Here is a 72,089-nt window from a genome sequence, read left to right on the forward strand (position 1 = left end):
AAAACAAATACCATATGCTAACACATATATATGGAATCTAAAAAAAAAAAAAAGTTTGGAAGAACCTAGGGGCAGGACAGGAATAAAGACACAGACGTAGAGAATGGACTTGAGGACACGGAGAGGGGGAAGGGGAAGCTGGAACAAAGTGAGAGAGTGGCATGGACATATATACACTACCAAATGTAAAATAGACAGCTAGTGGGAAGCAGCCACATAGCACAGGGAGATCAGCTGGGTGCTTTGTGACCACCTAGAGGGGTGGGATAGGGAGGTTGGGAGGGAGACGCAAGAAGGAGGTGATGGGGGATATATGTATATGTATAGCTGATTCACTTTGTTATACAGCAGAAACTAACAACATCGTAAAGCAATTATACTCCAATAAAGATGTTAAAAAAAAAAAGAATAAACTGTGCCTCTCTAAATTTGAAAATGGAATAAAGACGTTAAAAAAAAAGAATAAACTGTGTCTCTTTAACTTTGAAAATGGAATTTAAATTTTCACTGAGGTGAATAATTTCTACCCTTAGGTAAAGGACATTTGTCATATATGTTTTATGAATGGATTGGTCAGTCTGTATTGAGTTCCTAGGTGACATTAATGTTCCAAACATTAATTTGTCATATATGATCTGATGATGACTCAGTATTGCAAGAGCCCTATGGACTGCTCACAAACACACACACACACACACACACACACACACACACACACCCCATCCTTGGACATGTTTTGTTACATAAAGATAAATTAGACATTTCATAACTTGCAGATAATGGCACAGGAGAGCACAGAAAGTGGTTCACAGTGCGTTTCATTATAGAAGAATAATGCTCTGGCCAAAAAAAGAGGTATGAATTAATAACAAATGTTCTTCATTTGTATTTGGTGCTGGGCTCTGTGAATTATTTATGTTTCTGGGCAAGGCCTGGGAAGTATTTCAGTGAAGGCTAATTTGTCAAGGTTACTTACACTTTACCATATTTTTGTTAACTATATCTTTCTGGATAGTACCACACATAAATATTTTCCTTGTGTTGTGCATTTATTTGCAGTATTGATGGCACTGTAAAATGTGGGGTATTAGCAACTCTTTAACCAATGTCAGACCAAGAATTAAGATCGGAAACACCAGTGTCTTCCTTTTAGAAATATGGAGGTTAACTCTGATTATTATTCAGCTTTTGTGGCTGATGAGCCAGCTATAAGTCATACTGTGGGAAATTTATTGTCTAGAAATCATGCTACTGAATATTTTATCTTATTGGAAATGTGCTATAAAGGGGCTGCATCTTTAATCAAATACATCATGATGTTGCAATCTCTTAGTTGTACTGTCATATTACAAAGTGGAGGTTAAGCAAAACTAAAGGCATAGCTTCTGGGGAGAGCGGTGATTGTGGATGTGTATATAGATATTATTTCTCTAAGATGTTAGGTATTATCTCTCTAAGACATTGTTTTGTTTTGCGTTTATTTTAAACCTCTAACTATGTTAGAAATGAGAACTTTGGCTCATTGTAATGTTCAGATCCCAGTGACACCAGGTAGAGAAGCATGAGTGGCACAATAGTCAGGGGGGAAATAAAGAGGAGAATCAAGTAACGGTCACTCAAGTGTTTTTAGTTTCAGTCTCTGACGTATGTTCAAAATCTCACAGAAAATCTGAGGAAATTTCCTGTTCATAGGAAAGCAGTTATTCTAAGGGTGGAGATAAAATGCCTGTTTTGATTGCAGAGGTGCCCTAAGGACTGACTTTGTTCTAAATGCCTGGTTGCAGGTGGTCCCATATCCTTTCCCCTCTACTGTCCCACAGGGATGCTTGCTGAGCTTTGCTGTTGTGTTGGGTTTGGTTTTGTTTAGACACTGGGAAGAGGAAATGATTGTTCATTGTTAGATCTGACTTTTGGTTCAAGCCTCTTATGACTATTGGACACACTCTATCTTGATGCTTTTATTCCTTTTCAGTGACTAAAAAACATAAGAAAGGGGTCCTGAAGGAGCTTTAAGAACAGCTGAATCTGAAAAGACTCCAGCTGAGAAAAGACCTATAGGAAAGTTGAAAACACTACTGAAATATGATCAAATCAGCCTCAAGCTTGTCTTGACCTTGTTTAGCTACTTTTAGTATCAATCTTCCTGTTCTTTTATAATTTTTTGCCCCATAGCCTAATTCCTCTTAAAAAATCTTTCTCCCTGTACCCCTCAAAAGCTGGAAGAGCCTGTTTGCTTACTGCACAAGATTTAAAACCACTTTATTGAGCCTCACAGTTGCTAGATCATTCTAAATAATTGATATATAAACCAGTGCTATTCAATAGAACATTTTTTTAAACATCTTTATTGGAGTATAATTGCTTTACAATGGTGTGTTAGTTTCTGCTTTATAACAAAGTGAGTCAGCTATACATATACATATATCCCCATATCTCCTCCCACTTGCATCTCCCTCCCACCCTCCCTATCCCACCCCTCTAGGTGGTCACAAAGCACTGAGCTGATCTCCCTGTGCTATGCAGGTGCTTCCCACTAGCTATCTGTTTTACATTTGGTAGTGTATATATATACATGCCACTCTCTCACTTCGTCCCACCTTACCCTTCCCCCTCTCCGTGTCCTCAAGTCCCTTCTCTATGTCTGTGTCTTTATTCCTGTCCTGCCCGTAGGTTCTTCATAATTTTTTTTTCTAGATTCCATATATATGTGTTAGCATACGGTATTTGTTCTTCTCTTTCTGACTTACTTCACTCTGTATGACAGACTCTAGGTCCATCCACTTCACTACAGATAACTCAATTTCATTTCTTTTTATGGCTGAGTAATATTCCATTGTATATATGTGCCACATCTTCTTTATCCATTCATCTGTCGATGGACACTTAGGTTGCTTCCATGTCTTGGCTATGGTAAATGCAGCTGCAGTGAACACTGTGTTACATGACCCTTTTTGAATTATGGTTTTCTCAGGGTACATGCCCAGTAGTGGAATTGCTGGGTTGTATGGTAGTTCTGATTTTAGTTTTTGAAGCGACCTCCATACTGTTCTCCATAGTGGCTCTATCAATTTACATTCCCACCAACAGTGCAAGAAGGTTCCTTTTTCTCCACACCCTCTCCAGCATTTATTGTTTGTAGATTTTTTTGATGATGCCCATTCTGACTGGTGTGAGGTGATACCTCATTGTAGTTTTGATTTGCATTTCTCTAATAATTAGTGATGTTGAGCATTCTTTCATGTGTTTGTTGGCAATCTGTATATCTTCTTTGGAGAAATGTCTGTTTAGGTCTTCTGCCCATTTTTGGGTTGGGCTGTTTGTTTATTTGATATTGAGCTGCATGAGCTGCTTGTAAATTTTGGAGATTAATCCTTTGTCAGTTACTTCATTGGCAAATATTTTCTCCCATTCTGAGGGTTATCTTTTCATCTTGCTATGGTTTCCTTTGCTGTTCAAAAGCTTTGAAGTTTCATTAGGTCCCATTTGTTTATTTTTGTCTTTATTTCCATTTCTCTAGGAGGTGGGTCAAAAAGGATCTTGCTGTGATTTATGTCCTAGAGTATTCTGCCTATGTTTTCCTCTAAGAGTTTTATAGTGTCGGGCCTTACATTTAGGTCTTTAATCCATTTTGAGTTTATTTTTGTGTATGGTGTTAGGGAGTGTTCTAATTTCATTCTTTTCCATGTAGTTGTCCAGTTTTCCCAGCACCACTTATTGAAGAGACTGTCTTTTCTCCATTGTATATTTTTGCCTCCTTTATCAAAAATAAGGTGACCATACATGCCTGGGTTTATCTCTGGGCTTTCTGTCCTCTTCCATTGATCTGTATTTCTGTTTTTGTGCCAGTACCATACTGTCTTGATTACTGTAGCTTTGTAGTATAGCCTGAAGTCAGGGAGCCTGATTCCTTCAGCTCTGTTTTTCTTTCTCAAGATTGCTTTGTCTATTCGGGGTCTTTTGTGTTTCCATCCAGATTGTGAAATTTTTTGTTTTAGTTCTGTGAAAAATGCCATTGGTAGTTTGATAGGGATTGCATTGAATCTGTAGGTTGCTTTGGGTACTAGAGTCATTTTCACAATGTTGATTCTTCCAATCCAAGAACATGGTATATCTCTCCATCTGTTTGTATCATCTTTAATTTCTTTCATCAGTGTGTTATAGTTTTCTGCATACAGGTCTTTTATCTCCTCAGGTAGGTTTATTCCTAGGTATTTTATTCTTTCTGTTACAGTGGTAAATGGGAGTGTTTTCTTAATTTCTCTTTCAGATCTTTCATCTTTAGTGTATAGGAATGCAAGAGATTTCTGTGCATTAATTTTGTATCCTGTTACTTTACCAAATTCATTGATTAGCTCTAGTAGTTTTCTGGTAGCGTCTTTAGGATTCTTTGTGTATAGCATCATGTCATCTGCAAACAGTGACAGCTTCTTCTTTTCCGATTTGGATTCCTTTTATTTCTTTTCCTTCTCTGACTGCTTTGGCTAAAACTTCCAAAACTATGTTGAGTAATAGTGGTGAGAGTGGGCAACCTTGTCTTGTTCCTGATCTTAGAGGAAATGCTTTCAGTTTTTCACCATTGAGAACCATGTTGGCTGTGGGTTTGTCGTATATGGCCTTTATTATGTTGAGGTACGTTCCCTCTATGCCTACTTTCTGGAGGGGTTTTATCATAAATGGGTGTTGAATTTTGTCAAATGCTTTTTCTGCATCGATTGAGATGATCATATGGTTTTTCTCCTTCAGTTTGTTAATATGGTGTATCACATTGATTGATTTGCGTATATTGAAGAATCCTTGCATTCCTGGGATAAACCCCACTTGATCATAGTGTATGATCCTTTTAATATGCTGTTGGATTCTGTTTGCTAGTGTTTTGTTGAGGATTTTTGCATCTATGTTCATCAGTGATATTGGCCTATAGTTTTCTTTCTTTGTGACATCTTTGTCTGGTTTTGGTATCAGGGTGAAGGTGGCCTCGTAGAATGAGTTTGGGAGTGTTCCTCCCTCTCCTATATTTTGAAAGAGTTTGAGAAGGATAGGTGCTAGGTCTTCTCTAAATGTTTGCTAGAATTCGTCTTGAAGCCATCTGGTCCTGGGCTTTTGTTTGTTGGAAGAGTTTTAATCACAGTCTCTATTTCAGGGCTTGTGGTTGGTCTGTTTATATTTTCCAATAGAACATATTTTATGATAGAAATATTCTGTGTTATACTGTCTAATATAGTAGCAACTAGCCACATGTAGCAATTAGGTACTTGAGATGTGGTTAGTGTTACTGTAGGGTGAAATTTTTATTTAAATTTAAATAGGCACTTAAGACTATTGGCTACCTAATTGAACAGCAGAGCTATTAATATATACATATATTCAGGATACTGTTGACCCTTGATTTTTGAGCACGTTTAATAATAGTCATTTACAGATATTTTTTAAGAAACCATTTTTTATTGCAATAAAAATTAATCTAAATACATTCATTTTTGTATATTTTTAGTGTCAGGGCAGGTTGGTAGTAGAAGGGGAGATGGAGGCAACTATATTTCTATGTTTCTGTATATTATAATTAAGAAAAACCCTGCATGGCAAGCTCTTTTGTAGGAAATATGTCTTACCAGTAAGAATATGGGAATTCACTGTTAAGGAAACCAGTAAGTATTCTAAGTGGAATTATAGCCACACTTTACTTGTCTAGTAGTCAGCGTTCCATTAACTGTGTCTATAAGGAAGGAGGCTAAGAAGTCAGAAATAAATAAAGGAGACCTTTGAGTGGCCTCTGAAAAGTACTGGAGACCCCAGGATGTTGTCGACAACCTTAATTTTCTGTGCTCCCGTGTACCTTGCCCAGTCACACTAGACTATCATTCCTCCTCTTAAAAAAGGTGGACTTTTTCATCCTTTGACTTGATTATTCTCTCTAGGCTCCTCTCTCTGTCTACTGAAATTCCATCTACCCTTGAAAGTCAAGCCCAAGGTCATTGTACCCGTGCCTTTGGGCTTCTGCTTTATAAACACTGTGCCTGGGAGTTCTTTCTCTGCAGCTAACAATGCAACCAAACATGAATAGACCCAAAATGGAGGAGGCTGGGCAGGTTTAAAGTAGAAAGTTGCTGCTCCAAAAGTGCTTTCCAGTTAGAAGCCTCATTGTCTTTGGCAGACGGGAGTTACAGAGGGTAATGCACTTGGAGACACAAGGAGGCTCAGGCTTCCCAGAGTCCCCTGGCTCTTCTCAGCCCTCTCCACTCCCATTTCCAGTATTTACAGGCTCCTACCTTTAGGGTGGGAGATCTATTTTCTTCTCTTATTCATAAAAAAATATATGATTATCTGATAGTCATTGATCTCAAACATGTAGATAGCAAGCATTTCTCTTAAACTTAGATTCCTCCTGCAGTTATTCTGTCCTGCTTTCAAGTGGATCAAATTGCAGTGGCCTTTTTTTCTTTCTTTCTTAACACCATACTTCAGTTTATAAAAGTTAGCCAACATTCTCCAGTTTCTCTAAATCTGGGTCTCTTGTCCTTAGTTGCTCTGGATTTTGTGAGCACATAGTCTGCACTCAAAAGACAATCAATGATAGCTGAACCAACTGCTTTGCTGCTAAGGAATAAGGACTGCCATCTGCTCAGATCCTGAGCTGCCACTGCAACAGCTCATGTCTCAAAGTGTGTGTATAAGTTAGGATTGTTTGGATTTCAAGTGACAACATCTCAAATGGACTCACTTAAGCCAAAGATGGGAGTTATTCAAAATATACGGGGCCATTTCCTAGAACAACAAGGCTGTGGGAAGCATCACCAAGCAGTAGGCCACATAAATATGAGTCCCTGACTTAAATACCTTCAGAAATCTCTCTGTCTCTCATTTTCGCTTTTCTTTGTTTGTTCATATCATTCTTGATTCCTACTCTAGATGTGGTCTGCATTGCGGGAAATATGGCCAACAACCACTCCACCTACTGGGTCACAAGTCCATATATCCTGGGAAAGGCTCTAATCGGTCCAGTTTGGATCATTCAGCTGTAGCCAGGATGGCAGGATCATGACTAATAATATGCTGTCTTCACAATAACTGCAGGCCTGTAGGGCAGGGCAGGGACATAGTCCCCAGAATACTAGGGTTGCTAGGTGGACGAAATGAATATCTTTTTTAGCTCAGTTTTTTTCCTCCCTTTTTCCCAGCTCTAATGACTGCCAAGTCCAGCTCAAATGCCAGCATAACCACAGCATTGTCCCTTTAATAAAGCGCTCTAGAAGTGTGGGATGGACATAGTTTAAGTTAAAATCCTGGACAGACAGTATTATGACATAGTATGAGTGTGTTTCATGTTTGGTAATTGCAATCATTGTTGCTTTTGTTGTGGTCATCCATGTTAAAAAAAAAAAATCTTCTGGAAACTGCAAATGTCTTATGAAAGCAGAATGGTCAAACAGACATACTGTGGAACACTACTCAGCAATGAAAAGAAATGAACTTCTTAAAAAATTATTAAACATTATAATCTATTAAAAAAAAAAATCCTGGACAGAGTATTTGCTGCTACTCACTACTCTATGACTTTGGCTTCATTTTCCTCACCAGTGAAAAAGAGGAGGTGAAAGGTAAATTGGGGTCAGTCTGTAGAACTTTAAGACTCAGCAAAGGAGGATTTACATAATTTTTTGAACAAAAACTTTTAAGTGGTATTTTAGGACTTTGTCATTTGGCAGCTGGTATAGATCAGGAACCTTATAGCCAAATTCAATGGCTGTAGAGATGATCAGGGCAACATTTAGCATGGGAAGATCTAGCTAGATAAGAAGGAAGCCCCAAGCTGACATAGGAAGTCATCCGGTCTTGACAGTAGGCTGGGGGTTAGATGGTTGTCTCATTTCTTAGCACTCACATCCTCTCTCATTTCATGCACTATACTTAACATCTGTTTTTTGTTCACTAAACCAGCAATTTTTCACTTTTAACTCCAGAGCTTTGTACATGCTTATCTTTTTATCTAGTCACTCTAGCTTATTTTTCAAATCTTGGCTAAACTAGGATTTTTAGAGAGAAGATAAAGTGAATGAGACAAAGCTTAGAAAATTATGAATAGAAAAAAATGGAAATATCTCAACAACAGATTACTGGAAAACTATAACAGAGGAAATAAATTCAATTCAATAAGTATTTTTTCAGTATCTACTATTTTTAAGATTGTTTTAGTCAAAGGGACTACAAAATTTCTGGATTTGGGAACTGAAATCAAGTAGGGGTACAGATTAATGAATTAAGGTAGTGCTTTCTATGTTGTTTAGAAGGTAATATATCTGCAATTCATGATGCTTATTAGGCAACAAGCAAAATAATAAAATATTGCTATACTAAATTTAAAGGAAATAAATAGAAAATGTTTTTCTTAACTAGATATCATCTTATGCTATATTTTAGCATAGATGATCTCTAACATCTGTCATATATAGAAATGATTATAGAAGAACTTTAAATGGAGAACATGGTATTCCACTGGCTTAAAATTGTTTTCTGAATTAAGAGAAGAAATTGAGTATTTGATTTTAGTAACAGCACATTTTGATGGAGGTCACTGAGAGTGGTCTGAGAAGCAGTGAATTAGGGGTCAGACTTCAGGTATGCTCTCCAGGGGGTCAGTAAGATAAACTTCATCACAATGTATATTCCTCACTCCCTGCCTTGTGCCGCCAGTTATATGGAGTTAAGGGTAAATAGCCTAGTACTACATACAAAATGTGTTCTCAACTCTGGCTATATATTCGAATCACTTGGGGAGATTTAAAACAAATGTAGATGACAGAGCCCATCTTAGACCTATTCACTTAGAATCTCTAGGGTGACACATGGGCATGGCCATTTTAAAAATGCTTCCTAGTTGATCCTAATATGTAGCTAGTGTTGAGAATCACTGATGGAAGAGATGAAAAAGAATCACAAATCTCTTACTCTAGCAGTTAGGAGTGTTGAATTATTATTCACACTTAGGGCATTGCAGTGCAACTATCTTATGTCTCAATTTCCTTAGCTGGAAATGAAGGGATGAGACTAGAAGACCTTATGTATTTTTCTAGTTCTATGAGTCTTTAGATGTACTCCTGGAAATTTGTACATAAATAAAATGTTACATACTAGACCCAATATAGTTAAACAAATTCTACAGTGAATCCTTCAGTAATGCAAATAATACATGTATAATGCCTATAATAATGTTTTTGTATATAATTCAGTAGAGGCTGCATTCAGAAATTAAATCATTCAGTATTTCCCTGCTAGAGATACTTCAACAAATTAAAAACAAAACAAAACAAAAAAAAGATTTCACCCAGCAGACTACTCTCTCCCTGGTTGTCATCATCATTATGTAGAGAGGATTTTTATCAGTTCTTATAATTTTCCATTAGTCAATGTTTCTCAGTGACTATCTATTAATTCCTTAATATTTTTCTTGAGAATGTTGAAGATATGTCATCACACAAGCTTACTGGGCCACCTGAACAGTGTTTCACTTGTCAAAGGCCAGGAGACCCTTGAAATCATTTCCCCATTCTTTTCATGGATTTAACCAACACACATCAATGAGTTAAGTGTAGATTTCATACTATTGCCTGTGTGCATAACTTCAAAGAGTGAAATAGTGGATAGAATTCTTGCTTTACTTGAACTGTTATTTTTCTTTCTCGCACTTTCTCGTACACAACCCATTTCTGATTTAATGCAACTATACTTTATTGTTCCCATTTCTAGATGAAGAAGGTGAGAGTCTGAGGGCTTTGTGAGAGTCTGAGGGCTTTGTTATTTTCCTAGGTTTCACAACCAGTATAACAGGAAATTGGTATCAGGACTCTTACACTTACACAAATTAGGCAGCTTTGTATGAGCTCCCAAGTGTTCATTCAATAAACATTTAAGGAAAATCATTTGTGTGCATGGAGTTATGGGTGGTAGAAAGGTAACAAGATTAAGTCTCAACAGGATTCCTCTTAAGAGGGGAGAATAGAAAGGTAATGAGATTAAGTTTCAACAGGATTCCTCTTGAGAGGGGAGAACCTGTGAGTTTTTGGTAACATGATTTGATTTTTTGTCCAGATAGAAGCTGAGACCTGAGAACTAAGGGGCCTAGATGTGGGTGGAGCTACACTGCTGGGTCAGAGGGAGGTTTTGCTTGTTGCTCCTGAGGAGGAGTGGGAGATGAGAGATGATGGAAAAAAGAGACTGGGTAGAACAGGGAGAGGGCAGGAGATCGTGACCTACCTCAACCCTAGTCAAGTCTAATGAGTCCTGAATACTTAATGTGAGTAGATTCCATATGGAAACTAGTAAAGAAGTTTGGTTCTTCATCAAGAATGGAGGCAATTGGAGATGGAGGGCAATTGGACATGTATGAGGGAGACTGTGTGGCATAGAGATGCATGAGGAAGAAGGCAGTTAAGCACTCATAGTTCAAACCATGGAACTGGGTTTAGGACAAGTTTAAAGACATGTCTGCCTGGCAGCAAGTGGGTGTAGGGGAAGGAGGAGTCATTAAATGACATGTATTATCTCAAAATGAATAGGGTAAGCCCCACCATCCTCAGCCAAAAATATAAGACCGAGTAATTTTAGGGAGAACAGCAATGTGAAAATGATTTACTTGTACTCTATTAAAAAGTAATTGCCAGTGGTAGAATAGCCCCATGTGTTTCAAGATATGTAAAGGATTATCAAAATAGAAAAGTCCAGAAGTATAACAAGTCATAGTGACATCCTACATTATTTCCTTAGCTGAGCAACACAGATCTGCAGTGGTAAGAATGATGGAGAAGGTCAACATTTGTATGGTTATAAAAGATTTAAAATTCAAGGATTTAATTAAATCATTCTTTCCCCCTTAGACACACAATGTTTTGTCATGGTAGGCTTGTGTGTAATGTGTGTGTGAATCCACCTAATTTCTAACTCAAAATTAAGTTTTCTCAGTGTAGAATTGCTGAAATGGGCTTTATTACATTTACTGTATTTGAAATAACTACTGTGGCCTGCTTTATTATTTTTGGTGTTGAAATATTACTAAATTTCTTATAATGTACTAAGACAATGATTTAGATAATTGAATCGCATATTTACAAGATGCTGTTCTTTTAACCTGAAAGGTAATCTTAAATTACTTTAACAGAGCATATGCATCTGTAATGTCAGTCTCCAAGATTTAATTGTTTACAATGAATATGCCAGTTTCTTTAGAAGCTATATTGTTGTACTGGTTAAAAATATTAAGCAGTTCCCAAAGCACTTAAATTCAGTTTCGTTTGATTAGTTCATTACAGTTCTTCGTTTAAGTACAGACAACAGTCTTCAGAATAATGATTCCAGCCCCCAAACTTTCATTCTAAATTTAGGTCAGGTAATTAGTGTGTGTTCCCCATAAGAAAAAGGTAATTATAATGGTAAATACCCATTGGATAAATCTACCTGGAAGAGTAGATGTCTTATTTATGTGTTTTAATGACATTAGAATAACTCTTAAAACCAGGATTGAACTGCAACTTTCAAAATCTGGTGTTTACTGCTTGTATAATAAATTTGTCATACCTGTTTCGTACCTTCTTACAGAAATGGCACTTGGGCTGAATGCTACTTGTGTTCACCTTAGAAGAAAATCAAGTGGGTATATAATCTGTCATGAAAGTACAGTACCGTACTAAATTGCATTTTCTGACTAAGGAAGGCCAGGAAAGATATTCTAAGCATCAGTCAGTGAGAAACCTGCTTCAGGAGCTTGTGTTCTGCTGGGTCTGCAATTGTATAATCACTGGGGATCTGATTAGCTTCTGTGTGTCTTTTCTCATTTATCATCTACCTTAGATCCATATCCAAATAAGAGTTAATAGGGGCATGATGGAGAAGTTGTCATACTTTTCTTTAGCGATGTGACTTCCCCCACACAGAAATGTAGCAATATTTTTTCCATTTAGTTTTCTGCTACCTTAAAAAACATATATTATCTTCTTTTATGGACCATTGAAAATGAATTGGTTCAATACAGTAATCATTTTAAGCAAAACAAACAATAAACTGGTCTTCTGGTTTGACACACAAGTCTTGGAGAACTTTCTTGTATGGAAAGCATGCATAAACTTCTGAATTTATAGTGCTGTGGGCCAGAGCCTGGACTTTAGTGAATTTCCAGAGTAAATGCTTCCCAAGAACTAATTTTTTGAAGATAATTATTTGGTCTATGCTTGGCGATCTCTCTACTTCATCACACATCATTGCATGTTTTGCTTTTGAAAAATCTCTACATTATTCATTCCAGGCTACCTTTATCAGAGTTATTAATACATGAACAAACATAAATTACAGTCACCTATTGTCTCTGATTCTCAGCATCATTTCCCTCTTGCCTAGAATGACTACATTGCATTTTCACATTCAGCTAATTTGATTTAGTTAAACAATACATGCTATATCTATTACTGTAAGAATATTTTATATTGGTTACTACCTAGATCCAAAGTAGAAAGCAAATGTACCTTAAGAAATGAATTAATTTATTATTTGAAATCTTTCTTTTCCTTTTCTTTCCCTAATATATAATCTGCAAATGAACTTTTTCTGCCAAATCCAGAAGTAGGAAGTTCTCAAAAAAGGGATAAAGTAGGATGGAATTTGTTCAGGAGGAGTGCTGTAAAATCCAAATTATTGATTTAGTTAGGGATTTCCTCTGAAGATCATGTACAAAATGACCCCTGTTTCTTTTCTTTACATCTAAACCATTTTCAGAAGATGTTTTTTCTAGGGTTCCACTCGTGATAGGTCTTTGATGGGGCACATAAAGAACTGATGTAGGTAGACTGATATTTCAGATGCCATCAATAAATGCTTTCACAAAAATACTTACCTGTCACAAGTTACTTTGATGCGGTATTTTCTGTCATGTGGGTGGATTAATTTTGTCCGTTTTCTCCTCTTGTTGTAATTCTTGTCATGTGAATAAGAATGCATTATAAAGAAGAACATACTAGACATTATAATTCTGTGATAACTCATTTTTGTGACAAAGAATATAATGAGACCAGACAATAGTGCAAATTCATCATATTCTTATAGTGAACTTAATATTGACTTCCTGGCTTCTCTTCATGATTTCGAGGGCACGTCACTTATGGTTTTATACCAACCAAATGATTAAAGAAACCACCATTGAAAGACTTATACTGATTACAAAAGCCTTTTCAACAGGGAAATAATGGAACCATTTTGATTTTCTTTCCTTTCCAGTTTAAACGCATATTTAATGTATACCTATGATTTCATTTTGCTGAAGAAAGGTTCATTGATTTCAAAAAGTTACTCAGAAAATGTTATAAACTTGAAGATTGGACTGCATTTGTCATTGAGGAAAGAGTGAATTTTCTCAATAAATCACTATTATAAGTCATAAAGGAAGTTTTGTAATAAAGAACCTTTCCAAAATACTCCTCATATTTTCCCCAGTAGCTAAAGCAAAGCGGTCACTTTGAGTGTAGTCTGCAACTGCAGCCAGGAAGCTCTGATTCAGGATCTACCTTCCTGGTGAACAGACTAGTTGTTTTTAATCACCCTCTGTCTCTACCACCTCCATCCTAACTCCATGGATTCTCCCATTTCTTCTTTTCATGTTGGAACAAAGAGGGAAGCAATTATTTACAAGCAACCACTTCTTTTGTACAACTTCAGGCAAGCATTTAAACAGAAACATTGGAGGTAGACTCTGTAGGGAATATTGGAGCCGGAAGAATAGTCCTACAATAGGCATGCCATCTCAGTAACATATTTGCTACCATTCCTATGCACATTATGGTCAGTAAAAATCGTATATAATCACTCTTTTATTCTCAGTTCAGACAACTCCTCAGAATCCTTCTTAACACAGCATTAGAAATTAGCTGCTGATAATTGGTTTTGTCTCAAAACCTATTTGTGATTTTTGCCATAAGATTCACTATCTTTATGCCTGGCATACAAATAATGTTAAGTAAAATGCTCATTGAATGGATGATTAAATGTTTCAGATTTACAAAAAGAAAAATTCTATATCTATGTAGCTGGGGTCTTCCTGTGACATAATGTAAGAGTGCTTCTGTTAACAAAATCCTTTACTATTGGACTCTCCTAACTACGGAAGGTGAGGGTCACACATAAAAATGCATGTGAAGACCTATTTAGAGGTCTGTGTTTATGCACATGAAATCTATACATATCGTGAGTAAATACACCATCCTAAATTCACTCAGAGTATAGTATAGTGGAGAGAATGTTAGGCTTTTCTTCTGCTTCCCCCTTTATATGACCTTGGGTCTCAATTTCGTCAGTTGTAAGATTTAAGCACAAAATTTTTCTTTTAATTCTAGCTTTCTGTGTTTCTGAACACATGTGCAAAACCAATTATAGAATAAACCAGTAACTTTCACTTGACCTGATTTCATGGATTATTTTTATCTAAGAGAAAAAATTAGCCATTCTACTTGAGTTTTTTGCCAAAGGCCCTTGATGAAGTTGTCAAACCCCAGTGTTTGATTTTTCTTTTCCTAATTACAATTACCTGTAGGAAAAACATGTGATAGTATTCTTTTCTTGTTAGAACCTGGGGATTCTATTCTGGTATCAAAATTGGAATGTCTCCAGTCCCTTGTGAAGTGAGTACAAAGAATACATTCTGTGAGCGAGGCAGAATTCATCCAGTCTAGAGACCTGCTCCTGGAAGCTCTGCTGCCTTCTGAGAACAAAAGGCCCAATCTGATGTGGATTCTTGCAAATGGTGCTCACACAGGGAACCTGAGTCACCCAATAGGGAAGCAGCTAATTGGCCAGACAGTCTTGGAATGAATTTAGCTGCTGGTTGGCAGGTGGGGTACACTGTAAAGCATCACATCCATGCTACACAGTAATTTGTGTTTAATTACCGTGTTTGCTTGGGAAAGGCTGTAAGGTCTACTCATTGCTCATACTGGTCTGCTAATTGACCGTTTGGAGATTTACAGACTGGGTTTTACAGCATCCTTCTCGATCGCCTGTGGTGATCTGAATGGCATGTTATTCATTTAGTTTTTCTAAAACTTCGTCTCAATATCTCTAATAGAGATAAAAGAGCAAACCGCTCTGATTAAATCTCTTAACTTCAACTTGTAAAGAATGTAAGAATGTATTACCCTTTAAGCCTGTCTTTGGCTTCATTTTGTTTCCTGGCTTAGAAAATGGAATCTTTTTGTGCAAAATGTTCATGGATGTCAACAAATGAACACTGATTAATATGCACACTCTTCCAGCCCAGCGAGGTGGGAGAAGGAGGAGAGGTGAGTGTGAGGAGAGTAGCCAGGCTGCAAGGGAAGCCAAACAGATGGTAAGCCAGGTGCCTGCCCAGCGGGAAGCGTGCCCAGGAGCAGAGCCTGGATGCCCACGGTGGGTCAGGTGGGGTTCAGAGGAGCACATGTACTGGGCGAGTCCATGCCTACAAACCTGGGAGCAGTCGTGGATCAAGCTGGGCTGGATGAAAATAGGCACAGAGATGACCTACAGGAGTTATGAAGGGGCAGTCAGAACTGGGCCAATCAAGGACGTGTTGAAAGTGGTGAGCGAGAAGGTGGCATTCAAGTAGAAAGTGCTGTGTGAAATTCTGCCAGCCAGAAAGGGAGTCCCCTCCACATGTTCAACTGAGAGGAGAGATTGTGTTGCTTATAACTGTGTCTCCAGGGTCTCAAAGCTGTTGGAGCAGGGGGGGGGCGGCAATGAGGGACTAATATAAATTATTAGCAATCTAAGAAGGGATTCTGTTGTCAGTGTTTGTTGCATTTGTAGTGATGTAAAATTCCTGATACACATTTTAAACATGAAAATTCCATGTTAAATAGTTAGCCTGGCTGTACTTAGGTTAGGGATACATTTGTTTGTTTGTTTGTTTTAATCAGGCATGCTGTAGTTCAGTCCTTCAGGGTCTATAATAACTCCTGACATACAATTGGTGCGTAATGAGTTTCATCTAATATTTATTGGCTAAAATAATGATTTTTCTTCCTGCGGTATTTTGGCCCCAGATCTTAATAGTATAAACCCTGGCTCTAGGACCATAAGAACTCAACATAAGCACAACAAAGTTTAGACTTTTCTGTGGAATTTAGGTACCAATTTATCTCGGTAATCTAAATATTTTTACTTTGCCCTTTTCAGGAAATGGGTATTGGTTATGCTTTCTGTGTAATTGCCTGAATTTTCAAGTTTGTTTAGTCATTGTCAGCACTGTTAGAAGTCATCTTCGTATTGTGGTGCCATTAATATCATATGGCAGGGATGCAGGAATTCCGACCTGGACCGCAAGTCCCCAAAGTAGAAAGATTAGAGTCTCCACTCATGTGTTTGATAATACTTATTTGTTTTTTCAAAATTGCACTCTTAAAAACATGACTAAATCACTGCTCCTCAAACTGGAGCCACACCCTCTTCTTTGGCAGGGTCGGGGTGGTGGGATGGGATTGATAATGTGTAGGGCTGAGAGCAGCAAGTCAGATTTCTCTGGCTTCAGCTCACAGCTCTTCCACTTACTAGTTTGGACAAAGGCCAAGTGATCTCATCTGTACAATGGGAACGATAATGGTACTTAGGGTTGGTGTGATGACTGACTGTGTTCATATGTGGAATGCACTTAGAATGCTGCCTGACCCAAAGTAAGCAATTACAGGTGTTAGTTATTATCAGTGAAATTCTGATTGCAATAAGTATTCATTAAGATTCATATTTGAGAGGAGGAGGGTGTGGAGAATAGAGAACCTTTAACTGCGAACAGAGGTCAACAAATATGATAGTAGATAGAATGGAAATGGAAACATTCATTAGAATATCTGAGCAATTTTCTCTTCACCTAGATGTTTAACAGGTTTTATTTTGTGTTCAGGTGTTTGATAACATGGTGGGTATAATCTATACCTTTTTTTTAAATGAATGAATATAATACAGTCATAGGCTACACTAAAAAAGAATTACTTATATAACAGATTGATTAATTCTCTGTGCTTGTTTTAAATTGTGAGAATAATAACTAGGCTGTGCTTTCATGACAAGCGTAATTATGAAACAATATTGACTGAGAATTCAAGCCTTGTGCAATTAATACAAAATGGTAACAACCAAGCATATTGTACTGTACTGACAATCATACAGCAAAATTATTCCACTAAAACAAGAAAAGAGATCTGACATGAAAATATACACAGAGGAGCCTCAAAGGTAAAGCAAAATTTGGATAGCCAAGTGATCAAAGTTGATCTTCCTAGAATAATCATGGCTCTAATAAAGCTGTTATCAGTAGATCTTTGCTGAGGAATATTAACCCAAAGCCTAATTGTGACATGATAATCAACGCAGCCACCTGTGTAATTTCTTCCTGGGATTGCTTCTATTGTTTGAAATCACATTTAATCCTTCCACAATAGGAAGCTGATATGCAATTGTGAATGCCTGAATCACACTGGTTTACTCCCTAATTTCATTTGAGAAAACCATTTTATAAACTAATATCCTGCTTCCAAGCAGAAAATAGATGGAATACACAATAAAGTGTCCACAGGGGGTTTCAGCATTTTATTTGGGGTGTCATGTTGAACATTAAAATGCAATGTAATAAAAAGATGTGTAGAAGAGATGAAATGATGGTGTCCTGCTGAATAACTTAAAGACAAAAACACTGCTTCAGCTCTGAGTGCTACATTTTATTTATAGCTTCAACTGATATCTTGACTTCAATCACAGAACCTCTAGTTAGTTTGCAGAGATGGTTTTATAAGCCTCCTGGGCGAAGGGAAATAGTCCGCCCTGATTGGTCCACCAATAGGAGGCTAGCTCAAGGAGACAAAGGAGGGAAGATGAAGAAAACTAGTCAGCAGTGTGAAAGGTGGAACAGAAGTTTCCCAGGGGAAATGTGCATGAGTGGAAGATCAGTTTCAAAAACTAAGAACTTGGAGGACAATGGAAGGGCGAGATAAGCTGAGCCTACAGAAGAAAAATAGAAAGGGAGGAAAAACTGCTTCACTGAGAGCAAAGACCTGGTTTAAAGGAGAAAAATTCAAACTGGATGTTTTAAAAAAATGTATAGACCAAGAAAGGGAACGTGGCAAAACCATGTAACTATTTGTTAATAGCTATATTTTGGAGCTTTTATAATACCATGGTTTTAAACAAAACTGAATTTGGTTAAGTAAATTTGAGAGTATACCTACCTAGCTTATATTGGGCTGGCCAAAAAGTTTGTTCAGTTTTAAGTAAAAAATAAAAGACATTTTTCATTTTCATCAAGAACTTTACTGAACAACATATTCACTCCCTGAACGAACTTTTCGGCCAACCCAATAATATGCTTGCACTAAGAACATGTGTAGACTCTATATTTTGTTGCATATGTGAATAGATTATATGTATTTTTGTGTTTATATATATTGTTTTATATTATGCTGTATTATCTTGAACATATGATACATATGTTATACTGTGTTAATATACATTTGTTAGGTTCTAGCCTCCATTTTTCTTTACGGTTAAGATTACTACCTTGAAAAATAAAAGTTGTTAAAAAATGTTTTGTAGAACAGAGTCATTGCCATTTGGACCATGCTCAGTTAAGTTGACTTTGAGGATTAAATCCTGTCAGCTCTACCTTTTAAATATATCCAGAAGCTGACGGCTTCTCATCCCTTCCCCTGCTGCTACCCACCATCTTCCACTAGATTATGGAAATAGCCTTCGAACTGGTCTCCCTATTTCTACCTTCGTACCAACATCACAGCCAGCGAGGTGCTGTGAAAATGAAAGTCACGTCCCACTGCTCCTCTGCACACTCTGAAGGCTCCAACTTATTCACAGTCCGAGGCCGGGCATGCTCAGCGCCTACAGAAAGACCCAGAAGCTCTGGAGCCTAGCCTACATGATACAGCCTTTGTATCTGTATTCTATTCAAAGCACTTCTTTTCACTGAATAATTCACTGCAAAGAAGCTGCTTTGCTTTCCAAGTTCCACAAACCTGGGCCTAATTTCTGGCACTGTGTTTCCTGTAACCCAATTCTATTAGAATATAACCATGTGGCAGTTTTATGGAGTTTGTAATAATTGGGTTTCACCTGTTATACTTATTATAGTTTGTGCTGTGGTTTAATGATTCTTATCCAGGCCTCTCGCTGCCCAAGGGTTGAGAGTTCCAAACTGACTTTTAAAGGAGATGAAATAAATATTAGAATTATCATTTCAAGAGTGGAAAGTTTAAGATGGAGATGTGTGGTTGTAGGAATTTGAAAGTTGTTTTTTAAATTGTGAGGAGATATATCAATACTTAGAGTGACCCAAGGAGCTCAAAATAGAGGGAAATATTTTGACTGAACTGATTCTTTTAAGATGTTTTTCAAGTAAAGGAAAGAATTAACACCTATAATTGATGAGAATGCAACATTGTGTAATATTAAAAACACTTTTGGACCAGATGTAGTGGTTCCTTCCTAAACTTAGTATTCATTGTTAAAATACAGATTCCAGAGCTTGCCTATAGATATTCTGATTTAGAGCCGGAGTGGGGCTTAAAAATAATGTGTTTATTTAAAAATAGTCCTTGGACCTCACTTTGAGAAACTTTACTAGAAGCTAGACGATAAGAAGACGGGCTCTTCTCTTGACAGGACACTAAATGGCTTATCTGACCTTTGACATGTAAGGTGCTGTCTCTTTTCAGTATCTCTATTGATGATATTAGCAATTCATAGTCATATATACATATTACAGGATATAACTATTTTTCCCATGCATTATGTAATTTAATATTCCTGGAATATTGCAAGGTAGTTATTATCTCCATTTTATAGAAATAAATCCAGGGTTCAGAAGGGTTATCTGCTGTGATAAACAGCTCAGTGACAGATCAGTGACAAAACCAAGGTGGAAAATCATGCTACTTTTAACCCTATACTATGCCTGTCAGTGTACTTCAGATGCAAAAGAGAGAGTGGATTCAGCCTATGTATGCTTCCTACTAGTTAAAATCTGTGATTTGGTCAGCCAGTATGGATAGATACAGAGTTATTTTCAGCCCACATTTCCACTACAATGGGGTTCAATCCCAAGCAGTTATTATTCTGGTTAAATTGATGGCTGAAACACATTAAGTATGAAGCTAATCTTTTTCTGGTCTAGACTATTCTGTTTCATTAATCACCGGGTCGTACAGATGGCTTCCTTAATAATCAATCCCATGGATTAGCACATGGCTTTGGGTGAATAAGAGGCAATGGGAAAGGAAGGAACCAACAGAAATGAGTTGACTCTTGCAGTAAGAAATGGCTGAGGACGTCGTAGCAGATTTCCCACTAGAATGTACATCAGTCAAATTTTATGACTGGGGAGAAGCAACAATAACTCGCCCCTCCCCACCTGTGTGCTGAACAAAATGTGAAGTGAGGCAAACGAGTAGGAAAGATGTGTTCATTGCACGTAAAATGGTGGAGAGTGTGGCTTCTATCTGCCCACATGCGGGCTTCCTGATGCTGAAGTACAGGGTCAGACAGCCTCCCCTCAGGGCAGGGGCCTTTCAGCAGAAGCAGAAGTCCTTCCTCTGTGGGAAGGTTGCTCCCAAGACCGGGCGTGCAAGAAGCTGAGTTGTGCATTCTGGATTCCTCTCCCACTTTCACCAAACAGATCACTCCTCCTTGGAGATGAGAAAAGGTAGGGCAAGAGGCCAGAAGCTTTCGGGGGAAGTCCCTCCTCCAGGGAGCCGGAGGAGTGGGGAATAAACGTGCCCTCCTAGCAAACACATTCCATCTAATAAGACCTGTGTGGAACTTGCAATGGAGACGGGAATCCTGAGTGGAATTTGGAGGGGATTCCTGTTGGTAGAAGAAAGGGTGGAAGGAGAGTGGATCATTTCTCTGTCTCCTTTGTTGTTGTTCTCATATACAGACTTCAGTGTCTGCTCTCTTTTGCCTGCTCTGAGCTGAGAGATTCTGCTTTCCTCCCACACTGTATTTCTGTCTTTGGAGGCTCCCTTGAGGAAACCTGCCTCCACTCTAGCTTGAGATTCTGGCCCATTACATCCAGCATATTCCTCCCCACCCCCCAACCCCCCGCACACATGGCTTCATGATAGGAAAATACATCCTCCTGTCTTCAGCAGACAGAAATAGAAGGGCTATGTTTTTGAGAGGTTACTAAGTTGAAGACTTGCCTAGAAGCACTGTAGATATTTTATTTCCGGGAATTAGGAGAACGTCTAATTTGAAAGGGATAGGGAGTCAACAGCGTTGCCCAAAACTTGCATCCTATTAAGCCCACACAGTCAAAACTCACAGTGACATCGGCTAGAGAGAGCGCTATGGTAACCTAGGAAATAAGAATTTAGAGTGTCAGACAACAGAGAAAATCAAATCATTGTCAACTTGCTATAGGAACTCTGTTCAAGCACATATGTCATGCAGTCAGTAGGCAGACATTTAAAAAACCATGCCTCCAAGCAAATATATTGCTTGGTTACTCCCTTTAAAGCATTTTCATTTGTAATCTCAGCTCCAGGACTTTCTGTCCCTATTTTTGCTCCTGCTCTCCCGCCACAGAGCTTTCTTCTTACCATCACCAGAACAGATCCCACGTTTAAGAAGCAGAGCAGAGCTGAAAGCAACCCGAATAGTTCTATTCCAACAGCCTCACTTTACAAATGGAAACTGAGTCTCAGTGACATTCGCTGACTAGCCCAAGGTCTCCACCCCACCCCCTCGCCATAAAGCAGCCGCACAGCCAGTGGTAGAAGGCAGCTCCGCAGTCAGCCGCTGACAATAAAAGGTCATACAGTTACCTTACCGCAGCTGTTTTCTATTTGTTCCCTTCTACCGCTTTAACATTTGAAAAGCAGTCTAATTTAAAAGTAATGCATAACCCTTTATAGCAGCTTCTAGGGTTGGTATTTCTGGCGATTCCGTCCTTATAGGGACTACTTGTTCTAATAATGTTGTTGCAACTGCTGATCACGATGTGCTTGGCCCTCTGCTAAGTGCTTTACAAATCTAATTTCATTTAACCTTCACAACTATATTACCAGAATCTCATAGAGGTTAAGTTCTTCAGGAGATAACATGTCAGATCTCATCGAATTCATTTCCAGCCTTTACCTTAGTATCCCAATGAGGACAACGAAAGGATCATCCTTACCTTTAAAGCGCAGACCCTGACTAATCATAGCTGAATCCATTAGCGTGTCAAACAGAGTGCTGCTCACCCTGTGGGTGCCAAGTGATATTTCTAATGAGTTGTCCACGGGGGTGAGGGAGAGGGAGGATTCTCTTGTTAAGTACAGCTGTCACAGAACTTGTCTTGAATGCAGCAGGCCCAGGCTAAAGTGAATTACTGAGTCTATGACCCTGGGAAAGGTACTCAATGAGGAGTGGGGCCATGAGTCTTTGTTGAGGCTGTGACACAGGCGCTTACTTTCTGCACCAGTCTGTTGGAAATTTTGTGGAGTAGGTCTGTAGGCAAACCTTCAAATATCACCTCATCCTATTGAGTTAACCATACACTGTGCTCGTCACCCAAGTTCCACACAGTACCCTGTGCTAGGTGCTTTAGCAGCTTATTTTTAATTTTCATGACAACTGCATTATTGCCATTTTCTATAGAAAAATGTTGAAGTTTAAAGAAGGCCTAATGCCAAGATCCTAGTAGACGATGGAGTTGGGATTTGTGCTTGGTGTGACTGGCTCCAAAGTGTGTTCTCTTTACATTATTATCACAGAACCAACACCACCTCTACCTCTGTTTAGCTCTGCGCCTTCCCACCCTACCCAGGAACTGCTCTGTCAATATAGTTTGTTTGGAATCTCTTGGACATGACTTGTATTTTGAAAGACAAAAATTTAGGAATTCCACAACTGCTGGTGAAATTGATTTCCTAAGATCTCCCACTTGACTGATGGGGGACTGGCATTCCTAGTCATGCAAGGTATTTGAGTACTTCATTGCAGGAACACTTACCAGCAATTGCTATCTGTAAAATATATCAAGTGAGTGTTATTGCTGTGACCGCTCATGAGTTCCAAACTGCTTTTATAAACCCAGGGTTTGACAGAGCCAAGATGGATGTTACCAGTTCAAATAGTTTTTCACCAGTAATTTCTGCAGTGACGAATATTGTAACTTGGATGCATCTAATGGGTACAAACGAGGACAGATAAAGCAAATATAGTGCAGAGGGTTCACTTTATATTTTTACAGAAACTGGTTGGGTTTTAATCATCGAGTGTTTATTTAGTGCCTACTATGTGCTGAGAAATGTGCTAAGTGCTAAGGAGAATACAAACAGTTATTAGATATTGTTCCATCTCTAAGTGTATATCCTAGATAGAGTGGAAACACACACAAACACTAACACAAATGTATGTGTATTGTCATTCAGCAAAATTTTCAAGGCACATATATGTATATAATACTATTCAGTCCTCATAACAGCCCTACAAAGAAGGTATCACCTTCCCTAAATTATAGTGAAAACCTAGAGACTGAGAGAGGTTAGGAAATGGTACCAAAATGTTGGAGAGCCAGGATTTGAATCCAAGTTTTCTGACTGTAGGTCTACGCACTTTCCACTATTCTACTTTACCACAAAATAATATGACTTTTAAGTGAGTGGTATAGAATTAAGTACTATAGAAGTTCAGAAAAGGGAGAAATCCCCGTAGGCCAGAATAGTTGGTCTTGAGTGATGGGCAACACTCAAACAGATGAAGAGGGAAAAGAAAGGTGACTCCCAAGAAGAAGATGTGAGAAGAATGTTGAACAGAAATATGAATAAGGTGTGTTCAGGGCAATAGATAAGCTGAAGTAAAAGAATAGAGAATTGTTGTTGAGCAGGGGTCAAAGACAATGATAAAGGGGCTAGTGGGGCCAGACCATGGCGAGTCATGGATGTCAGCTTATCAAACACTGATCTTCACCATCCTAGGAACTCCCTGTGGGGTGAGTCAGTGTCTTCTCTGTGCCTCTCCTTTGCTTTCCCTCAGTGTATATTTTTGTTTTAAAGATCACTTGAAGTCTTCAGGAAGTTTTTACTGACTGTTATAGTTTGGATATTCTCCCTTCAGGGAACTCCAAGTACATCGGTTTTTGTCCTGCAAAATTTATCACTAAATAAGATTCCATACTTTGTTTTTCCCTAATAGTTTTCAGTGAGTTTGTCTTATGACCTCAGCCAGACAATAAACTTCTGGAAATCAAGGACCATGTCTTATTTATTATAAGCTACTGAGACTACCTTCAAATATGCATATTATAAAACAATGATCAAATATATTTAAGAACAGAGAATCAAGAGCAGGGAAAATATAAATGGGAATGGGGGGTAACATCAATAGGCACACTTTAAGAATGATAACATGAATTCCTATAGATGCCAGATTCAAAGGGAGCAAGGTGAATAAATCTTACCTTCAAAGAAGAAGAAACATACTATGTCCTCAGATAAGCTGCTCTTTTCTTAGCAGTTACTTTTAAAAGATTAGTTTTGACTTATATCAATGCACATTATCTAACAAATTATAAAAAGTAATATTCCGGTTATCAGCGTATTGCCTCTAAGTCCACTTTTCATTGCCTGCTATGCAAAAATAGAGCTGGACTAAATATTTCCCCTTTGCACACAAGCATGAGGTTAACATTTATCAGTGGAGTGCTCTGGAAAGACACTAGAGGAGGAAGGGGCTTCCGTCTTCCTGGTCTGACCTGCTCTTCTCCCTGGGCTCCTGCAGAACATGTCATGTCTCTACGGGCAGCTTCTCACAACATTCTGAGATCAGAATCCCAGTAACTGGCATTGCTCCTCCGGTGGATGGCTTTCCTTTTACCTCTTCATGCCAAAGTTCTGGAACTTTGGTAGCAAGTTCCAAAGAATAGCACATCGCCATGGACAGCTTCCTTGGAACACCCTCGGGTGGCTTCAGAGTGAGTTATGAGGTCTGGCACTTCTCTGTGGATGCCTGTTCCTAACACTGCCCCTCAAGTGACTTTCAAACAAGTTCGGAGACACCTCCTCATGGGCACGGCTTCTGGCACCCTAGAAAACAGTTTCTTGGTGAGTGTCACTTCTGTGGCACCTCCCTGCAGATGGCTTATTTTGGCACCCCAGAGGATGGCTTCCCAGTGAATCCTGCCAATGCAGCCCCTCATGAACCTGTTACACCATGCAGTAGAGCCCAGCTGCACCCTCGAAAGCAAGGCTTAGAGTTCAGCCCTGGATGGGAGGTGTCTTCCAGATTTCTTCCTTCCTGGGTTCTCTGCCTTGGCCCTAGGAATAGTGGCTTCTCTGTACATCTGCTATTTTTATATTCTCAAGAGTCTTCTTTACCCTTTAGTAGCTAATCCCCCATTAATTCATTACCTTGTTATAGTTAATATTTTTTCAGTATTAAAGTTTCCTTGCTCAAATCACTGTGCAGCTTCTTTCTCCTAAGTAGACCCAAACTAAAACAAGTGCTGAAAAGCTTAAGAAAAACATCAGTTCCTTGTTCCAACCATCTTTTACCACCCACTCCACTCTCCAGACGCAATATTTTAAAACACTTGTATACTTATCTCCACATTTCTGCATAAGGTATTTATACTGTTATTTCTAGGTTTGTCAATTTTTTAAAAGTAAATTTATTTATTTTGTTTATTTATTTTTGGCTGCATTGGGTCTTCGTTGCTGTGCGCGGCTTTCTCTAGTTGTGGCGAGCGGGGTCTACTCTTCCTTGTGGTGCGCGGGCTTCTCACTGCAGTGGCTTCTCTTGTTACAGAGCACAGGCTCTAGGCACACGGGCTTCAGTAGCTGCGGCAGGCGGGCTCAGTAGTTGTGGCTCGTGGGCTCTAGAGCGCAGGCTCAGTAGTTGTGGTGCCCAGGCTTAGCTGCTCCGTGGCATGTGGGATCTTCCCAGACCAGGGCTCGAACCCGTGTCCCCTTCATTGGTAGGCAATTCTTAAACACTGCACCACCAGGGAAACCTTAGATTTGTCACTTTTTGACGTTATCCATTCTTACGTTTCTTCAGTCATCCCAATAGTAATATCATCACTTTTGGTTAAATTAATAATTATTGCATACTTTTTATGACTATATTAATATTGCTTACCATTCAGCCAAGTAATGATTATATTTACTTTCTTATATAATTTTTAAAAAAAATTTAGTTTTAGATCTAATAAATAGCCTTGGTTATTATGTTTTTAGAATTCAGAACACCTGTTTCTATTTTTGAATTCTTTGACAGATCTGCCAAATAATATCTATGAAAATGTTTTCCACATGCACAAATGTATGTGTGAATCTTTTAAAATCCACTTCCCTATAGAATCAGTACAGATTTAACATATAGAAACCATTCAGGAATGTCTAAATATGCTATTTGGCCTCCAGCTATTTGACCCTCAACAGGGATGTGACCATGGACATATTTCTTAAGTTTGTTGGGCTTAGTTTTTTTTCCTGCAAAACAGGCGAATGAAATTGTACATCTATGAAATATATTCTAACTCTTAGATTCATGGATCCCTAACTTGTCTATCCAGTTATAACCCCTGCTCTAGGACTAAATGTAATTCTTAGTATTAGTTGATCTTAAGTAAGTACACCCCAACCTCTCAGAAACTTTGTAAAGACACTCTATGTTGTGCCCTTTAGTCAGCTACTCTAGGTAGGAGAACTGGTATTCTTTGTCTCTGCTCTTAACATACACACCGATCAAAGCTAACTATTGTGAACAGTTTTCTGATCTATATATAAATACAATTCTGCCTATATGACTTTAATTCTATTTCTTAAACTTGTATTAAGCAACTGAATGTTTTAAGCGTTATGCTAGATGATATATTCATTTTCTTCATGGAGGATAGTGGCTTAACAGTGTATAACAGAAGTTATGTAATCAAAAATCTCTGAAAATATTCTTACCTCATCTGTTTGTATATTTAACAAATACTTTTCATGCCTATGTCTCAGGCACTTTTCTAGATTCTGGGGAAAAAAAAGCAAAAAAATACTGAGCTTACCATTATTGGCAGAGATAAATAACATCAAATAATCACAGGAAGGAGTCGGTTTGCAACAATGAAAAGTGATACAAGGTGGTACATGAGGGTATGAATCTGAAAAATAGGATTTCACTTAAGGAGGTCAGGGAAGGCTTCACTGAGAAAATGTTCCTTGAGCTGAGACCTGAAGGGTGAGTAGGAGTTAACGAGGCAACAGGGGAGGGAACAGTCCTCCATTCAGAGAAAAGTGTGTAAAGACCCAATGGCGGAAGACAGCCCAGCAAGTATGAGAGGCACAAAGGCCTGTATGACTGGGGAGCAAGGGGAAGGGTGAAATAAGATGGGGTGGAGAGGTGGGCATTACAGGGCCTCATAGCCTCTTGAGTGTTGTATTTATCCCAAGGGAAAGGGGAGCCATTGAAAGATTTTAGGCTGAAGGGTGAACTCTGTCAAGCATTGTTGAAATTCACACCTTGGAGAAGATCTCTCAGGCAGCCTTTAGAGAATAAACTGGAAGGGGCCAGTGTGGATTCAAGTAGGCCAGTTAGGAGGCTGTTAAGATAGAATTAAATATTTTAACCATTAAATATTTTGCCTCAATTTTAACTAGAGACTGTTGGATCTTTAAAGGAAGTAATTACTTCCCAAACTGAACTTTTGTTGCAAGCCTCTGCCCTTGTCATCTCCCAAATATTTGTCCTTCCTTATTGGCTGGGTCTACCGCCAGCTCTTGGATTGTCTTGCTGTAGACAACTAAAGCATCCTGATACAGGATAGTAATTGCAATGTAAGACCCCAATCCTTCCCTCCAGTCATAAACCAGGCATGCATTTCTAACAGCCAGGCAATTGCAAGAAGTATACTGAGGCACAGTTGAACCAGGATTTTATATCTCCTTGATGAATAAATTGGCTTACCACACAGGCGGTCTGACGGTTAGCCTTGCAGCCAATGACTAAGACAACAGAAAATTGGAAATCCGCTTAGCCAGTGAATTTGGCCGTACCATGTAGACTTGGTAGTAAACTCTATTTCCAGCTGTCTTCATAAAAAGTAAACATGTAACGTTTAAAAATCACCCTGTAGGATGTAGCAGGCATTTTTCAAATTTGTTCTGATGATATTGATGTTGGTGTATTAAAAACTCTACTTCTGTCACTTAAATTAAACTTAATTTATCTTGAGTTGCCTTTTGCCTTGCTTTTCCTCAGCTACAAAAATTGGGATTGGCCTTTTTTCCCTAAAATTTTCAGTGGTGTATATAATGGCAGGGAGAATGATCTATTCACTAATTAAGCTAAAAACAGATATATTCTTTCTGCTTACATCACTGTAGAGGCCCCCTTTAAACTCTCAAACTTGCATTGGTATATAAGCCTTAATAAGAACTAGTGCCTGAGGCATGCTTGCTATAAAGGTAAACAGGGATTTTCACAGTAGTGAAAACAAGAAAATAAGTTGCTACGTGCACTGCTTTATTCTAACTGGAAAACTCAAATAGAAAATATTTTGTGTTTAATTTAGTGAATACACAGGTTCACTATGAGCAGGGACTATCACATGAAAAATCCTGAGAACTAATTCACAAAAATACTTTAGCCATTTTCCTGGAGATGCCCCATCTCAGATGTTTACTAGTAGAGAGATTTGCTAAACAGTGCTCTCTTTAACAAGTTAAGAATAAAAACCATAGGTGTTACCTATTTTAAGTTCCAGGAATAATGGGACTTGGAGAAATTGTGATTTGGGAAAATGCTATCTAGAAGAAGTTATACAGGGACTTCCCTGGTGGTGCGGTGGTTAAGAATCCGCCTGCCAATGCAGGGGACACGGGTTTGAGCCCTGGTCCGGGAAGAACTCACATGCCGCGGAGCAGCTAAGCCCGTGCGCCACAACTACTGAGCCTGCGCTCTAGAGCCCACGAGCCACAACAACTGAAGCCCATGTGCCTAGAGCCCGTGCTCCGCAACAAGAGAAGCCACCGCAATGAGAAGCCTGCACACCGCAACGAAGAGTAGCCCCTGCTTGCTGCAACTAGAGAAAGCCGGTGAGCAGCAACAAAGACCCAACGTAGCCAAAAAAATAAGTTATACATACTTTCTCTCCTGTGGTTCAACCACAGTTAGAGGTTCCTAATGGTTCCTTATTACTTACTGCTTATAGAATCTAAAATTCTTAACATGATATCTAAGATATTTCTTCAGCTTGTACCACACTAGATCATAATCTTTTGTTTAATGTATCCATTATCTTATCATTATATATTAATTTTTTATTTCCATAATAAATTACTACAAACTTAGTGGCTTAATATAGCATATATTTATTATAATTGTGTAGATAACTCTTACTGGGCTAAAATCAAGGTGTAGATGGGCTGTGTCTTTTTCTAGAGGCTCTTCCGTGGGAGAATCCTCTTCCAGGCTCATTCAGGTCATTGGCAGCATTTAGTTCTCTGCAGTTATCAGACTAAGGTTCTCATTTCCTTGCTGGCTATAAGGTGAGGACTATTCCCTCCTGTCTTCTAGAGACCACCACATTTTTCAGTTCCCGGTCCCATTCCTCCATCTTTGAAACTATCTATGGCAATTCAAGTCCTTATGTCTCATCTCTCTGACATACCCTTCTGCCTCTATTTCCATGTTTAAGGACGATTAGACTGGATCCATCTAAATAATCCATAACATTTTCATTTCCAGGTCAGCTGGTTAGCAACTTAATTCCACCTGCAGTTTTAATTTTCTTTTGCCAGGCAGTGTAACATATTCACAGGATTAGGATGTGGCCAACTTGGGGGTTGGGGACATTTTTCTACCTAACACACACTACAACTGTTTGTTTTTTTAAATTGAAGTATAGTTGATTTACAGTGTTTGTTAGTTTCTGGTATACAGCAAAATGATTCAGTTATATACATATATATATTCTTTTCCATTATAACTTATTAGAAGATATTGAATATAGTTCCCTGTGCTATGCAGTAGGACCTTTTTTTTTTTGTAATTTATTTTATTTATTTATTTATTTTTGGCTGCATTGGGTCTTCATTGCTGCACGCGAGCTTTCTCTAGCTGCAGCGTGAGGGGGCTGCTCTTTGTTGTGGTTCACGGCAGCTACTGTTCGTTGCGGTGTGTGGGCTTCTCATTGCGGTGGCTTCTCCTATTGCGGAGCACGGGATCTAGGTACACGGGCTTCAGTAGTTGTGGCACGTGGGCTCAGTAGTTGTGGCACATGGGCTTAGTTGCTCCTCAACATGTGGGATCTTCCCAGACCAGGACTTGAACCTGAGTCCCCTACATTGGCAGGTGGATTCTTAACCACTGTGCCACCAGGGAAGTCCAGGACCTTGTTGGTTATCTGTTTTATATATAGTAGTTTGTATCTGCTAATCCCAAACTCCTAATTTATCCCCTGCCCCTTTCCCCTTTGGGAGCCATAAGTTGGTTTTCTATGTCTGTGAGTCTGTTTCTGTTTTGTAAATAAGTTCATTTGTTTCATTTTTTAGATTTCACATATAAGTGATATTATGTGATATTTGTCTTTCTCTGACTTACTTCCCTTAGTAAGATAATCTCTAGGTCCATCCATGTACAACTGTTTATTTTCATGGCTTTGCTCATTGCTGAGGGAGGAAACTATGAACAGTTTATCTATGTATCTGTAGCGCCTATAGTGTAGTGTCTAGCCTTCAACTGTCATTGAAAACATGTTTAAATAATGAGTAAAAAATTAAGTTTTTAAATAATTACCTCCAAATATAGAATTTCAATTACCATCCAGCAAGGAGTCTTACTTCCACTAATTAATATGGTAGACATGAAGATGCTTTGAAACATAAATATTACATAATAATTATATGGTATCTTTATTTTTATGTATTTATTTATTTTTAACATCATTATTGGAGTATAATTGCTTTACAATGGGTGTGTTACTTTTTGCTTCACAGCAAAGTGAATCAGCTATACATATACATATATCCCCATATCTCCTCCCTCTTGCATCTCCCTCCCACCCTCCCTATCCCACCCCTCTACGTGGTCACAAAGCACTGAGCTGATCTCCCTGTGCTTTGCAGCTGCTTCTCACTAGCTATTTTACAATTAGTAGTATATGTAAGTCCATGCCACTCTCTCACTTCATCCCAGCTTATCTTTTCCCCTCCCCGTGTCCTCAAGTCCATTCTCTACGTCTGCGTCTTTATTCCTGTCCTGCCCCTAGATTCTTCAGAACGATTTTTTTTTTTTTTTTTTTTTTAGATTCCATATATATGTGTTAGCATACGGGATTTGTTTTTCTCTTTCTGACTTACTTCACTCTGTATGACAGACTCTAGGTCCATCTACCTACCTACAAATAACTCAATTTTGTTTCCTCTTATGGCTGAGTAATATTCCATTGTATATATGTGCCACATCTTCATTATCCATTCATCTGTTGATGGACACTTAGATTGCTTCCATGTCCTGGCTATTGTAAATAGAGCTGCAATGAACATTGTGGTACATGACTCTTTTTGAATTATGGTTTTCTCAGGGTATATGCCCAGTAGTGGGATTGCTGGGTCATATGGTAGTTTTATTTTTTAGTTTCATAAGGAACCTCCATACTGTTCTCCATAGTGGCTCTATCAATTTACATTCCCACCAACAGTGCAAGAGGGTTCCCTTTTCTCCACACCCTCTCCAGCATTTTCGGTTTGTAGATTTTTTATGATGGCCATTCTGACCCGTGTGAGGTGATACCTCATTGTAGTTTTGATTTCCATTTCTCTAATGATTAGTGATGGTGAGCATTCTTTCATGTGTTTGTTGGCAATCTGTATATCTTCTTTGGAGAAATGTCTATTTAGGTCTTCTGCCCATTTTTGGATTGGGTTGTTTGATTTTTTGATATTGAGCTGCATGAGCTGCTTGTAAATTTTGGAGATTAATCCATTGTCAATTTCTTCATTTGCAAATGTTTTCTCCCATTCTGAGGGTTGTCTTTTCGTCTTGTTTATGGTTTCATTTACTGTGCAAAAGCTTTTAAGTTTCATTAGGTCCCATTTGTTTATTTTCGTTTTTATTTCCATTTCTCTGGGACGTGGGTCAAAAAGGATCTTGCTGTGATTTATGTCATAAAGTGTTCTGCCTATGTTTTCCTCTAAGAGTTTGAAGGTGTCTGGCCTTACATTTAGGTCTTTAATCCATTTTGAGTTTATTTTTGTGTATGGTGTTAGGGAGTGTTCTCATTTCATTCTTTTCCATGTAGCTGTCCAGTTTTCACAGCACCACTTATTGAAGAGCTGTCTTTTCTCCTCTGTATATTCTTGCCTCCTTTATCAAAGATAAGGTGACCATATGTGCGTGGGTTTATCTCTGGGCTTTCTATCCTGTTCCATTGACCTATATTTCTGTTTCTGTGCCAGTACCATACTGTCTTGATTAGTGTAGCTTTGTGGTATAGTCTGAAGTCAGGAAACCTGATTCCTCCAGCTTCATTTTTCTTTCTCAAGATTGCTTTGGCTCTTCTGGGCCATTTGTGTTTCCATACAGATTGTGAAATTTTTTGTTCTAGTTCTGTGAAAAATGCCATTGGTAGTTTGATAGGGATTGCATTGAATCTGTAGATTGCTTTGGGTAGTATAGTCATTTTCACAATGTTGATTCTTCTACTCTAAGAACATGGTATATCTCTCCATCTATTTGTATCATCTTTAATTTATTTCATCAGTGTGTTATAGTTTTCTGCATACAGGTCTTTTGTCTCCTTAGGTAGGTTTATTCCTAGATATTTTATTCTTTTTGTTGCAGTGGTAAATGGGAGTGTTTTCTTAATTTCACTTTCAGATTTTTCACCGTTAGTGTATAAGAATGCAAGAGATTTCTGTGCATTAATTTTGTATCCTGCTACTTTGCCAAATTCATTGATTAGTTCTAGTAGTTTTCTGGTAGCCTCTTTAGGATTCTCTATGTATAATATCATGGCATCTGCAAACAGTGACAGCTGTAATTCTTCTTTTCCGATTTGGATTCCTTTTATTTCTTTTTCTTCTCTGATTGCTGTGGCTAAAACTTCCAAAACTATGTTGAATAATAGTGGTGAGAGTGGGCAACCTTGTCTTGTTCCTGATCTTAGCGCAAATGGTTTCAGTTTTTCACCATTGAGGACGATGTTGGCTATGGGTTTGTCATATATGGCCTTTATTATGTAGGAAAGTTCCCTCTATGCCTACTTTCTGGAGGGTTTTTATCATAAATGGGTGTTGAATTTTGTCGAAAGCTTTCTCTGCATCTATTGAGATGATCATATGGTTTATCTCCTCCAATTTGTTAATATGGTGTATCACGTTGATTGATTTGCATTTATTGTAGAATCCTTGCATTCCTGGGATAAACCGCACTTGATCATAGCGTATGATCCTTTTAATGTGCTGTTGGATTCTGTTTGCTAGTATTTTGTTGAGGATTTTTGCATCTATGTTCATCAGTGATATTGGCCTGTAGTTTTCTGTCTTTGTGACATCTTTGTCTGGTTTTGGTATCAGTGTGATGGTGGCCTCGTAGAATGAGTTTGGGAGTGTTCCTCCCTGTGCTATATTTTGGAAGAGTTTGAGAAGGATAGGTGTTAGCTCTTCTCTAAATGTTTGCTAGAATTCGACTTTGAAGCCATCTGGTCGTGGGCTTTTGTTTGTTGGAAGATTTTTAATCACAGTTTCAATTTCAGTGATAGTGCTTGTGATAGGTCTGTTTATATTTTCTCTTTCTTCCTGGTTCAGTCTCAGAAGGTTGTGCATTTCTAAGAATTTTTCCATTTCTTCCAGGTTGTCCATTTATTGGCATATAGTTGCTTGTAATCTCTCATCATCCTTTGTATTTCTGCAGTGTCAGTTGTTACTTCTTTTTCATTTCTAATTCTGTTGTTTGAATCTTCTCCCTTTTTTTTCTTGGTCAGTCAGGCTAATGGTTTATCAATTTTGTTTATCTTCTCAAAGAACCAGCTTTTAGTTTTATTGATCTTTGCTATCGTTTCCTTCATTTCTTTTTCATTTATTTTTGATCTGATCTTTATGATTTCTTTCCTTCTGCTAACTTTGGGGTTTTTTTGTTCTTCTTTCTCTAATTGCTTTAGGTGCAAGGTTAGGTTGTTTATTTGAGATGTTTCTTATTTCTTAAGGTAGGATTGTATTGCTATAAACTTCCCTCTTAGAAGTGCTTTTGCTGTGTCCCATAGGTTTTGGGTCGTCGTGTTTTCATTGTCATTTTTTTCTAGGTATTTTTTTATTTCCTCTTCGATTTCTTCAGTGATCTCTTGATAATTAAGTAGTGTGTTGTTTAGCCTCCATGTGTTTGTATTTCTTACAGATTTTTTCCTGTAATTGATATCTAGTCTCATAGCATTGTGGTCAGAAAAGATACTTGATACGATTTCAATTTTCTTAAATTTACCAAGGCTTGATTTGTGACCTAAGATGTGATCTATCCTGGAGAATGTTCCATGAGCACTTGAGAAGAATGTGTATTCTGTTGTTTTTGGATGGAATGTCCTATAAATATCAATTAAGTCTATCTTGTTTAATGTATCATTTAAAGCTTGTGCTTCCTTATTTCTTTTCATTTTGGATGATCTGTCCTTTGGTGAAAGTGGGGTGTTAAAGTCCCCTACTCTGATTGTGTTACTGTCAGTTTCCCCTTTCATGGCTGTTAGCATTTGCCTTATGTATTGAGGTGCTCCTATGTTGGGTGCATAAATATTTACAATTGTTATATCTTCTTCTTGGATTGATCCCTTGATCATTATGTAGTGTCCTTCTTTGTCTCTTGTAATACTCTTTATTTTAAAGTCTGTTTTGTCTGATATGAGAATTGCTACTCCAGCTTTCTTTTGATTTCCTTTTCATGGAATATCTTTTTGCATCCCCTCACTTTCAGTCTGTATGTGTCCCTAGGTCTGAAGTGGGTCTCTTGTAGACAGCATATGTATGGGTCTTGTTTTTGTATTCATTCAGCCAGTCTATATCTTTTGGTTGGAGCATTTAGTCTACTTACATTTAAGGTAATTATCAATATGTATGTTCCTATTATCATTTTCTTAATTGTTTTGGATTTGTTATTGTAGGTGTTTTCCTTCTTCTGTGTTTCTGCCTAGAGAAGTTCCTTTAGCATTTGTTGTAACGCTGGTTTGGTGGTGCTGAACTCTCTCAGCTTTTGCTTGTCTGTAAAGGTTTTAATTTCTCTGTCGAATCTGAATGAGATCCTTGCTGGGTAATCTTGGTTGTAGGTTTTTCCCTTTCATTACTTTAAATATATACTGCCATTCCCTTCTGGCTTGCAGAGTTTCTGCTGAAAGATCAGCTGGTAACCTAATGGGGATTCCCTTGTATATGTTTGTTGTTTGTCCCTTGCTGCTTTTAATAGTTTTTCTTTGTAGTTAATTTTTGAAAATTTGATTAATATGTGTCTTGGCATGTTTCTCCTTGGATTTATCCTGTATGGGACTCTCTGTGTTTCCTGGACTTGATAACTATTTCCTTTCCCATATTAGGGAAGTTTTCACCTATAATCTCTTCAAATATTTTCTCATTCCCTTTCTTTTTCTTTTTTTCTTCTGGGAGCCCTGTAGTTCGAATGTTGGTGTTTTTAATGTTGTCCCAGAGGTCTCTGAGACTGTCCTCAATTCTTTTCATTCTTTTTACTTTATTCTGCTCTGCAGTAGTTATTTCCAGTATTTTATCTTCCAGGTCACTTATCCGTTTTTCTGCCTCAGTTATTCTGCTACTGATTCCCTGTAGATAATTTTTAATTTCATTTAATGTGTTGTTCATCATTGTTTGTTTGCCCTTCAGTTCTTCTAGGTCCTTGTTAAACGTTTCTTGTATTTTCTCTATTCTCTTTCCAAGATTTTGGATCATCTTTACTATCATTACTTTGAATTCTTTTTCAGGTAGACTGCCTATTTCCTCTTCATTTGTTTGGTCTGGTGGGTTTTTACGTTGCTCCTTCATCTGCTGTGTGTTTCTCTGTCTTCTTATTTTGCTTAACTTACTGTGTTTGGGGTCTCCTTTTCGCAGGCTGTAGGTTCATAGTTCCCGTAATTTTTGGTGTCTGCCCCCAGTGGGTAATGTTGGTTCTGTGGGTTGTATAGGCTTCCTGGTGCAGGGGACTAGTGCCTGTGTTCTGGTGGATGAGGCTGGATCTTGTCTTTCTGGTGGGGAGGACCACGTCTGGTGGTGTGTTTGGGGTGTTTGTGACCTTAATATGATTTTAGGCAGCCTCTCTGCTAATGGGTGGAGTGGTGTTTCTGTCTTGCTAGTTGTTTGGCATGGGGTGTCCAGCACTGTAGCTTGCTGGTCATTGAGTGGAGCCGGGTCTTAGCGTTGAGTTGGAGATCTCTAGGAGAGCTTTTGCTGTTTGATATTACCTGGAGCTGGGAGGTCTCTGGTGGACCAATGTCCTGAACTTGGCTCTCCCACCTCAGAGGCACAGGCCTCATACCCAGCCAGAGCACCAAATCCCTGTCAGCCACACAGCTCAGAAGAAAAGGGAGAAAAAAAGAAAGAAAAAAAATAATTAAAATAAAAAATGATTATTAAAAATAAAATAATTAAAAGGTAATAAAGAAATAGAAAAAAAAAATAGAAAGAAAGAAGGAAGAGAGCAACCAAACCGAAAAACATATCCACCAGTGATAACAAGTGCTAAAATGTATACTAAAAAAACAAAAACAAAAAAAAACGGACCGACAGAACCCTAGGACAAATGGTAAAAGCAAAGGTATACAGACAAAATTACACAGAGGCATACACATACACACTCAGAAAAAGAGAAAAAGAAAAAAAATATATATATATATATCGTTGCTCCCAAAGTCCACCTCCTCAATTTGGGATGATATGTTGTCTATTCAGGTATTCCACAGATGGAGGGTACATCAAGTTGATTGTGGAGATTTAATCTGCTGCTCCGGAGGCTGCTGGGAGAGATTTCCCTTTCTCTTCTTCGTTCGCACAGCTCCTGGGGTTCAGCTTTGGATTTGGCCCCGCCTCTGCGTGTAGGTCGCCTGAGGGCGTCAGTTCTTTGCTCACACAGGACCGGGTTAAAGGAGCAGCTGATTCGGGGGCTCTGGCTCCCTCAGGCCGGGGGGAGGGAGGGGTATGGATGCGGGGCGAGCCTGCAGCGGCAGAGGCCGGCGTGATGTTGCACCAGGCTGAGGCGTGCCGTGCGTTCTCCCGGGGAAGTTGTCCCTGGATCACGGGACCCTGGCAGTGGCGGGCTGCACAGGCTCCCGGGAGGGGTGGTGTGGATAGTGACCTGTGCTCGCACACAGGCTTCTTGGTGGCTGCAGCAGCAGCCTTAGTGTCTCATGCCCGTCTCTGGGGTCGGCACTGATAGCCACGGCTCGCGCCCGTCTCTGGAGCTCCTTTAAGCGGCGCTCTTAATCCCCTCTCCTGGCGCACCAGGAAACAAAGAGGCAAGAAAAAGTCTCTTGCCTCTTCGGCAGCTGCAGACTTTTTCCCGGACTCCCTCCGGGCTAGCTGTGGCGCACTAGCCCCCTTCAGGCTGTGTTCACGCTTCCAACCCCAGTCCTCTCCCTGGGATCCGACCTCCGAAGCCAGAGCCTCAGCTCCCAGCCCCGGCCTGAGATATCTCACAATATCTCTCTCCTTCTCTGTGTGTGTGTGTGTGTGTGTGTGTGTGTGTGTATATGTATATGTATAGTCAGCCCTTGGTATCCATAGGGGATTGGTTCCAAGACCCTCTCAGATACCGAAACTCATAGGTGCTCAAATCCCTTATATAAAATGGCGTCGTATTTTCATATAACCTACAAACATCCTTCCCATATAAATCATCTCTAGATTACTTTTAATACCTAATACAATGTAAATGATATGTAGATCATTGTAAATACAATGTAAGTGCTATGTAAATAATTGCTGGCTCTTGGCAAATTCAAGTTTTGCTTTTTGGAACTTTCTGGAATATTTTTCTGAATATTTTAAACTGTAGTTGGTTGGATTTGCAGATGTGGAGCCTGTGGATGTGGAGGTCAGACTATTATATATATGAACACACAAACTTTCTGCACATGCTTATGTTAGGGTTCTATCAAAACCCTATGGCCTCTGAGAAAAATCTTTGGACGAATTTTAAAGGAGAGAATAGTATTCAATCATTTCTTTTCCAGTATTAAAAGTCAAGAAAGCCTTTTGTTACAAGGCCTTCTTCCTTACTCTCTAGAACTAAAAGTAGGAAAACAGGTATCTATCTTTGATCAAAAACCAAGACAATTTATGCAATAACTTTCTTTTTTTCTGCACTGCTTTAATTTTCTTGAAGAAATCAATCCACTTGGGAGAATCTAGTTTCAATCTATAAAAAATCTTTTGGAGACTTAGGCCGGCTAGATTTAAAGAAAGGCCAAATACATGAATAATTATAATTTTTTGTTTTATTGATCAAAGTATCTAGAGATCAAAGCTTGAATTGATATTTGTTAAGTTAATTTCAATAATAATAAAAATCTAAGGCTTCTCTGAAACATATGGTTATCTGCAAAATTTTGTAACTTTTTTTTTTCAGATAGAAAGAAAGGATATAGTAATTTAACAATGCAGTTCATCTCTTCTGAAGTTTAAGCCTGCTATCTACCAGCAGGATAAACTCTACATAGAATATCAGTCATATTATACTACCAGCAGCATCTGGCAAGAAAGACTGTAGAAATCATCAGGCACAATTCATAGGAATAATCATGTTATTATTGTTATAATAATAACTATGTTATTATTATCTAGGAGAACTGAGCCAGCCTCTGTATGGCGAGCCTTTAAAACCAAACATATTGTTAAAAACTGTAAATTTTGGTCAGAGGGGATTACCATGAAGTTGAGGATGCTTATGCTTCAGGTTTTCTCTCTTGATCTGGACCCTTTCAAGGTGCTGTACTTGATTTTGTACTAGTAATTTTGTGTTCTTTACCCAGGCCCTCCTGGGATCCCCTAAACTGTCCAAACTTCAGGTTCCTAAAGACTGAGTCTACCTCAGGTAAATACATTGTTTGCATTCAGGGCATTATTAAATAGTTTTAAACTATCTTAGCAATTTGGAAAAATTCAGGCCAGTAAAAAAATTTGTCACAATCTCATCTAGTAATTATCAAATGTTTTGTGGCCTCTCCTTAATCATAGCAGGTAGAGTAATTGGAATCCACGTTATTAAACTGAAAAAGATACCATCAGTTTTAGTATTAATCAGGCTTGACAACATTTTGTGTATCCAATGTGAGATGTAAATTCCTATCAGTCATTTTTACACAAAAATGGCACTGGTGCTGGATTCTGGTATTATCCTTACCTCTACATATTTATCTAAATCCTTTAATCTTTCAACTTGAGAGGTAACAGGTGTATTTTAGTGGATTTTATGTCACAAATAATTCTTCCCCTTAAAAATCTCTCTTACTCGGCAAAACGCTGGTGACGCTTAGAAAAATAAATTGTTTTGCATCTTCCTAATGTAACATAGAGATTGAAACTTTAAAAGTACAATTAAAAAGAAGCAAATAAAGGAATTAAGACCACATCACTTGTTACTCCAAATGGGTCTGGGTCTGCTAATGACAAGTCAATAAACAGCTCCAAACCACCCCCCCCCCAAAAAATAAATAAAAGTACAATAAAAAAACAAAAGATATATCAGGTAATTGGCCTGCCTCTAAATGCTACAACCTAAGTTTCAACTTTGGGAATAAATGGTCTTCAGATGCTATCACCTAAAATTAACGGATCAGATGACTACTGATACAAACAGTACAGGTTTGGCACACTACTGAAAAGTAATCACTATTGCATTGGACTTACCAAGACTGTATCTAACATTTGAATATCAGTTGTGGCTTAAATCCAAATTATTATATTAGGAATCTTGGTAGATAGATAGGTGAGTATAAAATTAAGGGCTTACAATTTCAGGCAAAGAAACTTGTTTGAGATTCTTGGATTTGGGCATGAACATTTAATTACATACTTATGTATTATAATGAAATAGTAGAGACTTGTGAATAAATAGTGAATCACCTATTTAACATTAAGGTCAGTGGGAATTCTTGCTCACAAAAGAACAGATGAAATAGGACTACTGAAATTGGCTTGAATTTCTTAGCCATTTTCTCTGAGCCTTTACACAAGTCCAGTTAAGAGTAACTATAGCTGATTTAATTACTTTTCGTAACACTTTACCTGTACTTTTTCTGTAGCATTTATTAACAGTTTGTTAGGTATTTATTATGTATAAGTGCTTTCTCTCCCACTACATTTTAAGATCTTCCAGATAGGGCTTGAGTCTGAATGCTCTGTTTTGTCCTTCATTGCACCTTTAATTGTTGGTGTTCAATGGATTGCTGTTAAATAAATTGACCTTCTGTTCAGTTTAGTGGTAGTAAAATTCAAGAGACCTGCATTTGTGTGTAGAGAGCATGGAGCTGAATTCTTTCAGCAGGTAAGACAGTCATTGATGAACGAGATAGGTACTTCAGGAATGAATGTTAAAATTTCCTGGTCACTAAATGATATTTAAGACCAAAGCATAGGAAGCGTAAAGGCTTAAAAAAAAGAAAGTGCATGTATCTATCTGTTAAGTGATACAAAGTAAACAGAGAAAAAGCATTCATTTACCTTTATTGGTTCATTCATTCATTCATTCATTTAATGCAAATTTGTGAAGCATCTGCTATGTGCAGACACTCTGATGGGCATCAGGATCAGCCCGTTGAATGACAGGTGCTCAGGGCTCATAAGGAGACCACAACGCGGGGGTCAGATTTACACCTAACACACTCAGTTAAAAAAAAAAAAAACACTAAGTGATTCCATGTAGGTGTTCGCTTACATTATTATAAAAATAAATTTAAATGTAGTTTAATAGATTTCTAACTGAATTGACTAACTTGTGCAGATTGTTAGTCTCTATGCTGATATAGACAAAATTGCTCCCCCAAGGTTGAGGTTGACCAAATTGTAATGAAGATGATACTGGGCCACTTGATGTCTTGTCTGTAGTTCCCAGAAATAATCGTGAAAATAGAAGGGCACTTAGAATGCCACTCTAATACTTTGAATACAGTTAGGCTTGGTATTATAGGCATAAGCCAATCAAAGCAATCAATTAGTATGGCCTAAGGTAAATTAAAATAAAACTGATCAAGTTAATTTCATGGTTCTATGTACTGTTGTCATAAATGCCTCTTCTTACAACTGAGTGGTTTGCATCTTGAGAATTTTATTCCATTCTCAGCCAGCTTTTGACATTCTGAAAGAAGAAATAAGAAGGAAATCAGGTTATATACTTTAATTTTTAATTAAAAATTTAATTAATATTAATATTTAATTAATAACTTTTAACTTACCAATACATTTCCTATTAATAATCTCAGTCTTTGAGTCTCAGTAAATTGGAATTTAGGGATCTTTGAAATCCTCGAAGAGCCTCTAGTTGTGTGGTTTCCATGCTGCAGCCTGTGGATCTCAGGGGAATCGCAGGGTTGTGGTATGAGGTCTGTAATTCCATATGGACACCAATCGTTTTCTTTAGCTGAAGTAAAATATCTCATATGTACTCTTTCTCACTAGTTTTCAAACCAATTTAAATGCTATTTTGAATAGTATCAAATGGAGTTATTTTAAAGTGTTCCTGAAACCATAATAGTGATTTGACGATACTTTCTTCTACCTTGACAGAACCTGAAATCTGTTAGCAATCATGTGGAGAAGGTGGTGTGTAGAAGTTTTAGAATTTGAAAGGTCCCCACTGAAGAAACGAGTTGGAAACTTTAGTGCCTAGCACATAGTAGGCATTCAATAAATGTGTTTTGTATGTTGGAGTAAATACCTGCACTGTAGATCTAGCCAAACCTTTTCATATTAGGCACATAGGTAAATGACTTTTTCAAGTTCCCTGTGAAAGGTAGTGGCAGGTCCTATATAGAAGAACCTGTATTATCCTACGTCTGTCTCATATAAATGTAATTGAGTACCATTCTGAAAGGATCATTATGCTCAGTTCAGCCTATTGAAACTTAAAGACTGTGCTGAGACTTAGGGATAAGGTTTGGCCTTCCCTGGAGGTCATACCCAGAGACAATAACCAGAAAATAAATATCTGGAAAAGTCATAGCAAAGTCTCTAGTATAGAGTTTATCAATGTGTGACTCAAAGAACTTGCATTAAAATCTCCTGGGATATCTGTTAAAATACAATTATCTGGGTACCACCCTAGTTCTACAGAATCAAACTTTGTGTAGATTCTCATGTTCACTCATCTCTCTGGTGACACTTGTGGTCACTGCAGTTTGAGCGTTGCTGTGCTGTTGCATGAAAGGGAAGGATTAAACTCACTCCCTCAGGTTCGACTTGAAGGCATATGATGACTGTACCTTCTCGCTGATCAGTGAAAGATGGGGTCTTTCTATATCTTCACCATTTTACTGGGAAGAGAGAGATTTAGACAAGATGCCTCTTTTCTTGAGGCCATACAAGGATACACGTGGCCTGAGACCATATTGAGTCAGCTATGCCTTACAAGTCAGGTGATCTAAAGCCAACATTCTCCACATTGGGTTTCCTTTTGTTATTCCCTGACCTCCCATGAGTCTTATTTAAGTGTGTCGGACTGCCTCAGCAGTGCAAGAGGAGCACGGTATGAGCCCTGTGAAGGGGCTCTTCATCCTGCCTGAGGATAACTGCAGTGGAAATTAATGAGTCCCCAAGGGAAAGGAGATCTTGGGGACAGCAGACCCATGTAGTTCAGATATCCCTCCAATAATTTTCCTTCCCTGTACTAACCATGAAGGATCTGTATAGATTATTATTTTTTTTTAAGAATAGCATTTCTTTTAAGAGGCAAGCCTAGGACAAAATATTCCCTGGTGTTGAGTCCTTGGGACTCATAGGGTGTTAGCTGCCCCTGGAAACCACTATCTTTTATTAAATGATGTGAGAAAAGTTGCTTTTCATGTGTTCATATGTGTAAACATCTTACCACAAGAAATGGGAGGTAGTGTTTTTGGTGAGTTATTGTTTTCTTTCAGGGATCAATGAGAAATTGAGTTCACGTGAAACATAATAGGAAGCAGGAGTCTCAAAATGGAATCAAATACACCTAGTGGTTTGCATTAAATTGACTGAAATTGCTTTGAAAGAAACAACTCCTAATTGCCATTCTTCATCAAATTATTCATTTTTATAAACAAAAGCTTTTAGACTGTGCGTTAATGAGATCCAGATCAATCTAACTGGGAGCACAGGAAGCTATTAAAGTTTAGTAGGGAAAAAATGCAAGGAAATTACTGATAGCATAAAAGTTTTCTCTGACTTAAGGAGAAATGCTTTCAAATAATCATATGGCCTCCCAAGATAATAATCACCATCTTGCACAAATATAGCTGCTATGAAATTAGCTTTCAAACCATTTAGATTCATCATTGTCCTTTTATTCACATCCTCAAAGCACTGGTCTGACAAAACACCAGAAATCATATTCTTTCCTTCTTTAATGTTTATATTGTATAAGCTAAGATTATGATAAAAATTGTAGTGGATACAGCATTACCTTTGTACCATTTGCTATTATTATTTTATGCAGTCAGTAAAGATCAGAATGTGAGCAGTATCACCGAATTCCTTTTGCATGGCATGGAGTGAGTCCAGGAGAACACAAATGAAAACATCCAGTTTGAGTCTCACAGTCGCCTTACTGCTGCTTCTCCATTAACCCTTCTCCCTAATCATAAATCATAAACATGCTTTAAAACTTAGCTTAAATGTAGCTTCTTACTCAAATATTCTTCTGTTTTTATCACGTCACATCTGTCTTCTATAAACATTTTATACTTGTCTCATTATACTTATTGGAATTCATGTAATATTGTATGCATTTGTATGCATACCTTATCTGACCTTATTTTCCAGGTCCCTTCTGGTGAATACCATGCCCTAACCGCCTCTGTACCCCATGTGCTACTTAGCACATACTGCTCAACAAATGGTGAGCAAATGAATAAGGACCTTGAGAATGAATCAAGCTTGGGTTCCACTCTGCTTACAAGGTTGTGTGTCAAGTTGCATAAGACATGTCTGGTGATCTGGTGGGACAGACCTGGAAGAGGCCCATTTACATGAAGCTCAAGGAGCCTCTTGGAAGAGAACTCATCGTAAGGGAGGAAAGAATCTGGCATGAGGAGCTTGCTAAGCAAAAGACCTTAGTGACTGGAGGAGTGGGCTGATTGTGAGGAGAGCATGAGTTTCGACACCAGTCCAGTGTTGCCTCTCACTGGACTCAAGTGTGACTCCCACTTGAATAAATGTAAAAGAGCTCTTTCCCTGGAAACTCTCCAAGCCCTGGGGCATCAGCATTACTGCTCAGATACCCTGTAAAGTGTTGAAGATCACAGTAGGGAGAGGCCTTGTTCTTCCTCACTGCATAATAGAGCAGAGATATGCAAAGTGTGGTCCGGGGACTGGAGCCAGTCTATAAATTGGTCCATGATGAGATAAGGAGCTTGAATCAGAACCTAAATCAACCATGTCAATGAGCACACTGTTTACTTCAGCTGACATTTTTCTTTTTATGATAGCAAGACATTCTTGATAAAGGAAGAAGAGGGTTCATTTACATTCTGGCAGGACCTCCTTACTCTTGGTAACAGAGGGATTGTGGACTGGCTATTTTGAGAAATGTGGTAATAGAAAACCATGTTGCTTTGGCATCTCCTGGGTCCCAGAGCACCACTGACGGTGGCAGAAGATACTAGTGCTAGTAGCTGTACTAACGAGGGGATTCACATTGGAGGAAAGGGCATGGCGGTTCCCAGAAAGAACTGTGGGACCCAGTGGAGCAGCAGAGGCACCAAGTGAGTTTGGACTGGTTTGTGAGCACGTGTGAAATATCTCCTGGGGACTCTCTAATGCATGTGAGGAGTAATTTGTAGCAATATAAAGTTATATGGAGGAGACAGGAGCAAGAATCGGTGGAATGTGTGTTAGCACCTTGGCTTCTTGCAGTCATTTGTGATAGAGCTTCTAAGATTGACCTCTTATCCAAATTTGGGCACCTCATTTTATCCTGGCAGTGTAGCTCCAAGAAATGACCAGAGGATGCACTTGCAGATATTGAGAAAATCTTTTAGAATAGTGTGATGACAAAAACTATGGGTGAAGAGAGGAGCAGTAAGTAAGAGTAGCTAATAGAACAAATGAATGGAAGGGAAGCAAATTGAGAAAGAAAAAATATTAGAAGAATTAGAAACCAATGAGATGGATATTATATCTATCTATCTATCTATCTGTGTATCTGTATTCTGAAGTCTATACATTTTTTTGAAGGAGGCAAGCCCACATTTTCTGTGTGTATATATGTTTGCTATTTTCATATGCATGTAATTATTTAAAAAATAATTTAAAAAAAAGACAATAATCCATGAATGTTATAAATGAAATAAGATTTTTTTAAAAATTATTTATTTATTTATTTATTTATTTATGGCTGTGTTGGGTCTTCGTTTCTGTGCGAGGGCTTTCTCTAGTTGCGGCAAGTGGGAACCACTCTTCATCGCGGTGCGCGGGCCTCACTATCGCGGCCTCTCTTGTTGCGGAGCACAGGCTCCAGACGCGCAGGCTCAGTAATTGTGGCTCACGGGCCCAGTTGCTCCGCGGCATGTGGGATCTTCCCAGACCAGGGCTCGAACCCGTGTCCCCTGCATTGGCAGGCAGATTCTCAACCGCTGCACCACCAGGGAAGCCCCTGAAATAAGATTTTTATAAACTCACACAGTACATCAAAATCAGTTGCCATTACTGGAAAATTATCTTTTTAAATTGATGAAGAATACACACACATACACACACACACACACATACACACACATCTGTCTCTAGATTCAAGATGACTTTCATAAGTGTAACTGAATTCCCCAAATCTCCAGCTATTCAAGTACCAAAAGATAGGAAAATTCTTGGGATGAAATTCTTTATCATCAGTGTCACCCCCATCAACAAAGGGCGTTCATAGAGTGACTATAAAAATAATTGTTTATATGCATTGTCTGTCCACTAGAAGTGCCTACAACATAACATGAAAGTGGAAATGTGAGTGAAATCTTGTGCATTTACATGAAAAAGAAAAACTGAATTAAATCTATAATTATTAGCCATTAGTTTTTGGTGTATATATTTGCATCTCAAGAGTATTTGGCAGATAGTAAGTACTTACTAATACTTAATAAATGTAATTAAATGACCAAAAAATTAAATTTGGACAGTTGAGTTTGAATGGACAAAAGGAATTAAGAATTCTGAGGCAAGTCAGCCGCAGAAAGTCCCCATTTTTCCTCTTGGATCACCCCGTTTGACTCTAATTGTACCTTTGTTTGCTGAGACCTAATATACCTGCAGATAATCATGGTTGTTTCCCTAGCCTATTCAGTTAGAGCTTAGCATTTTTATTGTATCTGAATAAGAATACTTATTCCTGTTTTTTTTTTTTAGTGACCCTAGAGATAGTCAAATACTGGAAACCCAAGAATTGAACCTTGGTGGGACCTCAGAGACCCATTTAGTTTAATCATTTCATTTTACAGAGGAAGAAACTGAGGTCCAAAGTGGCAAACTGACTCACTCCAAATCATGCAATTGATTTTTTTTCCCCCCTTAGACTCCTCATTTCTCTAAAGAGTTGCTGGTAAAAGATAATCTAGTATCCCAGGCACTTTGCTGAAAAACCATGTACAAAGTGATTGTCTATGCAACATTCAAAATGGTCAGCTCCAATAAAATTGCCACGTTCATTTATTTAGTTCCAAATCCACTCTTCATTTAGTGTATTCCAAAAGAACTGTCAACAGACTCAGTATAGTTTTATAGTTTGGCAATTTGTCAATTGATTCCTCCTTCCAGCCTCTTTTTACAACCTGAATTCGCAAATGTTTTCTGACTGACTCACCATTGGGCCCTAGGAGTCTTTCTGCAAACTCTTTACCATCTGGGAAACAAATACTGCCTCACAAACATCATTCACTGTTTGATTTCCATGCCGATATTGATTCCAGGGCCAAGGCACATCCAGACCCAAGACTGAATCCATCCTCCTTTTCTGTCAGAATGTCTGTAACTCATCTTACTTTTATATCTTCTCTCAGTAGAGCCTAAAGTATCTGACTTCAGGGTGGGTTTATGAGTGAAGCACTGAGAGCAATTAACATTTGAATGAGAGCTACCTGTGGATTCCCCTATTTTAACAGCTGTTAAATGGAATTACTTGTCTGCTTCAAACTCCAGGCTGGTGGGTTGTGTGTAACCATGTGGGAATTACAATGCAATTACTCATGCAAGTGGGGATTAAATGAACTGGATAGCATAAATCAAACTTCAATTTTGCAATCCAGGCAGTAATCCCAGTGACTTCTGAGGAAAGGCCCATGGTAATGGATCAGTATACAATATGTCAGGAGTATTCCAGGATATTTCAGTATTTAATTGTCCTAGCTCTACTTGCCGAACCAAGAATTGACTGAGATCATCTGGATAATCTAAACCAAAAAGAACAGAAGCAATTTTTTTCTTATGAGCTAATACTAATTCCTGTATTTCAAATTTGTTGTTCAATTAAATGCTCTCTCAGATGGGTTACCTCATGTTGATGACTTTAGCCAAACCAGCCGTTTTGCCAGACATGCAAGATTTTGTGCAAGATTTCGTGTTATTCTTTATGGCTCTTGTGCAGAACAGACACTTATACTGGGTTGTAAATGGCCAGAGTGAAGAACAAATTAATACGTTAGAGAGACTGTGCTGACTGAACCAAAAATAAAAAATTTGGCAATTACTCATGGGATGTAAGCAACTTAAAAACCAAATTACCTATATCTCAAAGTGAAAATTTTTACTTATAAAATCCTGCCTATATTAATCCAAACCACACAGACATTGTCAAAACATACATTTGACCAGCAATATGTATGTGCCCACAAAACATTTGAATTGTCTAGAGGTAATGATGCTCAAATAGGTCAAATACTGAAACTGAAATATAATATTTAGGATCTTATTTTGGCCCTTTACTAAAAAGTGCTTCAATGTATTCTATCTTTTAATCCTGTAACAACCTACAGAACGCTGCTAGTAATAAACAGTTGTTTACTTGCAAGGCTGAAGCAGAGAAGATGTGTGACTTGTGGAAGGCCACAGAGCTAGCAAGTTGGTAGAGCCCGTATTTACACTGGTAATCTAACTGTCCAACCTTAGTTCTCAATTCTTCTACCCTACATTGCAGTTAACTTTTCTCTCTGTGTTTTTTCTTTTCTTGTAGACAAAACATTTGTGAAGCTGACAACTGGAAGGGAAATGTAGACGTACATATATACACCTCAGTAATTGCTTAGTGGTTGCATTCTGTGACTTCATGTCAGTAGCCTATTGTAATTGTGGCAAGAGTCATGAAAAGCCTGTCTTCATCTGAGCCCTCTTTTGTCCCACTGGGCTCACCCTTCTCCTTTTGGGTCTTTTGTTCTGCCTTGGTTTATGTCTCTGCTGATTCCTTTAATTGCTGTGTTTGGGCTATGGAGGTTGTTATTTTCAAGACTTCAGTAACAGAATTGGTAACCCTTGGGGAACAATTTTTTCTTTTTTCTTTTTTTCCCTAAAAATATCAAACAGAAGGCCTACCTCCATCTGCACCACTCATATGTGAACGGCACAAGTTCTATTTAGCAAGATATATATTATGCAAAGCATCCAGTGTTACATTTGCCATTAATAGTTTTATTTACTTTTTTGTTTTCGAGTTAAAAAAAAATCAAGTAGCTATTCATCATTATCTAGGCATTGAAAAATACTAATGCCTTCTTATTACAGTTACCAACTTATAAATTACAGATGAAAGAAAAGTAGTTTTTATATTTTATTAGTACTGAAACTTATTTTTGTTTTATTCTGGCATAAAAAATCCATAAATAAAGCATAACTAGCAACTACTTTGATTTAATTAAAGCTACAGTTTTGTACACAAAACTAATCCAAAGCAGAGCCACATAGCTAGATTGCAACAAACATCCAATTGTGGAGTTAATGCAGTGATATTAATGGAATGTTTTACCCACACTATTATTATTTAGAAAATTTCACTCCTGTCACACCTAACCTTCAGTTTAACTAACACTACATGAATAACGAATAATGAAAGTGAAAGACATTTCTTTATTTAAAATGCAAAATACCTATTAATAAATAAAAACATAAGGTTAGGTGTAAAGCAATAAAACATTACATTTAAGTTATTAGCAATATGCTGCTGTATATTAATTTCCACAGCAATTTACTAGAAGCTGAATAATTTACCCCAGGAATAACATCACAGGCTGCCTTTGGGCAAAGCCTGAAAACTTGTTCCTACTGGATGTCTGCCAGTGGCGTTAGCTGTCAGAAAAAGGCAAAAGAAATTGATGAGACCGAATTCTGCACTTCATTATATTTGACAAGAGAAGAAAAAAAAAAACCTGTTCAGATCATCAAGTTTTTGTAATAATTCTTAGAACATGTAGACTGGACTCAAATTAATTTTTAATTAAATAGGAACATAAGTTGTAGAGCAACATAGTTGTAGAGCAATTTAGAGATTCTAAAGTGCTTACTAGCGAATTAATTTATCCATTCTCAAAATAACCATTTGAGGAAGGAAGGGCATGTGTTACCTGCTTCTTTTTACAGAATGGGAAATAGAGGCTTAGAGATGTTCACTGATGTTCCCACAAGTGGCATGGTTGGGAAGTGACTGAGGTTGAGTTTGATTGGTTAATCAGCATTTAGAGAGTTTAGTTATTGTCTTGAGATGAAAATCCTACAAATACCTTTGTAAAGTGAAAAGAAGAGTTATGTTTGGAAAAGGAAGGGAAAGAAGTGATCCGGGCCTATGTGGAGAGAGCCACAGTTATTTAAAAATCCTTGTTGATGGGAAGCTTCGTGGTGGAGCAGTGTCAATATTGGTTCTGCTACTCCTTAGGCTCTGTTGTAAGGGGAGGGGGTGGAAGAACCTGAACGCTCATCACCACTCCCAGAGAAAGAGATGGGGGAACCTGCTCTGGGAGTGGGCTAATTCTTCTAGGGGTGCTGACTACCCAGGTTCCTACTCTTGATCTCAAATAAGGGACAAAATCAGTTGTTTGATGCCTGTTTTGTATAAAAACATAGGTAGGGAATGACTGTTCTCCTCTCATTAAATTACACTACTAAGGTAGATTGAGTCGCTGCACTTAATTTTCCATGGCTTCTCTATATTGTAATGCATGCATGTTCTTTTACACGTGACTTTGCGGTACTACCCTACTAAAGAGGGTAGAATATGTTTCCCTGCCTGATCAACGCTGGGCTTGGCCATGTGACTTGTGAAGGCCAGTGGGAGGTTGGTGAAGTGAAAGTGGTCAGTTTGGGGCCAAGGCTTTGAGAAGCATGATGTGTTTCTTCTCATTCTCCCGTGGTCTTGTCCAGTTGCCATGAGAAAAACTAATGGTTAGATACTGGTCCAAGGAGGATGAGAGACACAGGGAGTTGACTTGCACCTAACCTGCTGCCTGGAGCTCAGCCTACCCAATCAGAGCCAATTTATGAAGCCCCAGAAAAATAAATGTTCAATGTAGGCCACTGAGTTTGCAGTGGTTAGTTTTGTAGTATTATTGCAGTAATAGTTAGCCATGGTAACTACCAGCCATCTAGTATTCCAAGCCAGAAACCTGGGCATCATAACAGTTGAGTTTTTTTTTTTTTTTAATTTAATTAATTAATTAATTTTTGGCTGTGTTGGGTCTTCGTTTCTGTGCAAGGGCTTTCTCTAGTTGCGGCAAGCGGGGGCCACTCTTCATCGTGGTGCGCGGGCCTCTCACTATCGCGGCCTCTCTTGTTGTGGAGCACAGGCTCCAGACGCGCAGGCTCAGTAGTTGTGGCTCACGGGCTTAGTTGCTCTGCGGCATGTGGGATCTTCCCAGACCAGGGCTCGAACCCGTGTCCCCTGCATTGGCAGGCAGATTCTCAACCACTGCGCCACCAGGGAAGCCCCTGAGTTTTGTTTTTAAGGAAAACTACGTTATGGTTTTGAAAAAATACATGATTATTATAAAGAATTTATACAATAAAGAGAAGAACATAAATGAAAGTAAAAAATATTTTAAAAAAGAAAAAGGAAGAAAAATGTATAAGATGCCAACCTCCTGCCCCCCCAAGAAATAACCATTTTCAACATTAGGTGAATATCACAGGAGACATTCATTTTTTCCCATAAATATTTTATGTTAGAATAATTTTAGATCCACAGGAAAAAAAAATTGCAAAGACAGTACAGAAAGTTCCTGTATACTCCTCACCGAGTTTCCTCAGTTGCTAATATCTTATGTTACCATGGTACATTTGTCAACTAAGGAACCAACATTAGTATACGACTAAAAACTACACTCTACAATTTATCCAGAATTTACTACTTTCTTCCTAATGTCCTTTGTCAACAGAAGGGTCCCATCCTGGATATCACATTACATTTAGTTATCATGCGTCCTTAGCCTCCTCTGCTCTGTGACAGTTTCTCAGACCTTCCTTTGTTTTTTTGACCTTAACAGTTCTGAGGTTTATTGATCAGATGTTTTGTAGAATATTCTTCAATTGGGATTGCCTGACCTTTTCCTCAAAATTAATGGGTTTTTTCTATCCTATATCATTACTACACTGTGGTGATTTGTGTAGCTTTGTAGTAATTTTGAAATCAGGAAGCTCTTGTTTCATGAATCAGATTTCTCTTATGATATTAATGGTAGGTTTTGAACATTTTCTTCTTTGTACAATCTGGCTCCTCTAGGTTTTGTTTGTTTGTTTTCCTGCTATTTTTCTTTCACAAAAGAAGCTTTCTTCAGCTGTCTGTTAATCCTTGGTTGTTTGCTCAGGTTTGAAGGTGAAGATTAAAAATCTGTTCAGTTCAGACAGAACGGCAGAGTGGGAAGAGTGTGTGTCTGGGCGGGAGAAAGAGGAGGATCTCTGGAGAGGTCTTGAAACCCCCAGGAGTGGAGGCCCCAGCCGTGGAGCCCTGCAGGGTATGTGTGGTAACACCATGTCTGTGCCCCCGCTCACGGATGCTGCCACTGTGCCTGGAGCTGAGCAGGAAACAGCTGCGGTTATTTTTTTACGTGGACTTGGAGACACAGGGCACAGCTGCGCTGACGCCCTCTCCACCATCCGGCTCCCTTACGTCAAGTACACCTGTCCCCATGCGCCTCGGACCCCTGCCACACTCAACATGAAGATGGTGATGCCCTCCTGGTTTGACCTGATGGGGCTGAGTCCAGATGCCCCAGAGGACGAGGCTGGCATCAAGAAGGCAGCAGAGCATCAAGGCCTTGACTGAGCATGAGATGAAGAATGGGATCCCTGCCAATCGGATCGTCCTGGGAGGCTTTTCACAGGGTGGAGCCCTGTCCCTTCACAGCCCTCACCTGCCCCCGCCCTCTGGCTGGCACTGTGGCCTTGAGCTGTTGGTTGCCTCTGCCCCTACCGGGCCTTCCCCCAGGCAGCCAACGGCGGTGCCAAGGACCTGACCACCCTTCAGTGTCATGGGGACCTGGACCCCATGGTTCCCGTACGGTTTGGGGCCCTGACAGCCGAGAAGCTCGGGTCCGTTGTCACACCCGCCAGGGTCCAGTTCAAGACCTACCCCGGTGTCAGGCACAGCTCCTGTCCTCGGAGATGGCATCTGCGAAGGAGTTTCCTGAGAAGCTGCTGCCTCCTGTCTACCTGCAGTTGCTGGCCCCCAGCGCGGTCCACCAGCTCGTGGGGGACTCGCCACGCGCGGCATTATCTTGGACCTGAGCCGGTCAAGCCCCTTTCTCACCCTCCTAGACCCATCCTTTTCCCACAGGCCTCTGGGGCAGGCAGGCCAAGGCCAGGCCAGGCCTTCCTTCCTGGCTTCAGCCACCTGGCAGTCTGCCGCAGCGGGTGGGCTGCTCTCTTATCCCATTTCCCTGGAGGGGGTGCCCCCTGGCAGCAGTAATGGAGGGGCTGCAGGCAGTGGGAGAAAGGGGCCCAGCCGCTGACCCTCTCCCTCAGGACCGCACTCCCGAGCCCCGCTTTGGGCCCCCTCCTGCGACCTCAGGGTTTGGCCCCTGGGGCCCTCCCACCTCCCACCCTCTCCTGCCAACTGATTCTGCCCAGATGATCGTGTCTCTCCTGCCTCCGCTCCAGCTGCGTCTCAATCATGGCCGTGGCCGTGGCCGTGGCCGTGGCCCGAGCCCGTGGCCCGGGCCCGCTTCCGGCTGTGGGCTCCCTGCGCCTGCGCAGGAGTGTAGGTGACGGGGCGGAGCTCCTCGAGGGGGCCCCCCTCAGCCGTTCTGACTTGGGGGCTGGGCTGTGCCTCCCCATTACGCTCCGGCCCCGCGGGCCTGGAGCCGGTAGGGCTGCCGTGAGGCTCGAGGTCTCCTCCCAGCTGCCTCACCCCACGTTGTCCCCACTCTAGGGCCGGGGGCGGGTGGAGAGGAGTTGTGTCTCGTCTTCTGTCTCCCTGTAGTTTTGGGTGTTTTTCTTGTTGTGTCTGGATTCCGATAAAATTAAAGAAATTGCTTCAAAAAAAAAAAAAAAGTCTGTTCAGAAACGCTAAATATGTAGCTGAGATTTGTAGACTTTCAGCTTCATTGTAGGGTGATGTTTCATCTGGGTGGGTGTTGGAGGTGGGTTAGGGAGTACTTTGTAAAATCATGGACATTATTCAAAAATGTCTCCTTTTCATATTGATGAATCTGCTTCTGATCTAAGTGAAGAAGCAGAGAAGGTGCGGGGGAAGATGATAGCATGCTGTCAGGACAAGTTTGAGATCTCAGATTATAGAAAAAAATGTATTCCTATTTGAACAATCACTAGAATTATTCAGACAGTAGGGATAATTTAAATTTTTTTCTTTCTTTTGCCTCAAGTGTTCAAATAATTTACTTATTTTGGTTTCCATTCTTCCTGGAACATGTGTTCTTTTACTCTCTGACATCACACTAACCTATGTTTAAATTCTGGCTCTGCCATTTCCTTTATGACCTGGGACAAGGTATTTATCTCTCTGCCTCAGTTTTGACGTCTGAAAACGGGGATAATAATAGAATTTACTTCGTACTGAGTTAGTATATTTAAAGTACCAAGAACAATGCCTGAGGGAGCTGGTTCTACATAACTGTTTTATTTTTTTGGTCTCTTCTCCTTCTCTTCCCTTCTTCCTTTTCCTTCCTTCCTTTCTGGGAAACTTTCTTGGGTTACATTTTAAACTGTCTTTTCTGTATCATTTGTGGAGTGTTCTATTTAGAGCTATCAGCAGTACCCATGTTGGAGAACCTTTGTTCTTCAGGTTTATTAATTTAGCTTTGATTGCTTTAAACCTGTCTTTCACATCTGTGTTTGCAGTGTTTACACCATGCCGTGTCTCAGTTAATTGACTTTTCCTTGCTGTTTCAAATTTATTTATTTGTTTTCCTGTAAACAAGTAGTTTTATTTCTGAAGGAATACAATCTCCCTGTGCATGTTATTCTGTTATTTTAACATCTTTACATTGAGTGGAGCTCTGATATAAACACTCTTATCAAATTGCTCTATAGCTCAATCGTCCCTTCAGGGAATCTCTTTTGTTCTGAGGGTTATATTTTCTAGGCTGAAAACATATTTTTGAATTCTGTATTTTTGCTCATTTGCTTTCATCTGTTTGCAAGTGTGCTGTGCCATGTTTTGCATCCTGCGTGGCTCTTTCCAGGTCTTTCCTTTTCTGTGTTCCAGTGTAGAGAGCTTCCTGGCTAACCATCTCACTGTGTGTAAAACGTGTGCCCAACGCCACATAACCAAAAAGCTGTAGTTTGAGTGCTGGGTATTCCATTTTGTATTCCATGCATGTCTGAGGGCGTGATGGTGGGCGTAGGGCCTTGGGGGACTGCAGAGCTGTACTTAGTTAAAATATCCAGTCTCTGTGATTATGCCTGAGTCTTGTTAAATGCCCTGGTTAAGGCTCTGTGGTACTTTGTTGAGGGGTATGTTGTTCCTCTGTGGAGGGACCTTAGCGTTCATATCATTCTTTCATTCAGGAAACGTCACTTCTGTAAAACGGTCAGGAGTTGTTTTATGTTTCAGATTACTCAACTGGTTGGCCTCCTTCCAGAGTTGGGACTAAATAGTGAGAATTACCATTATTTATTTTATCTTTCTGATTGATATGTATCAGCATTTGGGGGCGGGATAGGAGCCTTTCTGTATTTGCTTTTTGTTCGACTCCAGGAATTTCGGTTTTTCTCTTTGGCTGCTGCTCTTTGAGTTTTAGGGCATTGGGCTGTTTTCCTTCCCATGTTTGTTTGCTAATTTATTTTATGTATATGCATTTGTATATTTCCACATATACTTATATATACATGTACACAATACATCATGATACTATATATACATATAATGAGAGAGAGATGAAGAATGTGAATGAGTTTTTGATAATCTGCTTCAATTTGTTAGGTATTTGGAAATGGAGATTCTGTGAGGTAATTTGACCCAACCATTTAAATCAGAAGCCCTTATGTGCATTATTTTTGATTCACCTTTTTCTCTCAGCACTCGTATCAAAGCAATTAACATTTTTAAAAAACTTAATTTTACCTCTTAAATATCTCCTAAACCCATTCACTTTTCTCCAACTTCACTGTCATTATCTTAGTTTCGCTCTCCTCGTCTCTTTCCCAAATTAGCAAAACAGGCTTTTAACACTGCACTGCTTCAGTGTGGCTTCTGCCCAGCCCATTCCCCACAAATAGCTCTCTCCAATCCATTCCCCACAATAAATGATTTCTATAAAACAAAAATCTGCATATGCCTTTCTCCTGTTTAAAGTTCTCAGTGGCTCTTGTATTGCTCTCAGGAGAAACACCAAATTGCTTGATATGGTTTATAATGTCTTGCATACCCTTTCTCCTGTTCATGTCACCAGTTTTATCACTTACAAATTCCCAGCACCACCACCACCACTACCAATATCCCATGGCTCTTGCTCATGCCATTACCTTCCCCTGCCTGGACTCCTCATGCCAACATCCTTGTTCCTTTGATTAGCTAACTCCTTCTCAGCCTTCAGGACTCACTTCTCCCCGGAAGCCTTTATGATCAACCAAATATGGACCAGAAACCTTCCGTGTGCTCCCACAGCATTGTGTGCTTTCCTATAAAAGCAGAAATTACATAGTATGTATCTCCTAACACTGTCTGATTTGGCCATATGCATGGCTTTCATATTATTAGTGTGTTAGTGAGATGCCTCAGGGAAACATTTTTAAGGTTTAAATTTTATTCTCTTTGTTTATTTGCATTTTTAAAATCAGATTCCCTGAACATATATTGCTTTTTAAGGAGGAAGAAAAATATTGAAATTGTTTTAAAGGTGTTCCACAGAGTTTAATGACACATTAGTCTAGTCTAAGAATGTCGAATCACGATGATGACAGAGGGCTTTTCCGTCAAGACAAGACAGCTACAAATAGTGTCCATCAAAAGATGGCTAAACAGAATTATAGGTGGGTTGTATTGAAGTGAGAAACTGAATAATTAGCGTCACGTTTAGGGATATGTTTATGTTAGTAGACAGAAATAGAAAAATTGAGTTATAGCCTAGGAAAGTACAAAGGATAATAGGGTCCTCAAATCCAATTCCTTTATGTCAGATGAATTCTTCTAATTTTGAACGAATAAAATGACCTCATTTATGTGACTCAAATAAACTGTATACTACTATAAATAGGATTTGTCATCAGTCCATATTGGATTGAACTCAGGATACAAGGTAATATAGCAGATCCTCTCTCCCCGGTTCACAACAGTAATGGTTGTGGGAAAAAAATAATAATGGAAATGATTAATGGTTGGTAAATTATTAGTGGAAAGTAATGGTAATTAATACCTTTCATATGCCACGTATTACACATATACTATCTTTAATTCTTAACACACTGTGTAATGGTTTATTCATCAACAAATAGAACCGAGGCTTGGAATGTAAAGTGACTTCCCCAAGATCACAACAGGTAACACAGTTGTGGTAACACAGCTGGTATTGGAGCCTTTTTATAGGAGGGTTTTTCTGCTATAGGAAATCAATAATCTGTCAGATCCATCTGTCCAAACTCATATTCTTTTTTGCAGTGGTATATACTAGAACTATGTCTTGAGAAGTCCTGATTGTCCTTCCTGAAGTCAAATTAATGTCAAAGTGAGCAAGTACAAGCCAGTGCCTGACACATAGTATGCTGTTAATTAATGCTTAAAAGACTTAATAAAGCAATGGTCCAGCTTTTCCTATAAATACCATTGTCTCTATCACTCACAATTGTATTTCAAAAATTTTTGATTCCATCTTTGTTTTTGTTTGTATCTTCATCCTGACTCTGTAGCCAGTGTTTCTCAACAGGGGAAGATTCTGTCCCTTGGGGGATACCTGGAATTCCTGAAGAACTTTCTGGTTTTCACAGCAGTTGGAGTCAGTGGTGAGGAAGGCTTTGCTATGTTATCTAGTGAATAGAGACCAGGGATGTTGCTGAACATCTGACAATACACATGAGAGCCCTGTGACAGACTTATAGCCAGGCCAAAATGTCAATAGTGCTGAATTTGACAGACCTTCCTCTTAAACTAAGGCATTAAGATTCTTGAGAAGGACAAAAGAAATACTTCTTAGTGGTACAGTACAGGCTTTCTAAAAATTATTTGTGGTTTGTTTATTATTATTTTACATTGCTTTCTGCTTTGGTTGAGCTAAATCGAGCTTCTGAAACTTAAAATAATGCAAGGCTTTATGTTTTCATATTGCTACTTTTGTATCACCATAGTAGCATCTGATTTTTTGCCAACCCTATAAGTCTTATCAAAATGATTTTTCACATTTCAATATAGAAACACTAAATTTGGCTGTAATGATTATATTTTGAGAATGGGCTTTGAAACAAGGGGTAAGTTGAAGGGACCATTAAAATTATGCTTGTTGCAGATGTGTGCCACAAATTGGGGTCTTCATTTATGAACAGTCAAAACTAGTTTTTAGATTCTTATACCCATTCCATTTTTCATTATTTTTGGCATGAAAAAGTTTATAAGGGAAATTAGAGAATGTGTTTTAGAGGCAGTCACGATGGCAAGAAGCCCAGGATTTGAGGTGGTTAATTTATGACAGCAGAGGTCATCAAAAGATGGCAATCATGCATGGTGACCCCTTTGGCTGGCTGAGACAAGAGTCGCTTTCATCTGCAGTCACTCTCTGGGGGTAGGATAGGGAATGCCGCATAAAATCATACAAATTATTTAAAATTTGTTTGTCCTTTTTAAAAATATCTTTATTGGAGTATAATTGCTTTACAATGTTGTGTTAGTTTCTGCTGTACAACAAAGTGAATCAGCTATGTGTATACATATATCCCCATATCCCCACCCTCTTGAGCCTCCCTCCCACCCTCCCTATCCCACCCGTCTAGGTCGTCACAAAGCATCAAGCTCATCTCCCTGTGCTACTCAGCAGCTTCCCACTAGCCATCCATTTTGTTTCTGCTTTTCATATGAAAAAATCTTAGTATTTGTCACATTTGGGGCCAGCATGTGTATCCTCATATTTTCTTTATCAGGTCATCTTGGCCAGAGAAATATTTCTTTTTAAGGATTTTAGTTAAAATCATATAAATTTTAATTTCAAATGAGTAATATATAAAAAAAAAACTTTTCTGAATAATATGTAGTTTTTTAACTGATTAGGAATTTTAAGTATGTCAAAAATATTGCACTAATAGGCTTGCTGCTGAATGTTTATGTTCCCCCCAAATTTGTATGTTGACATCCTAACCTCCAATTGATGGTATTAGGAGGTGGGACCTTCCAGAGGTAACTAGGTCATGAGAGTGGAGCCCTCATAAATAGGATTAGTGCCCTTATAAAAAGACATGAGAGAGCTTGCTTCTTCTCTCTCTCTCTGCTCTATGTCATGCGAGGACTCATCAAGAAGATGGCCATCTGCGAACCAGGAAGTGGACTCTTACTGGAAAGCAGATCTGCTGGCACCTTGAGCCTGGACTTTCCAGCCTCCAGAACTGGGAGAAATAAATTTCTGTTATTTAAGCCACCCAACCTATGGTATTCTATTATAGCAGCCCAAAAAGCTGAAGAAATGATTATAGAAGATAGCAAAACAAAATTAAAACTTTTATTAAATGCTAAGGAATAAGTTACCCATTCTGACTGAAGGCAGAAGGTTAAATATCTACTAGGAACATCAGCTTTCATGCATGGGACAAAAGAATTTGGAACAAAATCGTCAAAAGACAGTCTAAGCTCATTTTTGAAAAATCCAAATCTGGGAGTTGTATAAAAAAAGAGAGCTGGTAATTTTTTGCTTTACCTGTAAAAAGGATTTAGTGTAGAGAAAGCAGTATTTTCTCACTGACAAATAGTAATGGATGGGTAGTGTGTGTGTTAAAATATACATATAATTATTAAATAATTACATGAGTATCCGTTAAAGGTACAGTCCAACTTATCAAGATTAGTTAATGTGTGTGTCAGGAACGAGGGAATTTCCCCCTTCCCTTGATTCTTTTGGCTGGTCTAATAGTTAAATTGACACAAGACAGATGAACAAGAGAAAAAAAATTTAATTTGTACATATGGAGGTCTCATGGAAATGAGACTTAAGAAGTAGCCAAAGCAGGCAGCTTTTATACTTTTTAGACAGAAACAATAAATTTGTGAGGAATTGACAAGACAAAGAAACTTAGGCTTGGGTGCTTAATTAGTGAAGAATCTAAGCAGAGTTTGGGCTAGGGGTAGTAAATTAGTGAAGAAGTTAACAGGGTTTGTTTATACAGGCTTCTTGGTCCTGAATTCCCTGTCTCTAGTGATGAGGCTGTATCTTTACCTCCTGGTACAGGGAGGGTACCTTTCACATGGGAGATTTATTTCCTGATTTCAGGGGAACAGAGGAAGATTAGAGTTCCCTTCTTGCAATGGCTGTTTCCCATGTAACTCTAATTCAAAATAATCAATATGCCACTGAGGCATAATTTGGGGTGGGCTGCCCTGAGCCCCAATATATGCAAGTTACCAGGCTATGGAGCAGAGAAGACGTGAAAATGAGTAAGACATATTCCCAGCTCAGCTCAGTAAGAATTTATATCAAATAAAGGAGATACATACATGTGAAAATGCATCAACAACTTGGGAAGTAATTGTAAATGGGATAAGATGGTTTTTTGTTTTTTGTTTTTTTTAAACTTGAATTGCCTTTAGAAGCAATAAGCTTCAAATGTAAGTTAAAATCACTGTATGTCAATTGGCTTTACTTCCGGAAGGCACAGAACCTCCCTGGCCTTAGTTTTTATAGTTTTAAAATTGAAATAAAAATGCCTTCTGCAAATGACTTACAGGATATTTGGAAGAGTCAAAGAAAATAGCATAGGTGAACCAGTTTATAAGCTCCTGAGTTCTATCGATGTAAGTGATCTTTGTGGTGTGAAGAACTAAACTCGAACCCATTTTGCCTCTGTCTTTAAATGAGTCTCAGTAAATTGAAAATGCTTTATCTTCCCAAATCCCTCGATTTTAATTTACATATTTTATTTCTTAATGTATCCTTAATGATGTAAAAGATGTAATATCATAAAATAGGGTTCAGTTTGTCTAGGTTCAGTACATTGAGGTTCAGAATTTACTTTCTGAGTAATCTATTTCAATCCGTTTAATGAAGGTTAAAAAAAAAGAATTAGTCTTGCTTTAAGACATGCATATACTATGTCAGGGTTAGCGTTATTCTAAGTCAGGCAAAGATAATCAAATTACTGATTTACAAATTTGTTAATTAAATCTCCCAAACGAATCCCTCAAGTTAAATGAACTGACCCTGTGTAAACACAGTAACCTATAAAAAGACTCATCACAGTTGTCTCTTTGTGAAAGATGCGGTGAGGTCAGCCCATGACTGTCCCAACTTCAGCTCTTGAAGGGTGGAAGCCATGACAATGAGAACCAGACAGCCTCCCATGCCTTGGAGGAGTGGAAGTCATTTACCTGTCAGTCCCTATTAAACCTGGGACACCCTCCTGCCTTGCCAACATTCTGAAGACCAAGATAGTCCCATTCTTACTTAGGTGAGGGTGTGGGCATCGGATCTGCACAGGTCTCATGCTTTGGCTTGCTGCCGCAAGCAAGACCTTTCCTCTTGAGCTTAGCTTCCCTCCATTTGCAATCCTGGTGCTTAAGATGTTATTTCCTTGGTTAGTCAAACAGGACAGGAATTATTTGTCATAAAAGACAATGATCGTGTTTCATTTTTTAGTCCCAAGAAAACCTGCTAAGACTAAAAGCCTGTGCATTATACAAGAAAAAATCTTAACCCAAGAGGAAAGCTATTCTTGGTTTTGAACGTCTCTATTCTCTCTGCTCAAAGGAGAAACAATGGTGCCATCATATTTTATACCACGCTACTGAACTATTAGATTTTTCTTGCCGTTTCCTACTTTTGCTCTTTATTGAAATATATATTCATATGTATAATGAATATATATTGGTATATATATATATATATTCTCACACCTCTTTGAGGTATGATGTTTCAGAGATTAGCATATACATATAGCTCATTAAGCTGGATAAATGTGGATTCAGATGAAGAATCATTTGCGTTCCTGGAAGCCCATCCCTTAGAAGCAGGTGCACAACACATGATGAAGAGAAAATGTAATTGTGAGGAGCAGGATTGTGGCAGCAGCACACTAGCTTTACGACTCATCTGCAGTTGCATCTGTATGTTTGTAACTTTTATTTCCGATCTAGGAACTATTCCTTTTCACAGGAGCTGGGTGAGTTTTTAGGAAGGATTGGTTACAAAGGAAAAGGTTAATGTGAGGCTATGATAATAATAGAAGTGAAATAAAATGCACTTGAAGAGGTTTTAGGATATATCTCACAGGAAGTTTTCAATAATAACAACATAGCAAATGATATAATTGTAATAAGAAGCATTGGCTTGAGTGTTGGAGGGCATCAGTCACCTGCATTGTCTTGTAAATTGACTAATTTCTCAGAATCTCAGGTCTTTGCAGTTCATCTGATCCCATTAAGGTCCCTTCTTGTTTTAAAATGCTATGAGCTTGAGCTTATGGCAAAGTTCATAAAGCAGGCCCAATTTAGTAGGCAGTGAACTTCCTCTCAAATTGAAAGCAATTGGAGGAAGCAGAGCTGCAAATGTTAGCCATTATGCGGAAAGAAGATGCTTTGTAAAAACGAAATAATTATGGAACTGAGGGCCTAAGAAAATTGAAGATATACTTGGGATTCAAATTTACACTTCAGGGCAAAATAGCAGTCTTTCAAAAGACAGCAACTGGAAGCGAGTTCTGAGGGAGCGCCAAATAAGGCTCTCCGATCCTAAGTGTTTTCCCCATTACTTATCCTTACAGCTTTATTCTTTTGGATCTTGGAAAGCTGCTATCTTTCTTTAATTTCTCTTAAAACCTTTAAGTGAAAGGAAGCACAGCATGAGCGATTCAGCGAATACATAGATTAACGTCTAACACTTTGGGGGATTATGTCATGGCTAGCTGAGAATATACCTGGGTTACAGTAGATGTCTGGAAGAGAGGATTCCTCCGGGAAGGAGAGGTCTCCAGAGGAAGGAAGGGGTGCTAATGGGGCAAGACCTCAGGGGAAGCTGAATTTGCTTTTTGCTTTGCATGCGGGGGTGGGGCGGCAGGGGAGAAAGTACTGATTGATCTGTCAAAACCGAAACACCACAACTTGAAGCCTTCAAGGTGGAATAAAGTACAAATGAAAAATATAAAAATACTAAAAGTAGTACAAATGAAGATATGTACAGCACTTTTTTTTTTTTTAATTAGGAGGAAACTTGCAACAACTGAGAACTACAAGACGGTAGACATGTTGAGAAATTCTGGTTGTATATGCTTTCGATGTGATCAGATTAAGAGTGTCACCAAGCACTGACATGCGTGCACCTCTCCCTCCTGAGAAGTGCTGAAATACCAGGCAGTGGGCAGAGGAGATCTGGACAAACTCCTCCAATGAGGCCTAGATGGGCCAGGTTAGGGCAGGCTGTGGAACAGGGCTTCACAGAATTTATGTTCTTTATCCGTTGTAAGAAAGCAGCATTTAAGAGACCAGACTGAGAGGGAGAGAGAAACAGAAAGATGATTGATTTCGGCAATGAAAATTCAAAATAACAATATTTGGATATTTTTCAGTTACCTGGGGTATTCTGTTGACAGGATACAATGAGACAGAGCTCCTTCTCCACATACACTGCTTTGAGAGAGTACCAATTTTCTAGAAGTCAATATGGCAAACGTTTCAGAATTTTATACGTATTCATTGATCATTGTCATAGTCATTGTGATTCTAGAAAAAAAATTAAGGCAGAAATCAAAGATGCACAAAGTGTTATATGAACAAAGACATTTTCTAAGATACTCTTCGAAACTGGAAAAAATCTATATCAGTTTAGAATTGATTAATAAAGCACTGCCTTATGATAGATTAACATTTTAACTCACTGTTAAGTGACATAGGAAATATATAGGGAGGAGCAGATATACACAGCAGTATAAAGAATATGATGCTAAGTGTTTAAAACAAACGATATAAAAGGGGACGAGGAAATATAACAACACGGTAATAGTAGTTATGTCTGTGTGGTGTGATCATGAATCATTTTTACTCTTTTTCTGATTCTTTATATTTTAAACTATTTATAATGAACATCAAATTACTTTTTAATCAGAAACATAAAATAAATATCAATTTTTAAGTGCACACCACACTTTGTGAAATTCCAGAGAAGGCTTCAGCCTTCTGAAACCTCACGTTCTGAGATTTTAGGTTTCAGCCAGATGCCAGACTCTCTGACTGACATTTGGTGAAATGGTTTCTTGGTTTAAAGTTCCCTTGGCCCAAGTCTCAGAAGTTCATGGAACAGATGGCTTCAGATTGAAGGACGGATCTGGTAATAGACAAAGGCAAAGCTGTCCCTCTGTGCTAAGGAAATAGGGCATTGACCAGGAGACATTTCGAGTTCTGGCATTTTTTCCAGCTCTTTCATGCAAAGGTTTTTGTTGCTGAACTCTGTCTCACAGAAAGGGTAAAATCAATGTCACAGGAGTTTCTGTAGATAATTTAAACACCTCTGAGATGGTTTCCATTACAGACTCTGAACCACTAGACAAACACAAAAGTGGCCTGGAAAGGCAGTTGGCACATGTTTCTACAGTATAGGGGCAATATTCAACTTGAGGTGTCCTTGTCAGCTCTCTGCCGTATAACCCCTTTCACCTCATGAGTGCACTTGGGGGCACCAGATCCAGGGAGATACCTGCAGGTAGCTGCTGTCACAATTGCTTATAACCCGTGACAAACCCATGAAGCTGTCCAAACTTCTCCCAGTCCTGAGGTTCTTCCCAGTGACAATCCTGTAGAAGAAGTAGGAAGAACAATGTGGGTGCCCCAAACCCTGAGCTTAATATATCAACTGATAAAGCCAGTAGGAGATCCAGTTGACCTGTGGTGTCTAGGGATTTAACAAACGTACTGGCACAGAAAAGAAGGAATCTCTTAGAGTTGTATGATGTCATCCTTTGTCTTTGGCACCACTTTGTCCTTAATCCTTCCCTACAGTGGAGCTAGCAAGGCTAAGCATTGCTCTGTTTTATTTACTATTTGTTTTATTATTATAATATATTTATAAGGTGGAGGGGGAACTTTAAGCATGCCAGCGCTGAGGGGAACCTGTATAGTCTGGGTTCTGGCCAGGGAAAATCCTCTACTCACTTAGCCTGGCTCTACCTGTTTTCTCAGTTCACTTCCTTCCTATAAACATTTCATAGCCTCCTCTCCCTTGTCTTACCAGGGTAATTTCAGCACAACCTTAAACACCTCCAGTTATTTATGTCCAAATTAACCCCTTCTTTTAAATAAGGCTTCTTAGCACATGTAAAACATTTTCCTACTGATTTTCCTTAGACATTTCTAATTCAGTAGATACATTTTCTTTTCCAATTTATCATTGTTCAATACTGCCCTCAAAGTGATTAGGAAAATTGAGACTAGAGAAAGGTAGAATATGGGAAATGTGTAGTCTATACATGGTTATTTTCTGTATCAATCTTAAATCTAACTATTAGATTCTAAGATCTAATTATTGATTCTAATCTAAAATTGAACAAAATTTTCAAAGAATTGGTATGTATCAAAAGAAAGAATGTTGGGCTTCCCTGGTTGCGCAGTGGTTGAAAATCTGCCTGCCAATGCAGGGGACACGGGTTCGAGCCCTGGTCTGGGAAGATCCCACATGCCGCGGAGCAAGTGGGCCTGTGAGCCACAACTACTGAGCCTGCGCATCTGGAGCCTGTGCTCCGCAACAAGAGAGGCCGCGATGGTGGGAGGCCCGCGCACCGCGATGAAGAGTGGCCCCCGCTTGCCACAACTAGAGAAAGCCCTCGCACAGAAACGAAGACCCAACACAGCCATAAATAAATAAATAAATAAATTTAAAAAAAAAAAAAAGAAAGAATGAAAACATTAGACCAACAACCTGAAATAGTCAGTTTGAGTGCTGACTTTCATAGTTTAATTGTGTGACCTTGAAGAAGTTACTTCATTTCTCTGACTTGTTTCTTGAATGTGGATGACTGCTGCTTTACTTACTTTCCATGCCTGCTGTGAGATCAAATGGGGTATTGTTTGTGGAAAGGAACTGTAAATCTCTACAGAAACATAACATATCATCAATACTGAAATATTAGCTTTGGTATCTGCATGGTCCTGGAAAACTGACAAATAGTTTTATGAGTTGGGCTAGTTCTAAAGCACAACACACACAAAAAAAGAAAGAAAAATTCCCTCAGAAACATTATCATCCTATGTTAAAGATCTTTTCATTTTTGGCCAATAGATTTTGAACTTCTTGAGGATAAAAGTCATATGTCATTCATATTTACCTTCTCATTACTGAATGGAGTATTTCAGTCTCAATAGATGTTCAGGTATGAGAAACCGCAAGGGTATACATGTGGAAATGTTACTGAATGCAAGTTTGTGTGCTCGAGTGCACAGTGAGGCCAGACAAACCAAAACATCAGAGTTTGGAGCAGAGAAAGGTTTCTTGCAGGGCCATGCAAGGGGAACGCATAGCTTGTGCCCAAAAACCCTGGACTCACCTAAGGGTTTCAGCAAAACATTTTTAAAGGCCAGGTGAGGGAGGGATGTCCCTGGGTATGTGATCAGCTAGTGCACAACTCTCTGGTTGATGTTGAGATAACAGGGCAGTTAACTTTATCAATCCTTAGGCACCAGAAAGTCTGGTGGCTCCATGCACAAGATCATCAAGTAGTTAATTTCCATTTGGTGGTAGTTATTAGCATCTGAAAAAACTCAGAAAATATGCATAAGATACTGTTATCTAGGTACTTCAGAGAGGCGCTAAAGCAGAGGATACTGGGTTGGGGGGGGGTGGGTTCTGTCCGGGGAAGGCCTTATTGGGTCCTGTTCAGTTACAGAAATGTACTGTTTCCCCCTTAGCATAGATTCCCACAAAAGCAAGGTAGGATTTGAAGGCTGGGTAGAGCATATTAAACCACTTCCCCAAAGACTCTGTTTAATTTTCATTGTCCGTTGCCTGACCACCATTAGACTAATTCTTATTTCTTGAGACTGTCAGCAATTGCTGGTTTTCACGGATTGACTATACAAATGAATAATCCCCAGCCGATTCACCTCTTCGTTGTTGCAGATGGTGGTCCTCAGATCCTCATTTCTACAATAGCCACCATAGATCACTTTACAAACCATTCAAACATGAGAGGAATCTCAAGGATTCCCATGTGTAGCAGTGTGTCGGTGGCTTGTGCCCATGCACATGTTTAACTTTTACTGGGAAAAGGTAGCTTAAAAGATATACATCATTGTACATTCATGAATATATGATTTAATGAAGGAATAATAAATAAAAAATTGTCTCTAACCTAGCAGCCAAAGGAGAGGGTAACTCCTGGGATGGTAGCAGGTGAACCAAAGGCTGAAGAAAAACAAATAACAATAGGAAAAGAACAAAAGAGGGAAAATGCTTAGGAGTCGCAAAGGCTAAACTGCTTCTCAAAGCCACTTTTTGCTAATGGTGTTAAAACTCATATTTTTAACAGGAGTTCAGGAGGTACTATTGTTTTTTGTTTTGGATTTTGTTCTTTTGGGAGACTCCATCTGGGGTGAAACAAAAGGAAAGGCATTACAACTTGTTTAATCTGGAGAAACATTCAGCTGTCTATAGGATCTGAAGGAAGACATTTGCAAGGGAAATCTGTGCCAACCAACTGCATCATTTACATGGAAATACCTAACTAGTTACTAACATAACTATGGTGTGTTAGGATCAGTTTCAATTGCTTTGGGCAGTGCTACTTAAATCCTCAAAATACTCCACTAAGTATATCTAATAACACAGTACAGCCTTATATATCACAGGGAGTTGGAGTTCTATATTTTGCAGTTTTCTGTTTAAGGAGTAAAATTTATGAAAATGTTACATTTTATTTCATACTATGTTAGTAATTTTTAAAAATTTATTTTCTTTATTTCTTTATTATTATTTTTTGGCTGCTTCGGGTCTTAGTTGAGGCACGTGGGATGCGGTGCGGGCTCTTTGTTGTGGCACGCAGGCTTCTCTCTAGTTGCAGCAGGCGGGTTTTCTCTCTCTAGTTGTGGCGCACGGGGTCCAGAGCACGTGGGCCCGGTAGATCATGGAATGCGGGCTCTCTAGTTGAGGCGCAAGAGATCAGTAGTTGTGGCGTGCGGGTTTAGTTGCCCCGCAGCATGTGGAATCTTAGCTCCCCGACCAGAGATTGAACCCGCGTTCCCTGCTTTGGAAGGTGGATTCTTTACCACTGGACCACCAGGGAAGTGGTGGTAATTATGTTAGTATTTGTCAAAGTAACATTTCAACTCAATTTGAGTAGATTGGAATGCCAGGAAGGAAAGCCTGCCACACTGATCCAATCTGTGTATTCGTAACAAATTTTACACAGGTAAAATTTATGAACTTTGCAGTGTAAACCAAGCAAACTGTTTAGGGTAGGTTAAATTATACTTTATTTTAGTTAATTTACCATATGTATGTGAGAATATGATAGGACAGAAATAAGTATGAGAATCTTCCGGGTTCATATTTTAGCTCTATTGATAACCAGTTATGTGACCAGGGACAGAGTACTCTCAGAGGCTCCGCTTTCTTGTCTGGAAAGTGGAATTAATAACTACCCTACAGATTTTCAGTGGATGTTAAGTGAGATCCTGCATGTAATGTATATAAAGCGTCTACCTGAGTGGAGACACATAGTGGCCATTCAGTACATGTTAGTTCACTTTTATGAGCTCATACATTGTTACTAATGAAAACTGCTATAAAATGCTATTTTCATTAAATAGTTACAACAACCCGATTATTAAAATCAATTATATTTTTGCTGAAAAATCAATTATATTTTTTATAATTGATTATTAAAATCAATTATATTTTACTGCAGAGTACAGTGGGGATGCTGGGAGGGGAGGGATGGGTGAGAGAATGGGTTAGTGTTTGTGATTCTCATGTAAGAATGTAAGACAGAGGGTGGAGTGTAATTCTGGGGTTAAAATGTTTTCCATTACTCACTTCATGGCACCAGAATTCTTTACTATATTAGATGCAAGTGCATTTTCTTGTTCTACTGAAGACACTGGAAACTTAAACACCCTGAAGACACTCTCCAGATCTTTGAGGTAATTTACCTAAATGCATGAGCCTGTGTATATAAGGTGTCAAGCAACCTTAACTCATTAGGCTAATGATTTTTCTATGTATGAGAAACAGCATGATCCAGGTGTTAGATAATACCTATGTGGGCCAATAACTCACTTTATTTTAGCAATCTAGCAACTGGGTACCATTATTGTCTTGGCACTCAGTAAAAATGTCCTGTTGCAGTTAATCAGCTAGACTGCACTATTAACCAGTACTTCCACACATCTGTCATGAATGTTAAGAGTCCTTTAGATCAGCAAAGAATGTTACATTGTACACAGACTAGATTTAGTGGTACACCTATTTAAATGTATTACTACCACATGTATGAAGATTCTCTAATCAGAACATCTGATTTTTCAGAAGAGTTCTTTCGCAGTAGTAGAAAACAGAGAAATGTCTATATAGAAAATTCTGCTTTTTTTGCTCCTTCTACAAGTGTCAAGTGTCAAAACACCTACCAATGCAGCCGAGGAAATGAGAAAGTCAGGATGATGTTAAAAGAAAAGAGCAGAAGTGAACAGTTTCACTGGGTGGAATTCATAATGTAAAGTGAGTGAAAGCACCTTTTAACTCCCTTGTTTCACACCTGCATGATATTTTCTGTCACAAAACAGTTTAAAATAGTGGGCAGTCCAAAGAATAGGTTATGGATCTGATGAAACGCCAAGTCTTCTAACCTGGGCTGCTACCTCCAATCATGAGGCTGATTGTTTAGAAGTCTGGATAAAACAGAATATATTTTTTTCTTATAGAGGTTGCACCTGACTCTTGTCATTCGTGGTGAAATTTTCCTGTTTCATTAGGCTGGTGTCTGCTGGGTAAACATGTGGTAGCATTTACTGCTTAAACAAGTGCTTTTGTCAAGTCAGGACACGTTATTGCAAATTTTTAACTTAAAACTAAATGGAAAATGGAGTTGACATTTTGTTTTCTGTAATCTCTAACATGGGTATTGAGAGCATATTTGAATTATCACAAATGAAGGCTTTTCTTTCCAAAACTGGCTAAATGACATTTTAATATATGGCATAATTTTTCTTATCAATAAATAGGCTTGACACCATGAAAAGTAGCTCAGAAATGCACATTTCTCTGTTATACCGAGATAGGCAAACAAGCTCAGGTACTTATCAAGAGAATGCATTGATAGGGCAATGTTCTAAGGAAGCAAAGTATGGCAGCGTGGACTTAGTTCCACTTAGAGGACGAAGTTCCGCCTGTCACAGTTATGTAGCCAGAAAATAATACTTGGAAGAGTGGATTGTTTCTGCCCAAGGGGAAATGCTTTTGTTTTTATCCATTTCTGTTTTTCTTCTTCATGCACAGACAGATACCAATTTGTGGCTTGCTGACAGTGGAAATAGAAACCAGCTACTGTGAGGGACATTCATTTCCCTCACAGATGACCCCTGATTTATACTTTTAACTACAGCTTTGCCTTGATGTAGGAAAGGGCCTAGGACTGACAATAATGCAGCAGAGGTTGCTAGGCCTGTAGAAGTCTAGTCACCTTCCTTGGAAGTAGAGATGGAGTTTTGACATCTTTGCTGCTCAAAGTAGGTACATGGATCTGTACACTGGCGTTGGCACCATCTGGGATCTCGTCAGAAATGCAGAGTCTCAGGCCCCACCTCAGTCCCGTGAGTCAGAATCTGCATTTTGACAAGATCCCCAGGAATGTATATGCACAGTAATGTTTGAGAAGCACTGGTTTAAACAATGGTGCACAGGTCTTACTTTGTTATTATGGTAGATAACCCAGCCATTGGAAACATTAGCTGATTAGAAAACAATTGACAACTGTATTAGTCAGGGTTCTTTAGAGAAACAGAACGAATAGGGTGCGTGTATATAGAAAGAGATTTATGATAAGGGATTGGATCACATGATTAAGGAGGCTGAGAAATCTCAATATTTGCAGTTGGCAACCTGGAGATCCAGGAGAACCAGTGGTGTAAGTCCAGTCCACGATCAAAGGCCTGAGAACCAGGCGAGCTAATGGTACAAGTTCTAGTCCAAAAGCTGGCAGGCTCAAGACCCAGGAAGAAGCAATATTTCAGCTCAAGTATGAAGGCATGAGAAGACCCATGTTCCAACTCAAACAGGCAGGAGGAGTTCCCCCTTTCTTGGGGGAGGGCCACATTTTTGTTCCATTCAGGCCTTCAGTTGACTGTATGAGAGCCACCAACTTTAGGGAGGGCAAGCTGCTTTACTCAGTCTACCAATCCAAATGTTAATCTCATCCAGAAATACTGTCACTGACATGCCCAGAATAATGTTGAGCAAATATTTGGGTACCCCGTGGCCCAGTCAAGTTGAACATAAAATTAACTACCACAACAACTGTCATGGATAAAGTACCTTGAAAGAAACACTTTCTTGGCCAATTTTGGATGCTTTCCCTGTTCACTTGGCCCAAGTTCCTGAGCTACAGCAATATTGTGCTCAAAAATATGGGATACAGTTTTCCTTTTTCTATCACTGTCACTTATCCCAACAACATTCCACTGTGTGGATAACAGCTGCGCTACCAGAGAGACCAAAACCCTCAGGGAAAGTCACACAAGAAGAAAGTGACTCTCTTTCACCTGTGCTTGCTTTGGTCTTTAGGCATCTCATTTCAACGGTTTCAATCTTAGAAATTCCTCTTTGTGATGATGTTACCTGGGAGAGACCAGGAAAAAAAGGAAGCAAGGTGTTGGTCTTTATATGGAGAGTAGCTACCATAATGTCATTACAATTTCATCTTCTTGATGAAGGCATAAAAATGACTCTGATTGTGTTCTAGGATAACACATGCTTTAGTTTAAAGTTGACAGTAAGTCAAATGTAACTTTGTACAGTTTAGCAATACTTGATGGTATGAATTAAATTTTTTTTTTTTTTACTTAAGATAGCTAAGTTAATGATAGTATACTCCCACACCTCTAGTTAGGACTTAAGCAGAAATCAGTTAATGATTTTGATTGCAGAAGATCTTACTTCTAATACTTGATACTTAGTTCTGCTCTAGTATTTGGCATATGGGAGATTATACTTCTATTTGTCCTTGAAATTAGGCCACTGAGTTGACTTGCTCTGCTCAAGAAGTCATCATATGTGCCACATCTTGGTGGAAACATTTAACTGTTGATGCGCCACACTCCATTTCACTGCTACTGCTGCTGCGATTTTCTAGATGGGA

The 72,089-nt window shown here is 38.9% G+C and overlaps 1 pseudogene across 1 annotated transcript; it reads left to right on the forward strand.

Annotated features, from left to right (window-relative positions):
* The first annotated feature begins 37,128 nt into the window (after nt 1-37,128).
* LOC309629736 (acyl-protein thioesterase 2 pseudogene) lies at nt 37,129-52,965 on the forward strand (annotated as a pseudogene). The gene has a single exon. The product of its transcript is annotated as an acyl-protein thioesterase 2 pseudogene (transcript).
* The last annotated feature ends 19,124 nt before the right edge of the window (nt 52,966-72,089 follow it).

This window comes from Balaenoptera borealis (assembly GCF_965194805.1).
Source record: "Balaenoptera borealis genome assembly, chromosome: 5".
NCBI lineage: Eukaryota > Metazoa > Chordata > Mammalia > Artiodactyla > Balaenopteridae > Balaenoptera > Balaenoptera borealis.